The sequence below is a fragment of the Vigna angularis genome, chromosome 1 (assembly GCF_016808095.1).
Source record: "Vigna angularis cultivar LongXiaoDou No.4 chromosome 1, ASM1680809v1, whole genome shotgun sequence".
Classification (NCBI taxonomy): Eukaryota; Viridiplantae; Streptophyta; class Magnoliopsida; order Fabales; family Fabaceae; genus Vigna; species Vigna angularis.
Window position 1 is genome coordinate 16,216,838 of NC_068970.1, and position 72,089 is coordinate 16,288,926.

Consider the following 72,089-nt stretch of genomic DNA (forward strand, 5'->3'; position numbering starts at 1 on the left):
TCTACCGGTCTACAATCAATCATGCCTGTTTCTTGTAATATATCAATAGCATACTTCCTTTGGGAGATTACAACTCCATCTTTTGATTGCGCTACTTCAATGCCTAAGAAGTATTTGAGACTTCCAAGATCCTTGGTTTGAAAATGTCTACACAAGTACTCTTTTAGTTGAGATATTCCAACAACATCATTTCCTGTAATGACAATATCATCAACATATACTATTAAGTAAACACATTTCCTGAGAGAAGAATGACAATAAAAAACTGAATAGTCTGCTTCACTGCGTTTTAGCCCAAATTTTTGAACAATGAAGCTAAACTTTCCAAACCAAGCACGTGGGGATTGCTTGAGGCCATATAGAGATCGATGCAATTTGCATACCATACCAGACTCCCCTTGAGCAACAAACCTAGGAGGTTGCTCCATATAAACTTCTTCCTCAAGATCACCATGTAGGAAGGCATTCTTGATATCCAATTGATGAAGTGGCCAGTGATGAATGACTGCCATGGCAAAGAAGAGACGAATAGTAGTCATCTTGGCTACAGGAGAGAAAGTGTCACAATAATCAAGACCATAAATCTGAGTATAACCTTTTGCAACAAGCCGAGCTTTGAGCTGATCAATTTCACCATCAGGGCCAACTTTAACTGCATACACCCATCGACAACCAACCGTCTTTTTTCCTGGGGGAAGGGGCACCAGCTCCCAAGTATTACTATGGTCAAGAGCCTGCATTTCTGCAATCATAGCTTGTCGCCATCCAGGATGATCAAGTGCTTCTTTCACATTCTTGGGTATAACAACAGAGGACACTGAGGATAAAAGAGAAAAATAGGAGGGTGACAATCGATGATAGCTTAGAAAATTATAAATGGGATGAGGGTTTCGAGTGGAACGAGTACTTTTTCTGAGGGCAATAGGTCATGCTGAATCATTTGCACCAGGAGGCGTGGGAGGAGGTGACGAGGGAGAAGAATCTGAAGTAGGAGATTCACCATTGTCTTGGGGAGGTGGACTATCCATTGGGGCCCTGTGTGGGATTGTGATCAAGACTTGGAATGACAGAGACAGTGGAGCTATTTGACTCAGTCATTGGAATAGGAAGGACCTGCTGGAGGATAGAAACATCCTAAACAGATGGAGAGAAGTAATGAGTCTGTTCAAAGAATGTGACATTGGCAGACATGTAATACTTCTTAGTTTCAGGAGAGTAACACCGATATCCTTTTTGAAGTCGAGAATAGCCTAAGAAGACACATTTGAGAGCGCGAGCGGAGAGTTTGTCTAGACCTGGAGACATGTCATGAACAAAACATACACAGCCAAACACTCGGGGAGATGTATGAAAGAGAGGATCATTAGGAAACAAAATGGAGAAAGGGACTTTATTATTAAGAGAGGAGGAGGGCATCCTATTAATAAGATAACATGTAGTTAAGATGGCATCCCCCAGTGATGGACAGGAATATGGGCACCAAGCAAAAGGGTACGAGTAGTTTCAACCAAGTGTCTATTTTTTCGTTCTGCTATACCATTTTGTTGTGGTGTATGAGGACAAGTAAACTGATGTAAGATACCATGGGAACTCAAGATGGCAGAAAAGGAGGATGAGAAATACTCTTTTGCATTATCACTTCTTAATATTTTGATTACTTGACCAAATTGATTCTTGATTTCATTCAAAAAGATGTAAAGATAGCTAACAATTCAGAATGATTTTTCATAAGATAAACCCAAGTACATCATGAATATTCATCAATAAAGGTAACAAAATATATAAAATCAAAGGAGGAGATATGACTAGGTCCCCATATATCAGAATGGATGATGGAAAAACTAGAATTACATATTGATTGAGACCTTTTAGGAAAGGACGATCTAAAATGTTTTCCTAATTGACATGACTCACATTCTAAGGTTTGGAGACCACTAAGTTCAGGACACATCTTTTTTAATTTGGACAAATGAGGATGACCAAGTCGATCATGTAGCACTTTAGGATTAGGAGCAGCAACACAGGCACCCTTGGACGAGATCCAAAATGGTATAATCCGCCAGCTTCATATCCTTCTCCAATTTGTCTCCCCGAACCATGCTCCTGTATAACAAAAGATTTATGATCAAAGGTTATTGAACAATTTAACATTTTAGTCAACTGGCTTAAGGAAATTAAATTAAAAGGACAATTAGGGACAAAGAGGACTGAGTTGAGATTAAGGGAGGGAGATAAAGAAACATGACCGACTCTTTTGGAAGAAGTTTTAGATCCATTTGTAAGGGTTATGAAATGAGGTTTTTCTCGAAAGGAAATAGATGAGAACAAAGAGGTATTACCAGAAATGTGATCAGAAGCACCTGAGTCAATTACCCATGAATTTTGACCTTCCATAGATTGAGAAACGCTGGCTGTTGATGTATTGGGAGATTGAGATGGTTGTGCCAAGCTGTTAGACTTTAACCTTAAATACTCTTGATATTCATCCTCAGAAAACATAGAAGTGGAAGTTTCAGTCTTCGAAATATTGGCGGTTTTGGAAGGGAAACCATGTAAGGAGTAGCAATTCTCTTGAGTATGACCCATCCTTTTACAGTATGTGCATTGAGGACGTCCCCGACCTCCTCGTCCTCCTCCTCCAGTGCCACGTCCTCCTCTTCCTCGTGTGGCAACCATGACAGATGGTTCCACTACTTCATGCGCTTCTTGAGTTTGAGGTACCAGGACACGCAGAAGGCGAGTGGTCAATGTTTCCGTAGAGGGGACCTCATGACTAGTTAGAAGTTGATCTCTGAGATGATCAAAATCGGGATGTAGGGCACAAAGGATCAACACCATGTAAAATTTGTCTAGTTTCTTTTTGATATCCTCTAATGGATCTACTTCCAAAAACATCCTAAGTTCTTCGACAGCAGATTGGGCTTCAGCCATGAAGGACACATATCATGGTCTGCCATTTTAAGAGATGCAAGCTTGTTCGTAGTGTCATAGAGATGTTGAATATCCTTGGCATAAATGCTTTGGGCTTTCTTCCAAAAGGAGTGACAAGTTTTGAAAGCCCTCAAAGATACAAGAAGTTTGGGTTCCACTGATTGCCATAACAGGGCACACAACTGGAAATCTACTTGTTTCCACTGATCAGCTTTTTCAGTAGGTACATGGCTTCCATCTCGCTCAAGGTGGTCATAATGCCCTTGGCCAAGGAACCACATTTCAACGACAGCAGACCATGATAGATAATTTTTTCCATTTAGCTTCTCAGAGGTAATTGATGGACTTCCAGAGAAGGAAAGAGTAGTGCCAGATGTCATTTCTGAAGAAGACGAATAGTACTAGCGAGGAACAAGAAAACCCTAAGGGTTTAGACGAAGGAAACTGTGACAATGATGGACGACGGTGGCCGGCAACGACGGGCAGTGGCCGGCGACGGACGGTGGTCGGTGACCGGCGGCGGGCAGCGGCGGACGACAAAGAACTGTGGCGCCGGACAAATATATATTACGAGACAGAAACCAGAGCGGGATCGACCCGCTCTGATACCAACTTAAGATTGAAATTGTAAAATAATTCTAGAGGGCTTGATTGATCTCTCTCACAATCTTCTATTTATAAGAATAAATTGATACACAAGTACATGATAAATAGGGTAACCCTAGACACAATATAATCATGATAAATAGGGTAATCCTAGACACAATATAATCATGATAAATAGGGTAACCCTTGACACACTATAATGATGATAAAATAGGATAAATATCCTAATAAAAACGTCTACACGTAATGTAATACTTAGTCCAATATTTGTTAAGTTTGTGAAAAAAAAGTTGAATTTATTATTATAATATAAGGTTTAAATAATAATTCTGGTTATTTATTATTCTAAAGGATAGTACCACACACACACACACACACATATATATATATATATATATATATATAATTTATTAAAGAAATGACAAGTATATAAATCTACATAAATTATAATAATATCTAAATTATAACTAATACAATATTTGATTGTTTAATATCCCTTAATAGAATATTTGACATAGCTTAACACATTCACTTAAGTTGGTGCATGTATATCATACATTCTTAACTTGAATAAAGACTCATTAAACACTCTACTTGACACTTCTTTAGTGAGAACAACAGCCAATTACAATTCTGATCTTACAAAGAGAAATGAAATTATTTCAGCTTCAAGCTTCTCTTTGATTAAATGTCTATCAATATCCATATGTTTTGTTATATCATGTTGCATAGGATTGTGAGCAATTGCTATAGTCGACATATTGTTACAGTACAAACTCATAGTTTCATTTGGTTTAAAGCTCAAATCTGATAACACATTTTTTATCCAATAAAGTTCACATACACCTAGTGTTATACTTTTGAATTCTACTTCAGCACTAGATCTTGCTACTATAGGCTGTTTTTTACTCTTCCAAGTTACAAGATTTCCTCCTACAAAAGTGAAGTATCTAGAGATAGATTTTCTATCATCTTTTGAACCTGCTTAATCTGCATTAGTGTACCATTCTACCTTTAAGTTCCCATGATTTGAGAACAAGATTCCTTTCCCAAGAATGGACTTCAAATATCTCAAAATCCTCTCAATAACATCCATATAAAGCTTTTGTGGGTCATGCATAAATTGAATAACGATATTTACTGCATAAGTGATATCTGGACATGTATGGCATAAATAAATAAATTTTCCTACCAGCCTTTGGTATCTTTCTCTGTCTATGCTTGCTGAATTTGAGCATTGAAAGAGTTTATGTTTTTTCCAATTGGTGTATCAACTGGTTTACTCCCAAGCAGTCCAGTTTTCGATAATAAATCAATAGTATATTTTCTTTGGCATAGGAAAATACCATGTTTTGATCTAACTACTTCAATACCTAAAAAATATTAATGTTTCCAAGTTGTTTCATCTCAAATTCAGATGCAAGATATTGTTGTAAACTAGAAATCTCATCTTGGTCATTTCCTGTAACAATCATGATATCTACATATATAATCAACGCTGTAATTTTTCATTTTTCTCTCTTCAAAAATAAGGTGTGATTAGAGTTACTTGCTCTATAGCCAAAAATCTTCATAAAGGTAAACCTTCCTAACCATGCTCTTGGGGATTGTTTTAATCCATATAGAGCATTCTTTAATTTGGAAACCTTCATTCCAATTGAATTTGTCATGCCTGTTGGAGAATCCATATAAATTTCTTCTAAAATTTCTCCATGTAGGAAAACATTTTTCACATCAAATTGTATAAGAGGCCAATCTTGGTTTGCAGCTAGCGATAGAAGTATTCTCATAATGTTGAGCTTGGCTACCGGTGCAAACATCTCTTGGTAATCTACACCATAAGACCGAGTATAACCTTTAGCCACAAGTCGTGCTTTATACCTCTCAATAGTTCCATCAACTTTATGCTTAATTATAAATATCCATTTGTAGCCACAATTTTCTTCTCTCTTGGTAAGGACACGAGATCTCAAGTGTTGTGTTTTTCTAAAGTTGTCATCTCCTCAGCCATTGCTTTGGTCCATCTAGAATCTGCCAAAGCTTCCTATATATTACTAGGAATAGAAGTTGAAGATAATTGAGATACAAATTATGCATATGACTGTAATAACATGTGAGATTACACATATTTACTAATGAGATATTTAACTTTGGCTTAGAGGTCTAGTTCATATTTAGCTGGAGGTTGACCATGGTTAGAACAGGGTTGAAGATTATATTGAACAATAATAGACTCAGTGTTTGGTGTGCTGGTGGTCTCACGCAGACAAGAATCAATTCCATGATCAATTTCATCTAAATTAGTATTATCAAATATAGGATCAGAAGGTACCTCTAAAGAGTCAAGATGAACTTGTGGAGAAGATTGAGCCACTTGGTTATGATAAGAAGACATTGTATTATCTAGAAAAGAAGGGTCCATATTTAGGATTGGCTCACTTCCTGCAGAATGATCCTCACACAATAATTTATCTTCACAATATAATTTTATATCTGAGATATCAAACATACTAACATCATGATTATGCACATCACTTTCATTGCTTCCCTGAAGTGGAGAATTAACATAAAATAAATTCATACTCATTAAATGTCACATCCATAGAGATATAAAATTTCTTTGATGGTGGATGGTAATAAGCACGATAACCTTTTTGAGTTGATCCATACCCAAAAAAAACACATTTGATAGCTCGTTCTTCAAGCTTTATACGTTGATGTGGGTGTAAGTGAACATATATAACACATCCAAAAATATGAGGTGGTGAATATACTATAAAAGGAAGGATACAATGATCAGACAACACATCAAAAGGCCTTCGAAAGTTCAGCACACTGGAAAGGGGTTTGATTAATTAAATAAACGACAGAGCTCACAGTCTCACCCCATAAATGAGATGGGACATTATCATCTATCAAAAGTGATCTTGTCACCTCTAATATATGTCTATTTTTTCTCTCAGCCATTCCATTTTGTTGTGGTGAATAAGGACATGTATTTTGATGCAATATGTCTTTAGAGTTCATAAACTCTATTAATTCAGTCTTAAAATATTCTCCTCTATTGTCTGATCGGATGACTTTAATATGTGTTAAATTGTGTAACTATCATATGATAGAAGGAACGAAACACATCACTTTTATGTTTAAGAAAATATACTCAGGTTATCCAAGTACAATTATCAACAAAAATGATAAACCATTTTTTTCTATTATGCGTAGATTGTGGGGCAGGATCCCAAACATATGTGTGAATTAATGAAAAAGGAAAATCAGTTTTTTTATTGCTTAAAGGAAATACAACACAATGAATTTTTGTCATTACACAAATTTAACAAAAAAATTAAAAATATTACATTTATGAGATAATAATGGAAATAATTTTTTTAGATAACCAAAAGAGGGATGTCCCAATCGTCTATGCCATAACCAAATTTCCTTTTTTGTTTTAATCGTGTATGTGGTCATTCGCAAGACAAACCAACGCTCATTTATGAGTTTGTTGGGAAACATTTTCAAGATAATACAATCCTTCTCTCTCTCTACCAGTTTCAATCTTTTCATTGGAATGAATGTTCTTAAAAAGACAATGGGTTGGGTAAAATGAGGCAACACAAGAATGTGATTTGGTTAACTTGGTGACAAAGAGAACATTACAATTCAATGTAGGAACAAATAAAACATCAAGAATCGATAAGGAGGGTGAAAGAGATATAATACATACACCTTCAATAGGAGATGAGACCCATTCACATTAATAATAACAGTTTTAGAACAACTAGGAGAAAAATTAGTAAATTTGTGAGGATCACAGGTCATATGATCAGTAACACCTGAATCAATTATCCAATTACTATCTCTAGTAATAACAAAAAAATTAAGATCAGAGTTAGATATACCTGACTTGGTCACAATCCAACAACAGTAGAAATATGACTCTTGGAAGCAGCTTCTACCTTGGTATTGGGAGTAGTTTTGCCTTTTGGATGCCAATTCGGATAGCCATGGAGTTTAAAACATGTCTCCATGACATGATTATCCCTATTGCAGTGGCTACACTTGTGGATTCCTTTCTTAGTAAACTTCTTAACAATAAAGGAAGCCCCCATACTAGACTCACTATCAAGCATAGCCTATTGGCGATTTGCCTCAACACAAATAGTTGCATAAACAAATTGAACATTTGGAAGGGGAGTGGTAGCAAGGATACGACCACAAACGACATCCAAATGTGTATCCAGGCCAGCCAAAAAAACATAAACTCGTTGAGAATTAATCATCTTATTATACTTCTCAACATCTTTAGGACATTCCATGGTACAATTCGTGACAGTATCATACTCTAGCCATAATCTTTGCAATTTACTAAAATATGTAATAATAACTCTTCCATTTTGCTTAATAGAGATTACCTCACGATATAATTGATATGATCGGGACACATCCCGGTTGACAAAGTATGTTTGATGCACAATGTCCTAGATGTCCTTTGTCGTAGCTAAGTGAATAAAGAGGGATCTGATTTCTTTCGTCATGGAGTCCAAAAGCCAAGACTTGACTAGGAAGTTTTCATCTTCCCATGCTTCATATTCATTAGATTTCTTGTTTTCTGGTGTAGCCTTTGTTCCAGAGATGTAACCCCAACGTTTTCTGCCTCTGATCTTGTTTTGTGCGTTCAAAGACCACTCAACATAGTTGGTGTCGTCAAGCCGTTCAAGGGTGAGCGATTCATGCATAAGGGTAGCAGCGAAAGTCCCAAAATCATGTTTTTTCGATTGATTTTTATAAGAAGAAACCATAAAAAAATATTCAATGAAAAAAGAAACATTGATTCCTATATTGTAAAGGATATCAGTGTTTGACTCTTGATACCATATAAAATAAGGTTTAAAGAATAATTCTAATGTGTTATTCAAAAGAGTAGAGTACCATATATATTAAAGGAATAACAAGTATACAAATCTAGAAAAATTATAATAATATTTAAATTATACATAACATAATATTTGATTGTCTAATATCCTTTGACATATCTTAACAATTACTAGTAAAACAATGTTTGTGCGTTTTGTAATAGGTACCAGTAAAAAAAATTTGAATTTATTACTAATATAGAACTTCTTTTTTATATATATTTGAAAAATTATTTTTAAAATAAAAAAATCATTATATATTTTGAGATACAATCCAGAATTCTAGAATTATTAATGAAGGAGCACTAGTAAAAAAACAACATTTAACCTCGCACAATAGGCTTCGGTTTAGACGAAACCGAAGCCTATCAGAACGCGATGACATTTTTGTAGATTAGGTGAACTTATATGCCTCGGTTGAATAGGAATCAAAGCATATAACGCTTATGACCTCGGTTCAAGTACATAACCGGTGCCTAATACTCTTCCAAAATTTCACCCGCCCCTCTGCAAACTTACTTTTGCCTGTCACCTCACCTACGACTTTGGTTCTCTACAAAACCGAGGCGATATGTGTTGCACAGAGCTGACAAGTCTGATCAGAGCAGTTCAGATTCTCTCTGTTCCACCCCTACGACATCGGTTCACTCAGAACTGGTGTGGAAAACTTCAGTTTATGCTTCGGTTGGCGCCAAACTGAAGCGTATAAGTGAGGCATAGGCATCAATTGATGCTTTAACCGAGGCATATATGGGTTTATTGCTTCGGCTAAAGGTAGAACCGAGGTAGTATCGGTCACGATAAGTCAAAAATTTTAACCCTACTGTTCATTTTCTTCTTCGTTGCAAAGGTTGTTCTTCTTCTTGGCGCTGTTCTCGCACACTCCGTTTGCTTCTTTGCTTCATTTTCTTCGTTGCTCCATTTCTTTCTATTGTTGCACCACCCTCCATTGCCTCTGCCTGGATTGCTTTTGTGTTGGTGCTCAGTTTGCTCCATTGTTGTCGCCGCTGTACTGGGCTGCCCGCAGCACCGCCCTTGCTGAAACGCCTGACCTAGACATTTGGTTGGTGATGTATCTAATCCTCCGGTAAACACTCGTACTATGTACTTCTCAATTTTAATATTTACTTCTAATTGACGTTATAACATAACCATTTTTTTCATGTAACAACAGATAGGAGGTCAAGAGGGAAGTCCTACACCGAAGAAGACTCAATTATCTGGGGACGACCCTCTTGGTGCGTTAGACGAGCTTGCTAAAATCATTTCAGATGCACCGATGAATGTACACTGGGATTCTACTACATTTGGAAGAGAAGCTCAAATCCCATTGTACTTGCATTATCAAGATGTTAGGGAGCTTGCGTCGGGGAGAGAAGAAATTAATATTACACTCATTCAGCTGTGGATGATGTAAGTTTATGAGAACTTTTTTATATAATTATTTTTTATCAAGTTACTTATATAAGATTATTTCTTCATTTTAGGTATATGTTTGATGTTAGTAACAAGAAGGGGTTCAACGATGTATATGGGTTCATTAACCCCTCTATGACTCATGAAAGAAATAAATTTGATGATATCCAAACATACATTTATATACATGGGTAAGTAAAGTTTGTTAACTTTAAAGTTTCATTTATTAATTTTGGTATATGACAATGAAGTTATTACCAATTTCAGGTGTCATTGGCAGTTACTTGTGATCTCCATACCGGAGAACATTGCTGTCTGGTTTTGTTCATTACACAAGTCTCCTCCCAGCCGTCTTAGACATGTAGTAGATTGGTAAGAACCTCAATGTTTCAACTTTCTTTGTTATATAAATGTATGCTAAAGCAAGTTTTTTAATAGTTCCCTTGCAACACATATGATGTTATCTGGGAGATCTACTGCTACAGCTAAAAAGCTTGCATGAGTTGCCCTTAAGGTTTGGTATTTTAGTCCATACTTTGTTACATTTGGTTCCATTCAAATGATGTTACTTAACATTTTATAATTATGATGATATATTGTAGTGTAATAGACAAACGGGGTCATATGAATGTGGTTATTACGTCATGTTTTGGATTATGACCATTATTCGTGCACATTTCACCAGTGGATGGGAAACGGTAATATTTAGGTTTGAATTTTATTTTCTCTATAGTTTAGATTTCATATACACTAATTGAAATCATTGTGTTTTATGCAAAGATTCAATAGGACTGCTCCAATTCCAGAGAAGTCACTTCAACTCGTGAGGAAAACACTAGCTAAATATGTAATTCAATTATATAATAGTATGTAGTAGATATTAGGATATAGTAAGTTCTAAGTTTATGTTTCTAAGTTATTTTATGCTTTTCTACATTATTATTAGTTTAACTTTGTACATTGCATTGATTTATGCTTCAAACTTGATTTATGATTACATTGGATTGATTTATACTTCTAAGAAGTTGAGTTATGATTCCATTGAATGTATTTATGTTTTAATATAATTTTCATTCAAAATATACGTTTCTGGATTATTCTGGACTGTTCTGGCTATAAATATATATGCAGGTCTGTTTCTGTAGTTGGGAATGTAGCAGAAACATACCTCATTTAAAAAAAACAGGGAAATATGCCTCGGTTGAGGTCATAACCGAGGTAGAATAACCTCCTATGGCATCGGTTAAGGTCATACCCGATGCAGAAAGGCTGGCGGACTGAAAAAAAAAACAAAAATGGGCTCTACTGCCTCGGTTAGGGTCCCAACCGAGGTAATAGAGGGGGACATACTACCTCGGTTCAGGAGGAATCGAGGCATAAAGTCCTACGAAAAAAAATAAAAAAACCAAAACATGTATTACCTCGATTAGGGCTGAACCTAGGCCAAATCCTCTCCTTTTATGCCTCGATTTCCACCCGAGGCAAAAAGTATGCTTGGATATGCCTCAGGTCGGGAACCGCTACCTATAGCCAAAAGTAACTGCTGTCGTTTCTCCTGACTGCACTAGTGGAGAGACTAGGACCCTCACCATGAAATACTCGCATAGCCAGATTATCTTTTTAAATATATGGGGTGTAGTTAGAATACAATGCAAAAAATAGTCATATTTAATTTTTCATTAAAAAACTGAAGAGGCCCAGTAGGGCATCTTTAAAAATTAAGTTTGCATTAATTTCATAGTTACCGTAGCATGAACTGTCCAATTAATTACAATGCCAAGGACCCAAAAATATCATTTAAATAAACTGGTAACATATATATATATATATATTTAATTTATTGCAATATTATTCATGATTTAGGAGTTCAATTAGTCACTTGAACATTTTCTAAATACCTTAAAAAAAAAGAATAAGAATAGTACATATAAGTATTTAAACAGATGTTTGAGGTGGGTGAATGTAACAATCAAATGAATGTTGTTGAGGGAAAACAAAGCAAAGAACAAGCTGCCCATATAAAATCCCAGGTTTAAGCTGATGTGTTCGCTGCACCATATAACTGGGCCCCATCATAGAAGATCACGATAAATAAATTGATAATCTCCTCAAATGGAATTTCGTTCCACCCAAAGAAACACATATACTTATAAATTCTACATAAACATTGGTATCTATCAGTAACATCTCCTTGTCCTAGGCCTGCATCATGCATATATATATATATATATATATATATATATATGGTTATGTAAATTGTCATAAAGCCTTGGCATCCTCCATTATCGTAAGATGCCAACGAAACAGGTAAATGAGTTGTTGATGTTGTGTGAGTGGCTTTGTGGTGTGTGTGATATATGAGTTTGATATGTGATATGATTTATAGGTAAGTTTCTGCAATGACAAAAAGGTTGTAGTGAGGGTATACGTTGAGAAGCCTAGGAAGAAGAGATCATCTTCAATTCAACATCAGTATCAGATTCATGGCCCTATCAGTATGGGATGTGGAAGAAGAGCAGGGTTGCTTAGCTATTCTCATCTGCTACGTGAATCTGCAAGAGGAGCATTATCAGCACCTTCATTCTCCAAGTGGGTTACAAACACCAATCTTCAACCACCAACCCAGGTACACATTCATTCTGTATTATCATCTTCTTAAATTTATGAAGAGGGTGCATACCATTTTCTTTTAATTATCTTTCGTACCATAGATTATTAGTTAATATCAGAGTTTTTCTATGATCCAACCTTGTCAAATTATTCATGTTTTCAGATTTATGGGACGGAACTAGTAACTTCTTTTTTATATCTGTCATTAAAGATTAGTAGGGATTATGATGGACTCCAAACACTGTATAACTTACTTGATGTTAGAAATTTAGAAAAATGTGTTCTTATATAATTTTCAACGAATTGAATTCCTTCTTTAAACTTTTAATTAGCGTCTTTATGAGAGGTTTTTGAGACGCTTTATTGATTGATTAAAAAAATTGAAAGCTACAAACCAATGAGTTATTAATTAATGAAAAATAATAGAAAGCTACAAAATCAGTTTGAGACACACATTGTATATAAAGGTAAAATACATTTTTGCGATCACGGAAATTTTTTAAAATATTAAGTATATTTCTTATAAACATTTTGTTTTGTTATTTTTATCTAAAATTTAAATATGTTTTTTTTAAGTATTTGTTAGTAATGCCGATAAATGGGAAAAAATATATTGACCAAAGTCTGAATGCAATAAATTACTTTTAATTGTAAAATTTTCTTGTTAAATTTATCATTAGAATAACTTTTTATCTATTATTATTACTAATAACAGAACTTCTAGAAATATTTAAATTTTGGAGAAATAGAAATAGTGCAATTTTTTTTAAAGACTCGTACTTAATATGTCTGAAATTTTAGGGAGAAGTTACACTCAAATAAAAGAACAGAAAAATGTGATTTTGAAAATGTATTGAAAATAAAGTGCCAGTTATGCTTGATTTTTTACCCATTTTTGTAAACGATGTTTCTGAAGTTATCATTACATTACAGGGCCGTTTCCTTGTCTTGCAGATAACCCCTTCCAACATGAAAAAGCCAACATGCTTTGGCAGCTGCACTTGGAAACTACTAATTCCGAGGTTCCTAAGGTCATGTTCAAAAGCCAAGAAAAAGGAGAACAAGAAGAAACATATGGGTGCAGATTTTTCAGGAAATGGAATGAGAATGATCTGCTGTTACAGGTCCTGATACTATGGAATGATGCAGTTTAATTCTCTGGTATGGAAAGGGAGAAGTTTCATTTGGAATGTGTTATCAACTAGATTAGCTTCAGGGTCAATTTTATCCTGGTGGTTCACATCTCTCAAGGTATAATGTCACCAATCTCGATTCAAATAAGAATTGATATCGTTTGATTGGATTAAACTTCTTATCTACCATCACACAATCACTGAAATGGTCCTCAGTTATTGCTGCTAATGCGTATGCGTCTTAAGGTTACTGTACATCACTGGTCTTATTTCATATTTGTTCTCTTATATATTTTTTCCTAGAACATTTTTGTTGTACACATGCAATTTCTTTTCAAGGATTGCAATTACTGATCTTTCGATTATGGTGTACAACGATTTTCAAATATTCAATTTAGATATATTCTCTTTTATCTTCACGTAGGCAGTGCCCCACTCTTTCCAGGCAACGTTCTAATAACATGGCTACTCTCAAATAGAATATCATTAATACTTCATTGAAAGACTTATAAGTTGGAAAAGAAGGTGAAAACGAGTTCAACTCTCTTTTAACATTTGGTTTATAAGGTTAGCTTGATGAATTTAGAATGAAAGATGATTAACATTTGGATTATAAGATGAGTTTAGAATGAAAGATAAAAATGATTTTGAACAAAATATTAACAACTACTATTTATTGATAAAAAAACATTAATACTCCATTGACTAACCTTTTTTATTTTAATGCCTCCGGGGAAATGAATTTAAAAAAAAAATAGCGTAAATGCAAACAGTAACGATGAAATAATGTTATTTCTCAGATTTACTAATACATTCCTCTCTCTTTTTTTAAAAATATATGCTATAATAGAAAACTATCTCTTATGTAAACAATACCAATAACAGAAAATTGTTGACGACTGGCGACGAATGAAAGCAAAATGATATAACTAATCGACTTCTCCACGGATGCCTGTAAAAGTTTTTAAGGTGGAGAATATACATCGGGACATTCAGATCAATAAATAGGAAAAAGGACTTCTGAGACTCATTTAACTTCATTTGTTGTAAAGGAAAGAAATAAGAGAAAAAAAGGTTAAAAATAAGTGAAAAGAAAACTTATTTAGATAAAAGTTATGTTGCAACATAATTGATTAGGAGATAAAACTTATTTAGATAAAACTTATTTAGATAAAAGTTAACAAAAAGCCTCAAAGTTATTGGAAATATAAACCTCGTACTATAACCACTTGCTTTGATAGTCCCCTTTGTGGCGCTTGACCACTCTTCAAGTAAATAATTTAAAGAGCAAAACCCTAACCTCGAAAAACCTCTCTCCTATATATAACTCTTGCACGTTTGTAGAGTAACAAAACCAAAACAAACTAGTTTACAACAAAAGGAAATTCCTATAGTTTAACTTATTTTACAAGTGTAGTACAACGTAATTGGCTTGCAAAATTAGTCTCCCAGTCACGGGCTATTGAGATCTCTGCTGTCGAGTATACTCCCAGAGAGCAATTGCACCACTGACATGAACATTGAGAGATCTAACAACTCCAAATTGCGGAATTTCGATGCAAGCATCCAAAATATGAATTACATCCACAGGTATACCTTCTTTCTCTCGGCCGAGAACCAGGACCTAAGAAAACAAACAAATAATATATTCAAAAGTGCACATGAGAATATTAGAAATGAGGCATAACACGTGTCCTAAATATAGGAAAATGTCAGAGATTGATAGAGAAAAATAGCCAATCAGTTAGCACGGAAATATTTTTTTCCCCTCACCCCGCTAAGTAAAATTTGAGTAAACAGTAACCCATATAGCCGCAATAAGCTTCTCACCCACCAGAAACAAAAATTCCAAAACAACGGTTTATGAAATAAATGCATGTGGTTGAATTGTTTTGTGAAAGTGGTATTTATGAATTTGAAGTGCTTTGGAATGTTGATTCTTGATTGGATGATGTTTGTATGATTTGCTAGTTTAATTTGGAACTGAATCTAGTTTGGAATGTTGTTGTTAGATGTTAAATGTTGTCCAATCTGTTATGGTATTGAGGGAGGGTTTTTTACTTGAGTTTTTATGCCTAAAAAGGAGGTTTTAATAGATGAATTTGAGAAACAGGGGTTAGTGTGAGAGAACAACTATTGTAGGACTGTTGAAGTGCAGAAAGGGGGTAGTCCATTGTTGAAAAAATGATGTTATATGGATAAAAAATGATGTGCAGAAAGGGGGTAGTCCATTGTTGAAGTTTTGAGTTGTTTTTGAGTTAAAAAGGGTGTTTTGAGTAGTGAGAATTTAAGGTAAGAGGTGGGGAATGTTTTGGAAAGTTGGGAATTGATTAGGAGACCTATTATGACTTGTCTAGACTGCCAAAAGAAGAAAATCTGGTGTAGAACTGTTTATGGGCATGTTGGAGAGAGTGATTAGGTGTTTTTGGTCAAAAATGAGGTTTTGTATGGTGAGATTTTGAAACAGCAAGTTTGGGAGTAAACTGGGATGTTGGAGCGAGTTATTTGGTGTATTATGACTTGTACATGATGTTGGTTTGCTGATATGGAAGTTAGAAAAGGTGGAATTGAGTTTCGGTAGCTTAGGTAAGTGAGATTGGGTTTTGAATGGCATTTTGAGTTAGAGATGTGTTTTCTAAAGTTTCATAGTGTTTAGAAGGTCCTAGGAACTTTTCAAAGTTGTGAGACCGGGGGGGGGGGGGGGGGGGGGGGGGGGGGGGGGGGGGGGAGTTACATGGTGGTGCCCTGTGTTGTTGTATGAATATATAGAGCTCTGTACTGGGAGTTTATCCTGACACTCTCAATAACCCCAACTCAAGTAGAGGTGGTTGGTTATGTCGTGGAGAGTAGCAAGAGATCAAGTCTAACGGCTTTATCTTGGTCAAAGACATTTACGGACTAACCTTGTATGGTAGCTTGGGTAGGCCAGCTGTATTACCATTACAAGTGCATAAGCTATGCTAGTTTGACATTTATACTATATCCGGATGAGTCAAGCCTATTGATAGTTAAATGTGTAGTATGTGTGATTCCTTGTATTGAAATTGTACTTCATGTTGATGTATTAATTGTTTTTAGAATGTTTCTGTTTACTCTAGCTTACCCTTTCACTTGTGTCTTTGTTGTTTGTTTCATGTGCTTCTTTCTTTGCTATGATCATCCGGTGGGTGTGAACAGAGGATGATGAGACTTCTCTGCAGCTGGCGTTACATGGAGGAGCTGCTAATGTTTAGTAGCATTAGTTAGTCGTATTGTATATAGTTTTGATTAGTGATGTTGTAAATAAAGTTATAAATTTATAGTTATGAATATGACGATAGATAACTTTATTTTTCAACCTTTGTCTATTGTTCTCGTTTTATTGATTATGTGATGGATCTTATATAGTTTTATATTATATTTTGGGATGTTACAAGAAACATCACATTGGTCATCCAGTGATAATTCCATCAATTTTGTCCTTCAACTACTAATTTGATATCATTAAGAGTCATTTTGAATGCAAAGTGTAGTATGGGAGGACCAATTAAATATATATTGATGGAGTAATTTGATGCCACGGGTACATCTTTGCACAACTAAAAAGGACTACCCTAGTTATTTCACGTTCATTCAATATTAAGACTACTAGAGAAGATAGTTGTTGTGATTCAATACGACAATAACTGATCTTGAACTTTATGCCAATATAAATTCGTTCTAATATTTAGTGCGGCATTTGCCACCACCCAATTTTTTTTCCACAACTAGTTTATCTCAGAAAGTCACAATTTCATTCAACTACCTCTACATTTATGAAATCTTCACACCAAGTATGCCACAACTTCTACAATTTCCACAATTTCTCTTTAAATAGAATAAAAGATCTAAAAGGAAATTCCTAAACTACTGTACATACTTTTAATTTCTAAAGATATGGGTCAGGATTCCAAAAATATTCTATTCAGGCCAATCCTCGAAGATTCTAACTCTCAAATTGATAGGCGGATATGATTCATTCCCAACTTAACAACATCTAAAAGTAGCACCATTCCATCCTTTCAACACTACATCTGCATGCTGATTTCCAAACGGCACAATGAAAGTGTCCCATTATCCAAAGGACAAAGTTCCCTTCACCCAGGATGGTAATGATCCTGTCAACAATTCTCTAAACATCCAAAAACATTCCCCTCCTACAAAGACCCCCCCACTAACAACCCAACTAACAACTAATTTTATAATCTATTTCCACCTATCATACACATTATATCCTATCACCATGCCTATAAACAAAATTTATTACAGTAAGATTTAGAATATTTCAATGGATTATCGACAGATATTATCCCTAAAAAGCTTTTGTCCTGATAACATCATTAGAAGAGCAATTTATCTTTAAAATGTAATACAAAAGATCTAATAAAGTTAATTCATAAAGTTACATGCAGAAAGAGAAATTTGCATGCACCAAAAACCAATTCAGAATGCAATTCAACACAAGCAGAAAATGCAAATGCAGACCGGTTAATTTGTTTAACCATGATCGTGTGCTTCATTGGCTCTCAATTAGAAGGTACAACTCAATAACTACAAATTTGGACATTTTGATGAAAATGCACTATTGTACATGGTAAAAGTAAACAGTATCGCAAGGAAGATAAGTCCAAACAGCAGTGTATATACTCCTACTGATGCGATATCTCCAATCATACAAAAAATAGTTAAAGAACTTGAAGTTCGGAATACTTACCATTTTTTTTGGAAAGATATACTGATCAAGGGGTACACTGTTTGCAGTTTGTTCCAAACCTAAGATGGAAAATCCTTCCCTCTTTTTTTTCTGCAAGTAAACCTTTATGCTGTCTACTGGGACTTCTATTATAGGAACCCACTTTTCAGCTGTCACACTGCAAAGAACAAACAAATTTTGGAAAGATTGAGAAAATGAGAGCAATGAATTAAATTGCTCTATAACATGACACATACACACTCTGAACTTGATTTTTCACTTACACTTACATTTTTATTACTTTCAAATTTAAATTTAAATTTGAGTGTGCATTTGCCCATTTGAATTTGCATTAGTAAGGCCCTCTCTAAGCAATCATTAGGTTGCTTCTGATTTTACGAGGTTAGGTTAAGTGCCAAGCACAAATTCTATGAAATATTACAATATTTTGATACTCTTAAGAAAGTGGAATTGAAGCCTAATACAATCTTACATATACTATAATTTAGTTTTATCTCTAATTGATAAGGTTCTTCAAGAGATAAAAAGATATTATTTATCCAGAGTTGATCTAACATTTTGTAATATGTTATATAGACCTTATCAAATTTGTTCAGTTTCAAGTCGAGAGAACACAATTACAAAATAGTTTAATTAATCCCAATATCATCAATTACTATATCTATAGAATTCTTAGGTATCCATGAGATTTTTTAACATGCCTCTGGAACATATAGATTATATGCACAAAGCTTGTTACATACGTAGTTAATCTGAGATCCCATGGTGACTTGGTGAATACATATGCTAGTTGATCGTGGAAATTGACAACGCTAGCAAATGTTTCTCCAAATATCACTTTCTCTCTTGCAAAGAAACAATCAACCTCAACATGCTTTGCCGTTTCTTGGAATACTGGATTTCATACAATGTGCATGACTACCTAATTATCACATATAAGTGATAACTGTGTAAACTCCCCAAACTCTAGTTCCTCAAGCAACTATTTGAGCCATGTGAGCTCCTAACTAGCTATAGCCATAGCTCGATCACTAGACTTGGCTACAAATTTTTACTTCTTCCCTTTCAAAGAGCAGTTGTTACTCCAAAAAATATATATTAAAAAAACAAACAGAGGTGGAACTACTATCAATGGGGGAATCCACCCATTTGCATCAAAACACCCTACAACTCAAGTGTCCTTTGTCTTAATGCAAAAGACCATTTTTTGGATCTCCTTTGATATATCGAACAATGTTAGTTACTACATTCCAATGTTCCTTGCATGGAGAGTTGAGGAACTAACTTACTACTAGAGCTGTCAAAATGGGTTATCCGGCCCGACCTGGCTCGGCCCACCACGGGTTGGTCACTTAGTGAGCCAACCCAACCCGGCTCATTTATTAGCGAGCCAGAAAAATTCAAACCCGGCCTGACCCACCACGGGTTGGTGGGTAAACGGGTTGGCTCATTGGCTCACTTAATTATAATTTTTTTAAATAAAAAAAAAATTACAAACTTTCTATAATTCAAATCTAAACAAATTTCACTCCTAAATTTCACTCCCAAGATAGGTGTTCAATTAATTTTAAAAATAAGGAACTTAAATAATTTTTTCAAGCAAAAACAAAATAATAAATATTTTCTTATAAAATTAAAATTAAATTTAATAAAATAAAATTAGGTAGGTGGGTTAGTGGGCCAACCCGGCCCACCACGGGTTCAACCCGCATGGCCGGGTTTAAATATGCAGAGTTAAAATCTGACCCGCATAAAAAAAATACAATTTTTTCAAACCCAACCCGGCTCAAACCCATGGTGGGCCGGGTGGGCCTGCGAGTTGTGACCCATTTTGACAGCTCTACTTACTACACTTGTTGTGACTAACTCTTGCAGCCTACACTGATGTAGATTATGCAAGTTATCAACAATTGGATGTGGTGGCAAGATCATCTGCTGGCACATGGGTGTGTAAGTTACTATGGTTAAAAACCATCTTATATAACTAAAGATTAATTTGGAGTGACCCATGAAACTCTACTATGATAATAAGTCAACACATGTCACCTATCATAGCTTGTTTCCATCATAGATAGGCAAAGGTTTCACATGCATTCTTACGAATAGATACAAAGGACAAGGAACTAAGACAAGAACACTAGGAAGGAGAAATATGACTATCAAAGAAATATAATGAAGAGAAGGACAACAAGTAGAACAAATAACTAAACAAAGATCAATGGGAATTTCAATCTTAAGAGGTGAGGCCGAAGGATGAGGTGAAGGAGATAGTGCCAAAGAAGAGTTTTTAGTCTTGTTGGTGTTAGGTGGTGGCAATATAGAACAAGTATAATGATAATAAACCCACAAGGTTGGAGATGGGTTGAGAAGGGATGCAGACTTTGCTTGAGAACAAAAATTAAATGGGACAGGTGCAAGTGCATAAAGATGTTGAAATGTAATGTTATTGAATTATTTTTTCTTGTGTACCCAACTTTAGGGTTAGGGTTTCAGACAAGTGCCTTCCCTCTTTTCCTATCCTACACAGACACACACACATATACACATCAATTAAAAGCACAATAGCGTAGGTTGATTACATTGTGCTTTATCCATCTTATTTGCTAAATTTGGTAAGATACATGTTGTCCTCTTCATTGTCTGCGGCAACATTTGTTCTTATCATTGTTGCTCTCAACCATGGTCCATTGTTGTCACCACTATTCTTTGTCGTCATTTTGTTAAAAAGAAGTTAGAGTTATGTACGCCTCAAGGAGGGTCATCCAACCCAGTGGTCGTGCAACCAATTGATCATCCAAGCATTGATCTACATGCATCCAGTTTGTGGCACATGTCCTTCACGAATTGCCTTCTCGCTATTGGGACCATTAGAGGACTACTACATCTAACTCACTAGCCTCTTCTATCTCTGTTTCTCACCTCATTTCATTGTTCTGTCATACCTTTCTGTTGGGATACATGCTTTCTCTCACAATTTTAGGGTTTCTCTTGTCTTCTAAGGTTTGGTCACTATTCTTCCTCTCGAAGATGGCTTCAGTATGCTTTGGTAATTTCTTTTCAGTTGCTCCGACCATTAAAAGTACAAGATTCAATTGGAAGAATTCCTTGTCTTGGTCTACTTATATAGGATTATGGTTCCTTGGCCAATTATACTGTGACCACTGAGAAATTGAACTCAACTATATTCCTAAGGCAAACAGATCCAAGTGGCAAAAGATTTCCAACTATGTATTGTTTTAGGGCAGTCAATTGAGCCAGATGTTTTACAGATGTGCATATCCTTCAGAAAATGTTTCTCATGTTGGAAGAATGCAAAAGAAAATTTCACTAATGATATCCAACATCCCTTTGATGTAACTCAATAACTTCTCTCAAACGGTGCCTGGTCGACGGCAGAGGCGACCGGCTGCACTGAGAAGAAGAGAAAATGGACTGCCGACTGAGAAGAAGAGAAAATGGACTGCCGACTGAAACTGCAGGGACTACACTAAATTCTCATCAATGATGGATGGGTGACGGGATCAACAGTAGTAGCTGAAATCTACAAAACTGCAGGGACTACACCCATATTTATGTGACTTGCAGTGTCTTGGAAACGTACTCCCCCTTAGTGTGAAGGGCGGAAATGTGAAATATCACAGTTGCTGGACCACTAAAACAAAACCAAATATTAAGCTACAATGCTGAAACAAAGACATCAAAGATCCAAAGATACGTTGGAGGTCCAAAATTCTTTGCTGGACAACTCCCAAGTGGTGATACTTAGCCGTGTATCACAAGAAGATCGGGCTAAACTCTAGCCCAAGAAGAACTGACGCAGTTGCGTCTGTCAGAGGCGGTAGCGACTGTAGCGGCGGTTGACTGCTATAAAACTGTAGGGACTAAATTGCCATCACTGACTGATGGGGCCTGTAGTGGCTGGAAGCGACAAAACTACAGGGACTGCCATCACTAACTGACGAGGTGATGGGGGTCTACAGTGGTTGGAAGCATACGAAGCCTGGACAACGGCAAACGGCGCCTGGACAGCGGCAAACGGCGCGGGACAGCGGCGAGATGAAGATGCTTTGAAGACAGATGAAGATGGCAGCAATGGATGCTCTGGAAGGTCTGAACAGAGAGAGGGAGGTCCGGCGAGACAACCGAAAGCGTCGCGGTTTGATGCCGATGCTGGGAAGGCGGCGTGTGTCAAGCACGCACCCGAGATCTGACGGAGAAGAAGCGGCGCGTGGGAAAGAGTCAGACGCCGGCACCGGTGGGGTTGGTCGTCGTGTGAAGAGGCGAACCAGATCCAATGGTCGTCGGACGGAACTGTGACGGTGGCCGGCGACAAGGCGGCGGACTGGCCGGAAAGAAGCGCTGCGTGGCGACGCGTGACTGAGAGGTGGCTCTCGAAACCGGCGTGGTTGGCCGTCGCTCAAAGAGACGGTCCAGATCCGCAGGTCACCCGTCGAATCTGTGACGGTAGCCGGCGGCGGCAGCGGCGGTGACGGTGGCCGGAGTTAGCAGTGACGACGGCGACAGCAGTGGCACACTGGGTCTGGACTGGTGCTGACTGTGGCAGAGATTTAAGAAGAAAAATGGACTGCCCATTGAGATTTTAGGGGCTGTCGGCGGCCATGGCCGCCGGCAGATAGCAAAGACCACCAGAAGAGGATCAGAGAACTTGCTCTGATACCATGTTGAATATATTGAAAAACTATATTTAGATTAATCTCCCTTGTGTAAAATACACACATAGGGTTCTCTATTTATAATAGAAGAAATATGGGCTAAGTCCCTGCAGTTTTGTAGATTTCAGCTACTACTGTTGATCCCGTCACCCATCCATCATTGATGAGAATTTAGTGTAGTCCCTGCAGTTTTGTAGCTCTTAGCTTTCAGCTACCACTGTTGATCCCGTCACTCATCCATCATTGATTGGGAATCAGTCCTTGCAGATTGTCATTGTCCACCACTACTTTCCTTTATCCACTTTTGAAGTTGAAGTTTCACAAGCTGCTGTTAGTTCATCTATGTTTGCCTCACACTCTTGAAGACAAATCATCTAGTTTAACACTGAGTTCATCTATTCCAAGCTTAGTTCATACAATTTGTATGCTCCAGCTTGAGGGGGAGTGTTAGATATATTATCTTTTATCTTTTAGTTGGTTTGTTATTATTTCTCATTTGTATTTTGGACTTAGCCCATATTTCTTCTATTATAAATAGAGAACCCTATGTGTGTATTTTACACAAGGGAGATTAATCTAAATATAGTTTTTCAATATATTCAACAATATCCAACATCCCTTTGATGTAACTCAATAACTTCTCTCAAACAGACCAACCATGATATGGTCTCACATATGGCAAAGGCAAAGGCAAAGGCTGTAGAAGTTAAAAGATTCCCAGTGGTAGACTCATTAAAAGATTCCTAGTGATAGTAATTATATGGTCTTGATTATGGGAAGCCTACATTCAGATTTTGATCATGTTTGTAACCAAACTCTAGCTGATGATTTGATTACTAGACAACTATGTGTGCTTAACCTTACAAAAGAAGACAATCAAACTAAAGTCATTGAAACTTCCGCAATGGCAATCCCTCATGGAAGAGGAGGAGATCAGAACATATGAGAAGGAAGTAGTGGGGCCAAAGTTGGCCATACCCAAGAAAATTGCTATTTTCCAGACAAAGTTGCTCATGTATCTGAATCTTAAAAATCAGTCATAGTGGGGCCAAAAAGAGATTCTCAATTCTGTTCCTGAACTTGATAGTACTCTACAGGAAAGCCATGCAATGCTAATAGCATGCAAAAGGTCTGAGTACTCTGTTCATTAATCATGATGATCACTTGGATGACCCAAATAAACAGATGATCATTGAAATCATGAATGTGAAAGCAAAGAGGACCAAACAACAATTATAGTGGGGGCAGAAGGAGATACTAAATTTTGTTCCTAAACTTAGAATTCTGCAAGTAAGCCATACAAAGCCAGTAACATGAAAACCGTCTGAGTACTCTACAATTCCTTGGCAGTGGTCATAGCAGAAGGCAGAAGTTTATTAAGATGATGAAGATAACTTAGACAACCCAAATAGGTTGACATGGTTCCATCAAGTGTTTATGCCGCAATCACATCCATGATGAACTAACATAATCTAGAGATTTTGTAAGTCATTAGCATCCATTCAATGTTTGCTACAACTATAAAGCACAAAAAAATCTATGATCATCAAAACCTGATCAGTTGGAATTGTTTGTCATTCATCACTTTGGAATCAGAAATGGCCAGCCCTGATGCTCTAAATACCTGCTTTATACAAAAAAAAGGATTACAGAAAATACAGCATTTTTATCCAAAAATAGAAAATGAAAAAAAAAAGTGTCGATAAGACAGCAGCAGAACAAGTAACTTACTTCACATGTTCGAGCCAAACCAGCAAGATTGGGTATGCGGTCCAGAAAAGATGCAACAAGAATAAAATTCTGTCGACTAGCTTTTTGTTGCTCTAGAGATGATCTTCTTGATTGCAACAATTGGTCGAGAAGGAGATCATCCCTTTCTATCTCTGCCATGGCAATCTTGAAATTAAATGATGGTAAATACAAAACTACAAATCACATAAAAACATGTGGAATTCAGACAACACAATACAAAATCATAATAATCCATCAAAAACAAGGAGTTAGATCATCAGTTCCTCTCCATTCCCTTATAATTTACAGAAAAAATTCAAACATACCAGACATTTTTTTGAAGGTTTCATCATTTCCATAAAGGACCCCATTGTCATGTTTGGCAAAAGTAACCTTTTTCTGGAAATCTGAAGAAATGTCTACAGGAATGGTTCCTTCAATGAAACCAGATAAATTTTCTGTGCTATTCGTATACCCACTGAAATTCAGAGTCTCATTCCTGATCGTAACCACATCCTTTGCCATTGAACATCGTAGGTCTTCTCTAGCATCCTATAACAACAGAGGATACGTATAGGATGAAACAAAAACTATGACCTCTCTTTTAGACAAGTATGGCAAAAAAGCACTTACATTTAAAAATTTGAGCACCTGCTCCATGAGAGATGTTGGAACACATTCAAAATCATCCTCCTTCTCACACCAAGAAAGAGAGAGAGAATAAAAAAATCTATCATAAAATCAGAAACATAAGCTAATTCATATTGACCACACACATTGAAATACATTATTCTTACTAGAAAGAATATTTTATCTAGAGACATTAGTGTCAGTTTTGTTAGTCAAATGAGTAATCGGAAAATGTTCCCAAGTCGATGATGGGCCTCCGGGTAGGCTACATATGAAAGAAGCTTGACACATGATCTAACTTCTCATCTTGAAAATGAGCGTTCGAAACAATGCACATGGGGTAATTATATTTTGGAAGGGTAACTGCAAACTATTTTAGGTATTATTTTCACCATAAATAATATTCACAGCAATGTAATTTATGCAAATGTGATTCACCATATCTCATTTATGAAGTGAAAGTGCATGGGTGTTGGTTGCAGTGCATGGAAATAACAAACTATAGGAACTGTATCCATTTTCTTTTTCAGAAAAGGCGAGAGTGGAATATCCACTTCCACAAACTCCTCGTTCCCCTCCTCAGTCATATCCTAGGGAAATATTGTTAATTATAGTAATTAGAGCAGTATCCTAGGAAAATATTGTTAATTACGGTAATTAGAACAGTATTCCAGAAAATATTGTTAATTATGGTAATTAAAGCAGTATCCTAGGGTATTATTTAGTATAAGTTAATTACAGTAATTAGAAGTATATCCTAGGAAAATAATAATTATAAATAAAGCCTTGATGTTATGATTTAGGGCATGCTTTTGATTTGTGAGTTTTGTAAGAGAGATTATGCTCTCAAATGACTGAAGGAAGTTATGCTCCCAGTTATTGTTTGTTTTCTTTGATTCAGTTATTTCTTTCAATAAAAGGAGACTTATTCAGCCATTATCTATTGTTCATTGTTTGTGAGAGTGTGTCAAGGCTTGTTCAAGGGTACCATTTGTATAAATGTCCAAATACATGTTAATCACCAACAGCAACCCTCACCTCAACTCGGTTAATGAAAATTCCAGCAGGTGTGACAGAGTTATTCGGGTCATAAGCATCAAGATATCCTTCCATTGATGTTCGTAAGCTGAAAAATTATGTAAATTAACGAGTTTAGTCCAACAGAAAGCAGTGCAAAGAAATGATTTTAGTCTGTTAGAAAGTAGCAAAAAACTTTTTACAGTTAGATATTCTCTCAAAGCTGTGAGAAATCCAACGCAAAATATAGAGACTTCCTGGTTTACATCATAAGGAAAAGAAAATATAAACTGCTGGAAATGATACTGACATGATTTTATAATTTAAAATCCAAGATATCAAAAATCAATTTTGTAGTAGTAATTTGATCTCATACTAGCACTGCAAAATTAAGGATAAAACATAATATACTTGAGGAGCACTGTAAAAATAACTTAACACTCTGACAGTTTTACAGATGTTATAATATTTGAAATCTATATACACACCAAAGAAAAATAAACACCTATAACAGGGGAAAAAAGTAAAAATAATACCGTGCACAATCAGAATTTCCTGCAAGGTATCTCTTCAAATCTGCAAAGCACCTCTTCTCTAAAGGTACCATGCCAGAAGGTTCATAATTCAAAAATGGAAACAATTTATGAAGAATTTGATATACGAGTAACTGCAACAACAATCACTGATATTATGACCCATTTATATTAGTCATATGTGTGTGTATAAGAAAGAGATCAACACCATAATATGTAAATAATAACCTGTGCAAAACCACGTAAGCTGTGATGATGTGATGTTAGCAATGGAACAAGAGGTGGAAATAATTCATCCAAATGACTAGATTGAACATCTTTCGATGAATTGAGAATGACATTAGCTGCTATGAATACATATGAAGATAGTGCCTGCATATTTAAGAATAAAATTACAACACTTCAATAAGTATAAAGCAGTGTCAGGTTTCAATAACTATAAGTAGCTAAAGTGTATTTAGCTTTCCGCTATTGTGTAGTTAGTACTGTACAGTTGTCACTATAACATCTACAATTTATTATGCTCTATATAAGAGCATATTGTAGTCCGCAGTAAATAGCTTTTCAGATATAAAAAAATTCAGTTTTCTCTTATCTTTCTCTTGTTCTGATTATTTTTTCTCTCTATCATTTTAACGTGGTATCATGGGATAAATATTATCCTGTGTGCATTAATAAACATGGTTTCAGACCAAGAGAGAATAGGGAAAAGATGTGATAAACTGAAAATAGTTTATGTTGAAAATGAGAAGGGGTTAGCATACAACGATTAATACTGTGCCTTTGGCTAAGGGTAGGTGATTTGCTGAACTATTTTTTTGTCTCTTATCCGTCTAATCCCATATACTTTAAACAATATCATTTTAACATCTAATTTTTTTGAAAATACTTAAAATGATCAGTAATTACATAAGTGCAGTCCAGTGCAAGAGGCCGACAAGTAGTACAGGCCAGGTTAGTGCAGCCTTACCCTGCAAGTGGAAGGACTATTTCTAACATTTGAACTCAGCCACATGAGGTCACAGGACAATGTTACTTTGGCACCAAGTCTCACTAATTGTGATTAAAATTTTACCAGGAAAATTTAACAGGAAACACACAAATGACACTGAAGAGTTAATGCATTGATTGACACATTAATGGAGTCTATCCATCTATTCAGACATTACTGAAGCTTAGGCATCAATTAAGGCATTACTGTTTGTTTGTACAAGAAAAATTTGAACAGTTCAGTAAGTAGAGAGCATTGCCCATAATTGCGTGATTTGTACACATGAATATTCCAGTAAGTAGAAACCTATTCTTACGAGTCAGTTTTTTAAAATTGATTTAGCCTTAAAGTATACTTTCTAGGATGGTATTAAAGTTCAGCCAAACAAGGTTTGTAAGACTAATCATTTCACTCATTATCAATCCACCCACAAACATATAGTCTCACATTCAAGATGTTCTACCTTCCGTGTGAGAGAGGTGCTGCAAATTGTGCATTATCTAGAGATATGACCAAATTGTAGTATATCATCAGTAGGTGAAAACCTCACACAATACATGTCAGTTTTATAAGGTTGAGTTGGATTTAAAATCCAACTTCCAAAAATAATGAAGCGATACAATAATAAGGTACATAATAAGCAATACCTAATAATAGATGATATTTGGTTCAATATTTCTCTACAAAATAATATCTCTAGCAACAACAAATTATAACATAGTAAACGAGATCAAAATAAAATTTACCTGCTGCCTCATGTCATAGTCCCGCAATATGGGGACCAATCGCTTTTTAACCTGGGAAATGGACATCATGAAAATTGGAAGAAAATATAATTTCAACAGATAGGTAACAGATTAAGTTACACACCGTAAGGTTCACTTAACAGATTTACAAAAAAAAAAAACATAGAATGCAGTCAGTTCTGTCCACTTCATGAATTAATCTGAACACAGGGAAACTGAAAGGGTAGCCACTTGTTCTCATCGCCACACAAAATGAACAAAAAATAAATACAAAAACTGATTTCATATATACAACTAAAATTTCATTTCTTTTACACTTTTATGACAATTGACCATAAGTGTAAACTACAAGGTAGGATTAGCCAAAAGAGATTAGTTCATCTTGACATTAACCTGCCTGACCTGGAAGCAAGTCGGTCAATTCCCCCCATCCAATTTTAAGGTGGGTTAGCCAGTTGACCAACCAAACAATTACAAGAAATAATAAACTTGCACTCCTAGACAAACTTAATTGGAAGTAATTAAATCAAAATCATAAAATAGTAAGAAAGTTAACATTTTTCAATTTTAGCTATAAAAAAAATTAAAAAAACACAAACCATGGGTTTCAACATATATTGGAAATGGGTCAGACAGGACAAGTTAAGAAGCTTAATGGATTCTAAAACCCAACCCAAGTCACAAAATATGAGCGCTGGGTAGTTCAACACATAAATTGGACCTGTTTTGCCAATCTTACTACTAAGCGCTTTTGTGACTGAATACAAGCAGAAAATATGTTGTTAAGAAGAAGCAAGAAACTCAGGTCAAGCAAAAGCAGAAATATTTTATATCAATCACAAATTACATTCTCATCATCTTTGTTTGCCATAACCAAAACCTTTAAAAAAGGAAATAAAAATATGCTAAAATAAATAAGATTATGAAGATACATCTTCCTAATTACTATGGATATATTAAGAATATTTTTTAATCCTAATAATCTGCTACTCACAACATATATTCATCTAGAGCTTTAAAGGAAAATTATCTGTCTTAAGACCCTTTATGATGATTAACCCCACTTTTAGAAGGATTTCTCTCCTGGGCATGACTCCTATTTTTATTCCAATAACTAAACTAATTGCAAATGAATACAGACATGATACAAAGAAGAAATGACAAGACAATAGAGCGGAAAATGAAAGTCTTACAAGATATGGAAACTTCAAGTAAATGTTAATTGCAAATGTCTCTAAGTATTGACGAACAGCAGGTAAGTTATTTCTCTGCAAGAGAAAGAATATAGTGTCATGTATAGCATTGCTGAGTGCAACACATATAGATAACTTTAAGAAAAACAGTAGTGCTGTATTAAATTCAAAATTGATAACATACGGTAATTGATATGTCTGTAGCAATTTTCCTTTTATTAGTCAAAAGTGATTTCTACTTAAAAAGAAATACAAAGCAAACACAATTAAGCACACAAATACAGAAGCTAAGTATGCAACACAGAAAAATGAGTCAGAAAAACATGGTAATTGTCTTAAATTTCAATGAAAGAAATGATGCTATAAATAAAAATAAATCTAATAAAACATTTCAATAAATTTAAATAACAAGAATGTAATAACATGGATAGGCATACAGGAGATCACAAAGACAAGTTTCCAATACAATTAAATAATTAATATTTCAAATTCCAATAACAAGTAAATATTAAAGAATGATAACATTCAGTCAACTTACATTCAGAGATGTGTATAAGTATTCTACAACTTTCCCAACTATATCTTCCTCAACAAATGGTGACAATACACATATTATTTGCCAGGCACGTATTTTACGTCTATGAATCTGTAACAAGAATGTAATGAAATGAGCTATCGCGATGGTTGATTGACGATAAGAGCAAATAGTCCAGTACGAATAAAACAAGTTCCCATATCATGGCATATTCAAACCATCGAAAGCAGAAAATCTTTTGACACCTTCTATAGAACATAAGGCTGACCAGTATAAATCTAGTTACACAGAAACAAAAAGGTGACCGTTTCTAGCATCAGCTTGGTAGTAGACACTAAGAGATAGTGCAATGGCAATATGGGTTTGAAGTCAAAGTTAAAAAGTAACATGAAAAGTATTTTGAAAGGAAGTAAATTTCAAGAAAATGTTATAAGTTATGATACTACACTGATGCCAAATAAATGACTCATTGTTGAAAATTTCATTTAGGTAATGAGTCATAATGAATCAAAGTTCTCTTTCAGTTCCATAATCATACCATGTAGTCTATGCAATGCAACATTCTAGATGAGTAGAGGATAGCTTCGGATTTGGTGCACCATAATTAAGAAGCAATTTTGTATTTTTAAGCCAACTATTAGTGTTCCAGGGTGTGATGAAGCTGTAATTTTATTAGTGGATAGACCTCCACAGCTTGATACCAAAAAGAATACAAGGAATGCATAATTGTTTGAACTTGGTTACTTATAAAGATGACAACGATGATCTCTAAAACAAGGAATCTAGTGTAGACACCAAGACATCAATTGTGTACATCTGTGATCAACATGACAAAATCCTAAAATGAGAATTTAAGATTTATATATTAATCTTCTAAAAACATGGTTGAGATTAGAAATGAAAACAAGATCTTGAGTGCAAAGATGTTTGTGTTCAATGGAAGAAAGGGTTCTTGTGCTTCAAACTATCCTACTATCCTAGATAATTTGAATTTTCAAATAATTTTTAATATCTATAAATACACTTTTTTAGCAAAAAACAATGATAAGAGTCTTTGAGAAGTGTCCAGCCAAGAGTAGGTGTCATCATTCATTGGCCTGTGCCCAAGTCAGGTCAAAGCAGGAAAAAAAATTAGTTGAAACATGGTAAGGGCTCTTTGCGTTGGTGACCAAGCAGAGACTAAGACATTGTCAGACCATTCTGGAGGGAAGTCTGAGCATCACAATAAAAGAGTAGGTGTCATCATTCATTTGGCCTGTGCCCAAGTTAGGTCAAAGCAAAAAAAAAGATTGTGAAACGCAGTAAGAGACTGGCACATTGTCACACCATTCTGGAGGGGGAGTCTGAGCATCAGAATAGAAGATGGCCATAATAAGTAGTAGTACAAAACTATTTATTGGCTCTCAACATTAAGGAGATGCAAGATCGCAATTTGTTTTTACATTCCTCATTTCAGTTCATGATGTTTTTAAAGAGTTTTCTTTGTAATAAGTTGCTGTCGTCAAAGTACTCAGGTATGACATGGCAATAATTCTTATAATACGAAAAACTTGACTTTGTATTTTTCATTTTTTCCTCACTTTCATACGAGACATGCCAAATATAACAACTCCCATTCCAAAACAATTTCAAACAGAAATCAAGCAGGCTGCTTTATTTCCAACTCATCAAGCTAAATAATGAATACTTACAGCACTATACTTTTTGTATAACTCCTTTGAAAGATCCTTATCATTCACCTATATCAACAGATGTTATAAATAACATAAACATTGTAAAATAACCTTCTGAAGTCTAATAAATTAAAATGTGCAGTAAAAGGGGCTTGAATAGACTCAGACAGAGCATACAAAGAAAATCATTTGAAAGAAACTACACTCCAAAATTTGCATGATATAGCAGCAGGCATATCAGTTAATTTGCTAACATTATGCTCATATTCCAAATTTGAAACCATATGCTCTCAATTCACATTAGCATCAGTCAATGTTATAATGTCATAATCATTTGTTATAAAAAATGAGCTTACAACATTATAAGTCACCATTATTTGCTCAAAATTGATAAATACCTAGGGAGAAAAAAGGTACAAACATACCACAAAATATAGCACCACAGTCATAATTCTCTAGGCCTAATAATTCCCAACAAAAATCCTGCTCTGTTAATGTGAAACTTTCTTAGACTTTGGGTGCCTAACCAAACCCTGAAAGCTACAACAGGTGAGGGTTTCCTCCATTTACATATTTTACTTTGATACTATCTCTAACTAATGTGGGAATTAATGTTTTCACAATACACTCCCTCATGTTGAACATTATTGCCATAGTTGTCTGGATAAAATGGTTCACCATCATGTCTCTTTGGCTACAAATAAGCATGGGAAACAGCCTTATGGAGTGTGTTGAGTCTATTTGAAATTGTTAAGATTGTGAACTTTAAAAGTCTAACTCAATGTGAGATCTCAAACAGCAATAACCCAAGTCGCAAATTGTTTCGAGATAGTACCAAGATAATCTTCCTTTTACTTTGGCATTCGCTCTTGTTGAATAGAGTGAAAAACTATATATGGAATAATTTTCCTTATGTTGAACATACACATAGGGTCCTCTATTTATAATAGAAGAAATATGGACTAAGCTCAAAATACAAATAAGAAATAATAACAAACTAACTAGAGATAAAAGATAAAGATAACATAAACATAATATATCTAACACTCTTCCTCAAACTTTATGCATACAAATCGTATGTATCAAGCTTGCAACTAATATAATCAATAGACTTAGTGAAAATATCTACTTTTGCACTCGAGTGACACCAAATTGTTAATGATCTGCGATGACGACATAGAAGACGAAATACCAACCCAGAAGATTCTCCTGAACAACAAATCTGGGAGGCTGCTCCATGTAAATCTCTTCTTGCAAATTGTCGTTAAGGAATGCATTGTTAACATCCTGTGAATAAAGAGGTCATTGTTGAAGACTCACCACAACTATAAATAAACTAACAAAAACCATCTTTGTCACAGGAGAAAAAGTATACATGGACATGTCAAATGCAATGGTGACAGAAGGGAAGTCAAAAGAGACAACAGCGGAAGAAGTCATGGATGAACAAGAGTAACCTAGATGATCCAATCAAGGCACCTGAAAAAGGAAAAAGAGTAACCTAGATGCTCTCAATAGCTACTTGAGAGGAGACTGGACATGTGACAATGCACGACAAACCTGAAAGAGGAAAAAGAGCGACCTCGAAATTCTAAATCATTGCCTAAGAGGAGACAAGACATGCCACCATGCACAACGGAAAAAGAGAGCAAATCCACAACTTCAAAAGGCGCTGAGAGCGCGTAGGAGCTCCGACGAAGGCGTCGTTGATGGCACAGTGGTCGTTTGGCCAAGATAATCAAAGTCATGTGATCATCGGTCGAAACTATAACTCTGATAGTGGCAGCGGTAGATGGCGCCGCCACCGGCAGCGGTGGATGTAGTGGCAATGGCAACAAAAAAAATTTCCTTCAACCTACCTTAGACTCTAGAAACCATGTTGAATATAGTGAAAACTATTTATGAGATTAATCTCTCTTATGTTAAATATACACATAGAGTCTTCTATTTATAATAGAAGAAATATGGGCTAAATCCAAAATACAAATAAGAAATAATAACAAACTAAAGATAAAAGATAAAAATAAGATAAACATAACATATTTGACAACTCTAATCAATGTGGGACTTGGGCTTTCTCCACTAGACTCAACACACTCCACAAACCCTTATGCAAGGGGCCTTTAACTGGTTTGTAATGCCAGCATGCATCAACAGTAGTCACTTGTTTGCAGTCAAAGAAAATGATGGTGAAAGGCCAATTGATAAAGCTGTGTGAGAAATATACCACAAGAGTTAGGCACTGTGATTGGAGAGCCAAAACCTTATATGCAACTCACTCCACACCAAAATTCCACACTTCTGATGTGTGACTTGAGTAGTATATGCAAATGTAACCAGATCAAAACAAAAACTTATGTTCTTAATAGTCGGGAGTGTTCCTTTCTCAACTCAGTAAGTTTATCGCATGCAATACTGATGCTAACTTCATATTTCTTTTCACACATCAACGTTATTCAGAACCAGTAGATAGTATGAGAAAGAAATGATCTCAATCAATTTATAAATCATAATAACTCAAAGGATTCTTTCAAAACTCGAGGCAAGATATCAACAGGACTGGCACTGAAAAAATTACTTTTACAGTATCAGCAAGAATAAAACTTCACAGCAGCCGAAACCCAAATATAACATACAAATCATGTCTTTCTTCAAAATAATCTAGTAGTAAAACCTACTTCAAACTTAGCATAGAAATAAATTCTTAGCATTAGTTGATAATAATAGTAATCTACTACCACAGAATCAAGAAGCTCTAACAGAAATGATTTGCCAGATGCTTGTGCTGCAATACAGTCTGCATCTTCATTTCGGGATCCCGCCATCCTGGCCAAGTCTGCCAACTTGTAAAACAGAACAGCGACTGATACACGTGCATACAACTCTGTATTAATAAATGCCTGACAATAGAAGTGCCCAATTATTACAAAGTCATAAGGTTCAACAGTTTTTTCTTAAAATATACAATTGCAATTAATGGTAGTCAGCATATGTTAGTTAAGATAAAATGTATTAAATTCTTTAACAGATTCAGGTAAAGAAACATAAAACCAAATTAGACAAACCTTAAACATATGATGACTACCATTAATTCAGGTAAAAACATATACCTAAAATGTATTAATTCTTTAAGAAATTCAGGTAGAGAAACATATAACTAAATTAGACAAATCTTTTAAATGTTAAGTAGCTCACTTCAGTAAGCTCAGGATCAGGACTACTGGCCAGTATAGAGACTTCCAGTCTAGCATCACTGTTGTCAGAAAGTTCAGCTTCAAAATCCTCATCAAATGCAACTGAAAGAGATAATCTCAAATTCATAAGATAATTTTGAAAATAAAACAATAGATAAGCAACTTAACATATTTATACAGAAAACTAACATATTTTCCGTACCTGATCCATACAGAGATAGCAACTTGAGTTCTTTTAGATAAAACTTTATAATCCTAGGATTTAAGAACCATAATCCTGTCAAGTGCAAAGCTGCAAGACGAATTGTACGAGGACTCTTTGTGCCCTCCTTTAGAAGATTTTCAATAAACTAAATGCATGACAATAATAAATTAGTCAATACTTGCAAGAAATTAGCAGAGATAATACACAGACAGGGAATTATACAAGAGAACACATACCCACTTCAGGGGTCCAGGTGCATTGTCTGTTTCGTGCATGCTCTCATCATTAAATACCAAAGGATGCATAATAGATGACAACAGAGCAGCAATTGATGCTACCCTTCGCTTATTGCAACTTACATGCAATATCCAAGAGGACCGAACCAAATTCCACATCATCTAATCAATGACAGCAATTATTTAAATCAGTAAGCACCACTAGTGGGGTTAGGACAGGACAAGTATTCAACAAAATACAAATATCCATCATCCTAATTATAAAACATTAAACCATTTCAGGTGATGAAAACAAAAGTAAGAACAAATGAGCACCATTAATGGGCATAAGATGCATTGGTATGTAGGATTCTCGTGTTCAGTATGCCAATTGTTAATATGCATTAGTATGCCCAATGTGTGCAATATTATCTTGTTTCACTTGGCAACCGAACATTTTACAAAGCCACATTTAGCAAGTCCACAAACATTGGGCATTCTTCAGAAGTATACTTTAAGCCTAACTTAACCTTACAAAATCAACTTTTAAGATGAAATTTGCACCCACTTATATATTGTGAATTGACTTTATCTCTAATAAATGTAAGAATCCCAACACACTCCCCTCACGTCGAGGTATATACATTTCGTGTGTGGGACTAAGCATTAATAGGTGATCCGATAATGGATGGAACAACAAATCCAACACATAATAAATTTTGTTAGTATAAACTCTAACTCATAGTTCTGATACCATATTAAGAAAAGGACTTTAAGTTTAACTTAAAGTCATAAAACCGGCTTGTAAGGTAAAGTTTGCACTCACTTATATATTGTAAATTGGCTTTATCTCTAGTGATGTAGAACTTCCAACAGGCATCAAATGCCAAGTTTCAGAAAATTAGGAATTATGAGATCCCTAAATCACATATCGAATACAACGGGATGTTCAGGGAATTATTCAAGTGTATGGTTATCTCACCTTAATAGTTAGCTTTTAGGGTGGGCTCCCTAATGGTTATCAATTGGTAGCATATAATTGTTAGCATCTGGTTACCCATTGAGGGTTCAGACCAACGGAACATTCCAGCCAACAAGAATCTCAAGTGATATAATGCTTGAGCTACCAAAATGTAGGTTCTCAAAAGCGGTGCTATGATGAGGGTTGGATATTATGGGTTCCTAAGCCTCACACCAAGCAATGTAGGAATTTTATTGGAGTATTTAAGTACTTTGTTCTCCTCCCCCAACTCCACCTCCAACAACTAGCTTTCGTAGATGGGTTCCCTAAGTGCTTAGACATGTTAGTGGTAGTCTCATTTATATAACCATGAGAATGTTGATCAAGCACGCCTAGGCACCAATTGCCTCTATAAGTTTGGATCCTATCAATGATAACAACAATATGATTACAATATTCCAATAGATAGTAATCGCACATATGCTCCATCAGAAGGCCATATACTATTGTTGTGAAGTCTTACACCAGCTACCTTGATTCTTAGAGTGCAGCTTATATATCCGTTGGACAACTTTGCTTAATGGCAATCAATTTTGAGATGAAATCTAACCTAGTACCAGCGTCTATTGCTCATCTTCATAATCGCCTCATTTGGCCAGTACATATGGAGGGGCAGTGTTGGGGAATCCCGCATAACATGCCTCAATTATTGGAGTATGGCTAATTCCACCAATATCAATTGGTTTTAAGATGAAATCTGACACTTTTCGCACTGTTAAATTAACAGAACCAGTAATCAAGGCTAGCTTATCAAGATCTTCAAAATTATCACAACAGCTACAAATGCTTTATACCAGGGCATGATGCTGACTGCCCATTTTAAAACCAGAGCTAGTTTGCCACAGGGCAACAAGATAACCACTAATTCATTCATTCAATTAAGGCAAAAGTTAATTGCATGGAAACTAAACAACAAGCTACAATGTAAACCTGGGTGTCGATTAAGTGACAACGGGAAACAACTGTTTTTGACGTCACTTTAGCAACCAGCTCAAATAACATTCTGACTGATCTCAGCATGGGTAGCACACAACTTTCTCCAGCATTTTCAAGACTGCAAAATGACTTTGAGTAAGATAAGTTCCATAAGTAAGACCAGGTAAACAGAAAAAAAAATATATAGTCAACACATCCAAAACTCCCAAGGTATTATTGACACAAAAATTAATGATATTCACCATGTCTGGGATCTAATTCATAAATAAGCATATCTGCGACAACACAAATCACATAAAAATTACAACACACTTCCACTCCACACATGCACAATCGCATATAGACCTTACTGTTACTTACCTCTCGACAAGATCACCAAAAATGCATTTTAGAGTGTCATCTGAGAACAATGCGTGGTTTTCCTCCAAATTAAACCCATTCTCTAGAGCATACGAAGGAATTGACAACAAGGATTCCAGGCAGGCCCACTGAATCATTAATAAATCAGTTAAAATCTTCTAATTTATTGTTTACCATCTTATAACTAGTGAAATAAACAGGTGCATTAACTGCTAAGGCTTTAATCATTAAATGGAACAGGTTAGTTAATATGCCAGGACACAGATAATGAATTCAGAAAATTTAAATTAGAATAACAAAAGAGAAATGAATATAAAATTTTGGACTCCAATTTTAATTTCCAAAAATCAGATAATATGGAAACAAAAATATGTGCCATACGGCAAAGGAGAAAGAATGGAACCTTAATATCCAACAAAACAGCTCTTCGAGTTCTAGCCAAAACTCCTGACCCTAGGAGATTATTAATATTTTGAATGAAAGACAGACACATAAAATCCAACCGAGGCCTTCCTTCTGCCTCTGAAAACATTTCCTCACTTTCCTCAACCACATAAAGATAACGAGGAAAGAATGTTGAAGCAAAAACCCTGAGAATAGAAACCAATGCTTCATATGCTGCAAGAGAAATTTCTGCTCCCATCTGCAAAAGACATACATAGCAACAAGTATATCATCACACTTTAAAAGTGACAGAATCAGAAAATTAGACATTTTATAACAGATAACTCATTTAATAAGAGCAAGCTACCTCTGAGCAAGAAGGTGAACACCTAGTAGTCCTCCAGAAGAATTGCCACATAAATGCAAAAGCAGAACTATGTGAAGCATGTCTTTTGATTTGGTTACACCACAAGAAGATTAATGATATAGCCTTTACTGACATGATCTGTTCGGTTAAACACGGAAAAATCAGACACGATTCAAAGAAAAAGGTGTTGCAGATTGTAAAAAAGAGAAATGATTACTGATTAGTAGAAAAGTTAATGAATTGGTAATGATAGAGCTCATGGTTTCCACACTACTGTAATGCATACATGTCAGCATCAATGACAGTATTCATATTCTATAATAAAAAGAACAAAATTACAGCAACAGATCATACAAATTCTAAAGAAAATCCTAATACGGAAGTTAGTGCAAAGTTAACCTTTGAAGTTAAAACACTCGGTTCATTAAAGAATTTTCTTGGAATTGAACTTGTTCAGTCAAAGGAACCAATCTTTATCAACCAAAGGGTTAAGAAATTGCTAGCTAGTTTCTAAATGTTATCTTTATTATTCTTTTCTCTTTTCTCTCATTCATTGTGTCTAAACTTTCAATGTTATTTCAAATATGACTATGAGAGGAGAACTAAGCTCTCATATTCATTCTCTATTCTCTAGTATTTTTCTCAAGTTGGTATTGTTTGATCATGCTATGCTTGTCACCATATGTCAAACAAAAAAAAATATTCGACCATCGTTTGTCGCGGTAGTTTTGACCACCATTTCAAGGTTCAGTGCACCTCAAGAAGCACAATCCAATCCTTGTGGTCGCATTTTAAAACTGTCAGACGAGCATCAATTTGTAGTCTTCTTGTCCCGTCCCGTGAACATTAGATTATGTTCAACCAAGACTGATAGGGATATCAGTAGGGAAGTTGGGATTATGTTCAACCAGGATCGATATGGATATCAGCAGGTAACATTAGATTATGTTCAACCAGAACTGATAAGTATATTGGCAAGGAACTTTATATTATGCTCAAACAAGACCAATAGGGATATCGGCAAGGAACTTCAAACTTTGAAACCTACACTTTTAGGAGAAAACACAATATAAGTAGAATGTCCTTAGGGTAAAATGTAATTAATTTATCCAGTGAACAATGCTAGTTTTACTATATTTATGGGCTTTTACATGATTGGGCCTAACCCACGTGGACAATCAATCACCTTGATTAATTTGCTTAATGTTTTGCTAACATGCTTTAGTTGTTAACCTTAGTTTACCTCCAATTTCGCAAAGTCTTGGCTATTATAGTGCACTATTGGTGCTAATATCGAGGATATAGGCCAAGATAATTTTAGGTCGGGTACCCGAGTGATCTCAGGCATGTTGAGTACACACCCAATTTTTTGCCCCCTTTTTCCTCTACAAGTTGAGCTGTTTTGTATCTTTTATTCAATTAAGTGAAAAACATTACCTTCCTAGTATATGTATAAATCATTTTAGCTTTTACAACGTTGGTTCCTCACAATTGCAGGCTCTACCAGTGAAAATTACTTCGTAAACGAGTACCCAAATTATTCAAGGAATTCCATTAAAGTTAAATGTCAAAGCTAGCTAGAAGGAAAGAAATATCAAAGTCCTTATGATACCTACAGCTTGGTTTAGATTTAAAATTTAATTTACAAGGATACACCTTCAAGGAATAATTTTCTAGTATCCAATTCATGATGAAATAAACAGTCAACCATATAAAAGGGATAGAATGTACTTACTGCCTGCAACACAACAGTGGTAGCAGAAATTGACAACCTTCGTTGACTAGGGCCTCCAAGTTTTCCTCTCACAGCACCAGGCAGGGTGGTGTCCTCGGTAAAAACATCAGACCAGAAAACAGAACAAGATTGCTTGGCAAACTGAACCAGATCATCCTGCATTGCAAAAAACATTTAAGAATATAGAAAGTAGATGGATAAACATATCACAATACTAAAAGATGTAAAATATGGTACCAATAAATATATAAATTCATCAGAAAGCTTCTCAGAGATTTCATCAATGAAACCCAGATGATCAACTACACCAGGCAAGGGCTTCTCTACATTTGCTCCGGCTTTAGCAATATATTCAACTGCTCTTTCCTTTGCTCTGCGAAGCTCCATAACTAAGCTCAAGACAAGAATCATGAATTTGACTACTATGTATCTCGTATCATGGTTTTGTTTCAAGATATTTGTACCGTTATTTCGAATAAACTGCAATAACAGTTGTCATTTCCCTGTTAGATTTTACAGCATAAAACTTGTACAGGGATACCCCTGCCATGAGCAGTATCAATTGCAGGTCATAAAACGATCCTATTGCTCTCTTGTAACAAAACAAATGTAAAACCCAAGACACTGCTGATGATTTTTCTTTTTCCTATAAATAATTAATTTCCACTAAGATTTAATAAACATTGCAGAAACTAAAAAGACAAAGGCAAAAGCAAACCACTAAAATAGGTTCCAGGAGATGGCCATGCTCAGTAGAAAGGAAAAGCATTTTTGCCCATCTATTCGCTTCAGACTCCCATGCACTCAAGTCTTCATCGTCATAAGTAAAAGAAACATCAAATGGAAGATCATTGCTGACAAACCTCTGTGGGAAGTCATAAAGACTATTCCACAGCTTTATCTCATTATTACAGCAATTGGCACACCTATCCTTGTAACCACAACCTGAAAGCCATCTTTGCGAAGGCACCCTTAACTGGCCTGGGGAGGATCAGGAAGAGTAGTCAAAATTTAACGAACTAAAAATCATAGTTTTTTTTTTCAAATTCATTGACAAAAAAAATATGGTTTCGAAAGACAAGGAGATTTTTTATTAGAGAACATTCAAATGTGATGAAAACTTAATCTTAAATCATATTTTTAATTCATATACTCAGATCCCAATCCCAACAAATACTGTAACAAGTAATGCTCTTAAGTCCAAACCAACAAATTGTGATTTGTATATCAGAAAGTAAGAACAACATCAAAAAGTATTTTATTTAGTTCATATCCAATCCTGAAGAAAATGAATTATAGAAACTTTGTTAACAAATTGAACTGTTTATTATTTCCACTCTTACCAAAAAAATCCTTACAAGATTACTTATAGGCAACCGCTTACAACAAAAGCTATTGTTAGTATCAGCATACATAGAAAAGATAACAGCTGTAACAGACTACATAATACAACTAATTATTCACTCTAACACCCCTCCCAAAACTCAAGTAGAAACGGAGGACTAAAATGAAACCTAAAACTCAGTGAGAAAAATAGAAAGCCATATTAGTTCAGTAGATGTTTTAGCCAAACTTCTGTACTTTTGTGCTAGAACAGAGATTAACTTGCTGCTTGTGGGGACACCAAGATATTAAATTGGAACCCATAACGATGGCTACTCCTGAAGTAGAATGCTTACAATCAATATTAGATGACCAATCAGCATCACAAAAGGCTTTCAGTAACAAAGGAAGGGCAAGAGTTGCCTCATAATGTCATCAATCACATTTTATCCTTCCATATTTAGGAGATTATATTAAAGTGTATAACAGAAACATCCCTGAATCGTACGGATCCAATTATATCCCTAAATCATAGGGATCTGATTACATATTTATTGTTATTGTATATCTATATTAGTCCTCCAATCTTGTATATATGTCTGATGTATTTTTAGTAATAAAAACATTCTATTTTACCCGAATATTTGAGATGGTATCAGAAAGTCTGATGTAAAGCTTCATGGTATTAACATTCCATACATATTGAATGGAAAAAATTATTTGGCTTGGTCTCAACTTGTTCATACTACTTTAAAAGGTAAAGGAAATCTTAATAAGTGAGTTTATGTCTAACTCAACCTCACAAAACCAAGTTCTAAGATGGAAATTGCACACCACCTATATATTATAATCATGTATTAATCTTAATCAATGTTAGATCTCCAACACACTCTCTCGCCTAGGAAAAAACAATTCAAGTGTGAAATTAGATAATTATGCACGATCTAACACGAGTCTGAAAACAGTGGCCTAATAGCCCCAACAAAAATGACTAGGAACAGTGGCCTGATAGCCCCAACGAAATTGACTAGGATAGACCCTGAATAGATATGATACGATCTTGAACCATATAAGAAAATAATGAATTATTTTATTGATATTTGTTAGACATGGAAGTAATGAGAGGGTTTGGAAGATATTTAAAGATAAAAGTGGTATAATGGTTAATTGTTGTTACAAGGGGAGACTCTCTAGGAAAGTCTATATATTCTTGTCTTGTGGGATGTTGGGGGACAGATTTTGAGAGTTGATGTTTGTGACAAGGAGAGCTAAGCATAAATATTCCAAAGCTAAAGATGTTGCCCAAATATATGAGGTGAAGGTGAAAATTGTGGCCACACAACAAGGAAACAAGATATGTGGTTAACCAGAAAAAGGGGCGAATAACTAATATGGAGAACAAAGATGAAGGTGTGTGGTGTACCTATTGCAACAAACCTCGTCAAAGGTCTGAAAAATGTTGGAAGTTGCATGGAAAGCCACTTAGCAAAGATTGATCTCCACATAACCGTGACAAGGAGTGGAAAAAAAGGATACAACATAAGATAGGGAGGATGGGCACACCATAGATGTTGAAACTATAGAAGAAAGCAAAGGAAAATTGATTCAACTCAATCAAGATGAAATAGAGAAAACGATATTCCTCAACAAATTGGATAAACCAACATGTACTTGTTCACTAGCATATTCAAGGACGTTCGGAAAGATTCCTTTTGTCAATGGACTGAATGTCTCATATAGATTATATAATGAATATTGGATACTAGATTCAAGTGTCATTGATCACATGACACCCCAACCAATATCAGATATGAAGACCTAAAATCCTCTATGAAATTATAACAAAATCCATAATGGGTTAGGTGAAAGAATTACATTCAAAAGAAATTCAATATATGCAAGAAAAGAGAAAACAAAGAAAAAATAGGTTTCTCTCATGGGCTGTTGCACATTAGGGTTTCTTTTGTGTAGCTGCACATCTACCTTATCCTTTGCTTTCAAATCGGAACCACTTCTCTCCACCTTTTTCGCCATCTCCATTCCACCTTCACATTCCGTGATGCAAAAAGTGGTCGCCATGTGAAACCCACGTTGCCACCACCCTACTCTGGCGGCAAGCTGTAAATCTGCCACCGATTTCAGCCATGGCACCATCATAACAGATTTTCAACAACACCAACCCTAACCTAAAAATTTCTCCTACTACAACTCTTGCCCGGGTAATAGAAAATATTCACAACAGATTCCACTTCCAGTTGCTGCAAAGCAATGAGAAGTTAAAATGAACTCATCCATAACCCTGAAAATGTTCTTTATTTTCCCATATTATTCTTCAGTTTGATTTACATTAAGAAACTCATGGAAGACCAATCATGTAATGTCTTTTAAGATAGCATTTGTATGCTACAGGATAAGCACAAGCATGATTGGATATGCTAGAGAATAGAGTGGCTCCATTATTTGGACAACTTAAATCATACCCCAAAACTACACAACAATAGCAATAATTTTTCATCTTCTGATTTGATAAAGACCAAAAGGGAGAAGGTCCTTCTACACCATTGTTAACTCGGACATCCTTCATTTAAAGTCATAAAATTGATATTTCCTTCCCTATTGAATAATACGTTTTAAAAAACTATCGCTAAATATTTCTTTGCATAAATAAATTTTATGTGATTTAAGTATTTCATTTAGCTTACAGTTTGTGATAAGATTCAATTCACTCACTTCAGAAAATAGATCTTGTTATTCACAATTCAAATTTTGATTTGAAAACAATGATGATTAGTTTGATTTCTCATTATGTAAACAACAGAAGGGAAAATGGAGCGTTTGATATTTTCTTTCCTCGCCTTTCAAATATTTTCATGACTACAGAATGTAGAAAGCCATTGACATAATATATTTCTCTTACCACCATAATCCGTAAACTCCTTTGGCAATGCTGAAATGAAAAGCAAAAGAATTTCAAGTGGAATATCAAATGCGCACACCACACAAACAGCAGCCTCCAGAATTTTGCCACAAACTGTAAACATCATCAAGGCATAAGTTGACCTACATTGTGCACCCTAAAATTTATGGTTAGCAAATGAATAATTCAAGCAGAGTAAATAAAAAACCTTGAAGACGGTAACTGGGATTAAAATGTTGCTTGCTGCTCTCGACAACATATCTAAAGATATCAAGTAATTCTATTTTTTCACTGTATTGATTTTCCATTTCGGAAACAAACTCCACAGAAAATGTTCCTTTAAATGATTCTGTGCTGACATGATTAACTGTTCCAATGGCAGAAGCAACTGAAGCAATGCAGTCAGCAAGGCCCATAAGTCCAGCTCGTCCAAAAGATTGATGTTTAGCAGTAGATGCCAAATTGTACAAAAATGCAACGCGTTTCCTGCAATAAACTTTAAGATAATAAGAAAAGTAAAGCCAAAGCTTTGCATCACATAGTTTACATTAACAAAGAGGTAAGTAATAGCAGTATGGATAAAAGTACCACTAAACTATAGACAGACAAGCAATCGTGCATGCATGTCATCATCATCTATACAAGAAGAATTTGTGAAGGTATGGAGAAAAGAAAGAAAAAGAGAATCAAAATACTCTTGTCAAACTCGAGAGATTACGTAAACTCATAGAAACTTTGAAGTAAGAGTTACTTCTTATAAAAATATTTATAAATAACATAACTTAATATTTATAATGTTATAAATATTATTTTATGTTTTACATTTTTATAATTATTAGTATATCATATTATATAATTTCAAATATTTTTCTCTAATATTAGTATTCTTTTATAATAATTTTAATTGATTATATTTTATACTTCACATAAAAAATTTGTTGAACTTAAATGTTAGCCCAAAAGTTCAGCATAGTAAAAAGGGAGGCCCAATGGTCCAGAATAATAAGAGGTGATTAAAACTGAAAAAGTTAAAATGTGCCATCGGCCCTAAAACTCAGGCAGAGAGAAAAAATGATAGTGAGATATGGCAAAGCGTGGAGGAGATTCAGAAACAAAAACACAAAGATGGAGTCCAGCAGAGAAGATATCAAGAGAAATTTGTTGGTACAGTAGGCGAATCAAGAGAAGATATCACCTCTAAACTGGCAATTTCACATGATTTTAACCAAGTTTGCTCGAGTTTACACGTGCCTCCCAAAATACGATTCTACTTGCGAGTTAAATTGGTTTAGGGGTGTGAGAACGTAAACTCGTGACTTTACTAGTTAACTCAAGATTTTGATAACCATCATGCTCCTAAAGCATATCATAAGTAAAAACTAGCAAAAAACAAGGACAATGCAGAGTTTTAATTCAAAATCATCAACTGCTAGATTATATGACTGAATGAGATTAATGCTCCAAAGAAAAGCCTAATATCAAATCCATACCCCAAAAAATCTCCTAATGTCAGTAAAAATCTATGATTGTTATTGTATTGTACAGCTTTTATAAAACTGCTTTTCGGGTGTATGTACCTAACCAATGGGTTGAGTGCGATAACTTTTCGTGTATGTATGTGTGTGTGCATATAGATCAGTTGGGCATGTAACTCACTAATTTTTCATCACATCCAAAATCAAGTTGGTATAAAGACCCCTTGTTACCAATCAGCCATTGTATGCTGTTGTGGGTCGTCAAATTCTTAACCTTATGTATTGACCATTCAAAAAACACAGAAGGAATTAGGGTTTAGTGTGTGCGTTGCTGCCTATCTCTCTCTTCTCCCACACGGTTATTGCATTATCTCTTCCACTTTGCTGCTGCTTATCTATTTCTGCACGCCCCCCTAGCCGCCATGCAAAAAGCGGCTGTCATGGGCCGCCATGGAAAAACCTGCTTCGCCACTGCCTTGTTGTGGTGGCAGGTTGCCGGTTTATGCCGTGGTGCTGCCATGGCCGAAATTTGATAGCTATATTCAAGTGGAGCATAACTTGAGAAACTTTTGCATAAATTGCTTCATCTTCTCCAATTATGGAACAGGTTTCTTTTATTAGATTTCTTGCAAATTTCTACTCAAGAAATTTACAGGATTTTCTAGTTTGGACCAAACAATTACATTGTTTTATCACCTTTTTTTCTGTAACCTGCGTCAGGCCAGCTCTAAGCAACCTTTTTTCAGTGCTAAAGTTTTGTAGTAAAAACAAAAGGATTCCAAATTCTCCAAATTTTTAACACATTTCTATCCTGAGTCCTTTCACACCCAAACACACAATTTCTAAGCATACCTTGGAGCTAGAAAACTAACATAATGGCAGAGAAATTTGGCTGCACCTTCAATCACCGTGGACATATAAACTCCTTTTACACCTGAAAAATCCAAAGCCAATCAAGTAGAATATAATATTTGGGTAAAGATTATGGGGATTCACTTTATTTTGCAACAAATGGAACACATATTTGGATAAAGTAATTACTTTAAGTGAAATTAAATAGTTGGCTAAGTAGTTCAAAAAGAAAAGGCTTTACATAGATTCAAATTAGAATAAAAAGGAACCATTTAAAAGGTCCCAAGGATTAAAGAACTAACCAAACTCTTTATGGTGTATTGGGTCATTTAGCCCTTGAATAAATGGACCAAGAATAAAATTTTCAGGCACTGATTTTATGTATTTCCCATAATTCTCCCAATCGATGTCAAGAAAAGACTGCATGATCAGGCACCTCACTGCATTTATTAGAAAACAACATAAAATAAAAAATGGTAAGCAAGAAGGACTAATTTAATACAAAAAACAGAATAGAATTAGCTAATGAGAGTTGTATTTGTTACAATAATTACTAATTACTGTTACATATCATCATTAAGGCTAGTTTGCTAGACCAGTAATGAGTAGTATCTAGTTTTGTACCTAAAAGTCTAGTGCAGACTCTTGGTGTTCCATGTATTCTTGCTTTTTCAATATATATATAGAAGATAATGAGAGGGATCTATTAAGCCCTCAAGAATATATTTTTATCAGTTTTTAATCTCAAGTTTCATGTCCTGGGTTGTCTACCAGCATTGTCATTGTCGTTCGCATCTGTCCGGTGCCCTTTGCTATTGTCTGCGGTTGTCCTGTCACTACCTGCAGCTGTCAACTGCAGTTTAAAGCTCTTCAACTTGGTTCTCTGCCATCTCACATTTGTTTGCCGCTATCCGCCGTCGTCCGCCGTCACTATTCCGTCTAGCGACCACCGGATCTGGTTCGTCTCTTCACGCGACGACCAACCCCACCGAAGCCGGAGTCCGATTCTCCTCCACGCTCCGCCACGCGCCGCTTCTTTGTGCGCTACGAACAGGCGCGTACTGTTCACGCGCCGCCCTCTACCTGTTGGAAGGTCACTGCGACACCTCCATAGTTGTCGCTTGAGCCTCCTCTCTCTGTTCTGACCCTCAAAACCATACTTCAGTGATGTCCAGAAGCTTCCCTTGAAGAAAACCATAAGAAACCCTCTCAGTTTTTTGGTTCTTCACTGCCGCATTTTTTCTTTCTCCTATTTTTATCAAGAATGGCGTCTGGAAGTGTTCTTTCTTTCTCTGGAAGTCCCTCCATTACTTCCGAAAAGCTAAACGGAAAAAATTATCTGTCTTGGTCTGCTGCCGTGGAAATGTGGTTCCTCGGTCAAGGACATTATGACCACCTTGAGCAGGATGGAAGCCAAGTACCTTCTGAAAAGGCTTAACAATGGAAACAAGCAGATTTCCAATTGTGTGCCCTATTATGGCAATCTGTGGAACCCCGACTTTTGATATCTCTTAGAGCCTTCAAAACATGTCACTCTTTTTGGAAGAAAGCTCAAAGCATTTATGCTAATGATATTCAACGTCTTTATGATACAGCAAACAAACTTGCATGTCTCAAAATGACAGACCATGATATGGTCTCAAGCCCAAGCAGTTGTGGAAGAGTTGAGAATGTTCTTGGAAGTGGAATCTTCGGAAGACATCAAGAAGAAGCTTGACAAGTATTATATGGTGATGATCCTCCGTGCTTTACATCCAGATTTGAATCATATCAGAGATCAACTTCTGAGAAGTCATGAGGTTCCTTTCTTGGAAGCCTTGACCACACGTCTTCTTCGTGTTCCAGTGCCTCAATCTCAAGAAGCTCATGAAACAATCGAACCATCTATCATGGTTGTCATGCGAGGAAGAGGAGCATGTGGCACTAGAGGAGGAGGACGTGGAGGTCGGGGACGTCCACAGTGCACTTAGTGTAAGAGGGTGGGTCACACTCAAGAAAATTGTTACTTCTTGCATGGTTTTCCTTCAAAAGCCGCCAATATCTCTAAGGCTGAAACTCCCACTTCCGACTCCAAGTTCACTGAGGAAGAGTATCAAGAGTATCTGCGATTAAAGTCTAACAGCTTGGCCCAATCATCTTAGTCCCCAAGTACATCCACAGCTTGCATTTCTCAATTCATGGAAGGTCAAAATTCATGGGTAATTGACTCGGGTGCTTCTAATCACATCTCTGGTAATACCTCATTGTTCTCAACCCTTTCCCTCCAAGAAAAACCATATTTCATTATCCTTGCAAATGGCTCTAAAACTTGTTCAAAGGGAGTCGGTCAAGTCTCTCTCTCTCACTCTGAAATCTATTCTTTTTGTCCCTAACTGTCTATTCAATTTACTTTCCTTAAGTCAGTTAACCAAAATGTTACATTTTTCAATAACTTTTGATTCAAAATCTTTTATTATACAGGAGTGTGACTCGGGGAGACAGATTGGAGAAGGATATGAAGCTAAAGGTTTATACCATTTTGGATCTCGTCCACATGTATCCTGTGTTGTAGCTCTTCCCCCTGATGTGGCACTAGAGGAGGAGGACGTGGAGGTCGGGGACGTCCACAGTGCACTTAGTGTAAGAGGGTGGGTCACACTCAAGAAAATTGTTACTTCTTGCATGGTTTTCCTTCAAAAGTCGCCAATATGTCTAAGGCTGAAACTCCCACTTCCGACTCCAAGTTCACTGAGGAAGAGTATCAAGAGTATCTGCGATTAAAGTCTAACAGCTTGGCCCAATCATCTTAGTCCCCAAGTACATCCACAGCTTGCATTTCTCAATTCATGGAAGGTCAAAATTCATGCGTAATTGACTCGGGTGCTTCTAATCACATCTCTGGTAATACCTCATTGTTCTCAACCCTTTCCCTCCAAGAAAAACCATATTTCATTATCCTTGCAAATGGCTCTAAAACTTGTTCAAAGGGAGTCGGTCAAGTCTCCCTCTCTCACTCTGAAATCTATTCTTTTTGTCCCTAACTGTCTATTCAATTTACTTTCCTTAAGTCAGTTAACCAAAATGTTACATTTTTCAATAACTTTTGATTCAAAATCTTTTATTATACAGGAGTGTGACTCGGGGAGACAGATTGGAGAAGGATATGAAGCTAAAGGTTTATACCATTTTGGATCTCGTCCACATGTATCCTGTGTTGCAGCTCTTCCCCCTGAAGTGTTATATGACCGATTTGGCCATCCTCACTTGTCAAAGTTAAAAAAGATGTGTCTTGAACTTAGTGGTCTTCAGACTTTAGAATGTGAGTCTTGTCAACTAGGAAAACATGTTAGATCTATCTTTCCTAAAAGGTCTCAATCAATGTGTAATTCTAGTTTTTCTATTATTCATTTTGATGTCTGGGGACCTAAGTCGCATCTCTTCTTTTGGTTTTAGGTATTTTGTTACATTTATTGATGAGTATTCTAGATGTACTTGGGTTTATCTAATGAAAGATCACTCTGAATTGTTACCCATCTTCACATCCTTTTTTAATGAAATCAAGAACCAATTTGGTCAAGTAATTAAAATCTTAAGAAGTGATAATGCTAAAGAGTATTTCTCCTGCACTTTTTCTACAATCCTTAGCTCCCATGGTATTTTGCATCAGTCCACTTGTCCTCATACACCCCAGCAAAATAGTATAGCCGAAAGAAAAAATAGACACTTGATTGAAACTGCTTGTACCCTTTTGCTTGGTGCCCATATTCTTGTTCATCACTGGGGGATGCCATCTTAACTGCATGTTTTCTTATTAATAGGATGTCCTCCTCCTCTCTCAATAATAAAGTCCCTTTCTCCATTCTCTTTCCCAATGATCCTCTCTTTCACACCCCTCCTCGAGTTTTTGGTTGTGTATGTTTTGTTCACAACATGTCTCCGGGGCTAGACAAGCTCTCCGCTCGTGTGATCAAATGTGTCTTTTTAGGCTATTCTCGGCTTCAAAAAGGGTACCGGTGTTACTCCCCTGAAACCAAGAAGTACTACATGTCTGCCAATGTTACATTCTTTGAACAAACACCTTTCTTCTCTCCATCTGTTCAAGATGTTCATATCCTCCAACAGGTCCTTCCTCTTCCAGTGGTTGAGTCCAATATCTCCAATGTCTCAGTCAATCCAAGTCATGCTCAAGGTCCTCCCAAACCTTCCTCTCCACATATTGATATCTTCTGCCACAATACCCCGATGGGTAGTCCTCTTCCAGAAAATGGTAAATCTCCTCCTTCAGATTCTTCTCCCTCACCACCTCCTGCCACACCTCCTGGTGAAAATGATTTTGGTTGGCCCATTGCTCTCAAAAAAGGTACTTGTTCCACTCGAAACCCTCATCCCATTTATAATTTTCTTAGCTATCACAGACTGTCGCCCTCCTTTTATTCCCTTTTATCCTCAGTGTCTTGTGTGGTTATACCCAAAAATGTGAAAGAAGCACTTGATCATCCAGGATGGCGACAAGCCATGATTGCAGAAATGCAGACTCTTGACCACAGTAATACTTGGGATCTTGTGTCACTTCCCCCGGGCAAAAAGGTTGTTGGTTGTCGATGGGTATATGCAATAAAAGTCGGTCGTAATGGTGACATTGATAGGCTAAAAGCCCGGCTAGTTGCAAAAGGGTACACTCAGGTTTATGGCCTTGATTATTGTGACACCTTTTCTCCCATGGCCAAGATGACTACCATTCGTCTTTTCTTCGCAATGGTAGCCATTCGTCATTGACCACTTCATCAATTGGATATCAAAAATGTCTTTCTCCATGGTGATCTTGAGGAAGAAGTTTATATGGAGCAACCTCCTGGGTTTGTTGCTCAAGGGGAGTCTGGTATGGTTTGCAAATTGCACCGATCTCTATATGGGCTCAAGCAATCACCACGTGCTTAGTTTGGAAAATTCAGCTCCATTGTTCAAAAATTTGGGCTAAAACGCAGTGAAGCAAATCACTCAATCTTTTATTATCATTCGTCTCTCAAGAAATGTGTTTACTTAATAGTATATGTTGATGATATAGTCATTACAGGATATGATACTGCTAAAATATCTCAATTGAAGGAGTACTTGTGTAGACATTTCCAAACCAAGGATCTTAATACTTCTTAGGCATTGGAGTGACTCAGTCAAAAGATGGAGTTGTAATCTCCCAAAGGAAGTATGCTCTGGATATTTTGCAAGAAACAGGCATGATTGATTGTAGACAGTCCTATGGACCCAAATCAAAAATTAACAGCAGAAGAAGGTGAGTTATTCTCTGACCCGGAGAGATATAGGAGGCTAGTTGAAAAACTAATCTATCTCACTATTACAAGGTCGGATCTATCTTTTGCAGTTGGAGTGGTTAGTCAGAGCATGCAAGCTCCATGTGTTGGCCATTGAAATGCTATCATTCGCATTCTAAGGTATGTGAAAAAGGCTCCCGAGGAAGGGCTGTTATATGAAGAAAAAGGAAGCCTTCAGGTATCAGGATATTGTGATGCTGATTTGGCAGGTTCTCCTATTGATAGACGATCTACTGCTAAATATTGTGTTTTCCTTGGAAGAAACATTATCTCATGGAAAAGTAAGAAACAGAATGTAGTGGCTCGATCAACCATTGAAGCTGAATACAGGGCAATGGCGTCACTAACATGTGAACTTATATGAGTGAAGCAGTTCCTTCAAGAGCTTAGCTTTTGTGACATCCAGAGTTGAAGATGTATTGTGATAACCAAGCTGCTCTTCACATTGCATCAAATCTAGTGTTTCACGAGAGAACTAAACATATAGAAATTGATTGTCATTTTGTTCGGGAAAAGTTATTGTCAAAAGAAATATGTACCGAGTTTGTTGGATCAAATGACCAACTTGCAAATGTGTTGACCAAGTCATTAAGGGAACCTCGGATTGAGTTTATTTGTTCTAAGCTTGGTAAATACAATCTATATACTCCAGCTTGAGGAGGAGTGTAAGAATAATTACTGTTACATATCATTAAGGCTAGTCTGCTAGACCAGTAATGAGTAGTACCTAGTTTTGTACCTAGAGGTCTAGTGCAGTCTCTTGGTATTCCATGTACTCTTGCTTTTTCAATATATATAGAAGATAATGAGAGGGATCTGTTAAGCCCTCAAGAATATATTTTTATCAGTTTTTAATCTCAAGAGTATCCTAACTTTAATGTGTATTCGAATCCCTTAATTTATGTTGCAATTACTATTTCCTTGTACAGTTATAATTACAAAATTAGGAGATGTAGTTACATTTATAATTAGGAGGATAACTAGAAGGAGTAATGGGCTGACAGTACAATTTATACTTATTGCACGGGATCATTGATCCTGAATTGTAGGGATTGATTATATCCATCATAAATGAAGATTTTCAATTATTAAGTCCCTGTGTTCAATTTACGAGCAAATGACGTCTGCAATTAATAATATCATCAACAGTTTTCCTGACATGGTATTAGCACTCTAAAATCCTTGAGAGCCAGCATAATCTCATGTACAACCTGCATTGCAGCAAAACCACACCCCTCTCTTTCTTTTGCTGTATTTATTTGTGCATCCTGCATTGCTGCAACACCACAACCCATCATTTCTTCCACTGTATTCCTTCCAGGCCTTCATTGTCATACTTAAAACGAAATCATGTATTGGGTTTATATCTTATAGACCCTGTCCAAGCAACAAAAGAATTTCACTTGCAGATGGAATTTTCATTACAGTTGCTGGAAAAGGAGATATTATGATAAACCAAAACTTATTTCTGAAGGATGTTTTGCATGTGACCAAATTATCTGCCAATTTGATTTCTGGTCACAAGCTTAAAACAGATAAACTATTTGGTGCTTGTTAATCCTACAACCTACCAATTCTAGGATCAGGGAATGAAGAAGGCGATTGGAATTCCTAAGGAAGACAATGGACTCTACCTTCTACTGGACGCAAACAGGATGCACAGTACTAAGTCAAATTCCTTTGTCTTTGATATAAGATACAACTCTCTCCAATATACAAAAAAAAAAAATTGGTTATACCACCTTTGTTTAGGTCATCCATCATTCAGTACCCTAGAAATTATGTTTCCTAATTTATTCCAAAAAGTTTATAAACAAATGTTTCATTGTGATACTTATGAATTTGCAAAGCACAGGCTTGTTGACTCTCCCTCTAGAAATTAAAAAATGATTGTTCTCTTTGCATTAATACAGAGTGACTCATGGGGACCCTCTAGAATTCCTAACTTATATGGGGCTCATTGGTTTGTCATATTCATTGATGACTGCACTTGAGTGTCATGGGTATTTCTCTTCAAACAAAAAAGTGAAGTGAGCCAAGTTTCCAAAAACTTCATCCAAATGATTAAAAACCAATTTGAGACAATCATTAAAAGAATTTGTTCAAATAATGTCAAAGACTTTTTCAACAAAACATTGTCCTCCATCTTCAATTAACAAGGGATAATTCATTAATCTTGTTGTGTGAACACCCACAACAAAAATGAGGTTGGCAGAACAAAAATCAGAAATCTTATAGACATAACGCGAGCCTCTCTTCTCAATAAAAATGTACCAAAACAGTATTGGAAAGAAGTTGTCATTACAGTACATATTTGGTCAATTGTCATCCTCGAAAACACTAAATAATAATAGTCTCATTCAACTACCCTCAAAATTTTCCTCGGACTGTAGGACATCAGATCATCTTGTACCTTAAGTTTATGGTTGCATATCATTTTTTTATGTTCATCTGATCATAGAGGTAAAATAGATCCTCAGACTATTAAATGCATATTTGTCAGTTACTCACCTACCCAAAAGGGATACAAATGTTAACAACCTCCAACAAAACAATTCCTTGTATCTCATGATGTCACCATTGATGAAAATATACAATATTTTCAACCTAAATTCGAAGGTAAAGCTCATTATAATTCATTCTTAACAGAAAACCTCATTCTCCGAAAATTAAGTCCCACTAACACTCCACCATCTATTGAGTCTAATGCTTCACCATCTACTAAGTCCTGTCTTGTTCCTTCTCCTATTCGTTTTCCCCGTGTCAAGCCCAAACATAAATGGAGAACAAACTCAAAGCGTTATCAATCCAATAAAAGCACACAGTTTTTCTAACAGTAATAAAATTAAAAAAACAAGTTTATTCAAACTAGAACATAATCATGAACACTCTAACCTTGAGGATTGTCATGATGAAGGCCTCGATCCCACAAAATAGATAGCCAATCAAAAGGCTCGCCAGACATTTCAAATTGAAATTGAATTTTACTGAAATTGCTTCCAACATTGAGGTATGATCCCGAGAATTGAAGCAACAAAGACACCTATATGAAACAATTAATTTAGCATATCATCCATTGATTCTGCAAGCACTAAAATCCGAAACCAAAATATCAGTGATATGCACTGAGGGCGCCATGTGGTCAAAAAGGCGTGCCACAGAGCATACATTTGGAAACAGACCAAATAAAAATGTGTGCTAAGATTATTTGATCCTGAAAATTTTAAACATAATGCCTTGCAAACAACAATATCTTCACAGATTTATACTCCAGAATACACTAAATTCACTTCAACTACTAAGGGTCTCTGGACCTCCAAAGCCATATAAAAAGGAATTGTTAATAAATTAATGTACAACACATGACTCTGAGGAACAAAGGCATAACATGTATATTGTATGGAAAGGATCATCCTCCTTTGATTAGAGGAGATAGCTCAGCCACTCCTATAGAAGAAGTTGCTTGGATGAACAGAGATAGGAATGAAATGTTAAGCATATTGAAGGACCAGTTGGCTCAAGCCCAAAACTGCATGAAACAACCATCGACAAGCATAGAAGGAAAGTAAGTTATGAAGTGGGAGATGTGGTGTACTTGAAGATTCAACCATACAAGTTGAAGAAGTTGGCAAAAAGGGTTAATCAGAAACTGAGCCCTAGATTTTATGGACCTTAAAAATTTACAGAAAAAATAGGGAGGTGGCATATAGATTGAAACTTCCAAAAGGTAGCAAAGAACATTCAGTTTTTCATGTATCTTTGCTGAAACCTACTATTTCGACTGCAACAGAAGTCCAACCATTACCTGCTTATGTGAATGAAGAATTCGAGTTACAGGTGGAACTAGAGGAAGTGTTAGCAATTAGGGGAGATGAAGAGAGATCACTGGAAGTTTTAGTGAAGTGGAAAAATCAGCCAGAATGTGAAATTCATGGGAATCCCTATGCAAAATGAAGGAATCCTTTCTTGACGTCCACCTTGAGGACAAGATGATTTTTAAAGGGGAAGGTGTTGATAAAGATGAAAGAGGAGAAGGGCATGATAGGCACGTGCATAATGTTTATGAAAGAAGTGGAAACCCATAACATGGGGACCACAAGATCTTTCCCAATGATTGGATGCAACGGTTTTTGCCTTGGTGGCAGAGAGAGTGGGAAGGTGAGTCTGAAAGTGTCAGACCATTTTGCTCTGTGTATTCGTTCACTCGTCTTTTCTTTTTCACAGCACGTAATAACATTCTTCATACTCTTTCTTTCCCTTTGGGTGTTCTTGTTGTCTCTGTCGGAGTTGTTACCTATCAATATCTTTCATATTTTACCATACATTATGATTCATTTCAATATTCAATTAAGATTAGAAGTTGTGTATTAGTATAAATAGAAGTAAGTGAATTGTGATTCATAGGCAGTAAGAAATTGCTTCACACCTGATGATTCCAGGCTGCTTCAACTAAATGAGTACCATATTCTTCGAGCATTTCATACAAAAGCACAAATGCGTCCCAATACTGCTTGTTGTTAATAATCAGGTCGTGTATCATCAAAAGGTTACCAACGCCAAGTGACTTGGCTTCCTTGTAAGCCCATTTTTCCCTCTTTGTCACACCATGATGTTTTTCATTTGTATTCTTTTTTGAAATGCTAGGCACAGAATTTGTTCCTCCTTGTATATTGAGAGCCATCTTCAATACATGTAAACTCTGTTTCCTCACTATACTCTCCTTGTCAACCTGATCAGATTTAGTTTGATTCCTAAGTAAGCAAACAATGACAAGTTAAATAAACCCACAGAAAATCATGAAACAGTGCTTGAGTACCAGCCCTATTTTTATTTCATTCCAGAATTCTTTTTCTGCTCTTATGTCAAATTCTTCAGTTATAACGACTGTATCACGATCATCACGTTCACATTCTTCTATGGACCAGGAAAAAGAGAAATACAATGATAGAATATTATATGCCTCTCTTCTCTCTAAAGGTCCAATTGAAAACAGTGTTCTGCAGCAGCTCCATATTTTGATGAAGAAATAGTCCCTGAAAACCATTAATATTAATATACAAGATACATATATAAACAGATGAAAAATGCATACAAATCAGATGAACATTACCGAGAAAACTCATGTCTCTGCCCATGAATTGAGATTTCAAATGAGTAAATGGCAGGTAATGCTTTAACAATGATAGGAAGCAGCAGGCCCACTGCACAAGACCTGTGCTCGGGACTATGTAAAAGCATCCGTTCAATCAAATTGCATAGTTCCCAAATCAAAACTTGAAAAAAATTATCCTCAATGCACCCTTTTCTTTCCACTGATTTAGAGATTGTATCTGTTAGCATATACTGAAGGGCAGCTTCCAGAATTACAGACAGAACATTGCATGATGTTGACAATTCGAAACTATTTGACCGACACAGAAACACCTCCTTATCCATCAGTGGATCAATCATGACATCATTCAAGTCTTGATGAGATGAATCGGTACTCCATTCATAAAAGTCCAAATCATCATTATGAAGCATACCCATGGAAAGACCAACTGATTTTAAGAAAATTGGCACCAAATTTTCTTCAAGAATTTCCCACGTGCAAGTTTCAATCACTACGCCGATTAACGATTCTGTGATCTGTCATCAAAATGATGCACACATCCAAGAACGATAAATGCAAACCACAAAAAACAAAATTAGTTAAAAGTTCTCCAATAATTACCAATAAAACAAAATTGTTTGCCTACTTCTCTGATAATACCTGATTAAGTAAGTCATGCTGCAAGGGTCGTAGCACCTTAGCTAAAGGAAGAAAACATCTCCGCACAAACAATCCTACAGCATCACAACCAGTCCCTGTAAAGAAATATATTAGATAGAAGAATATGAAGGGTAATGTGACAGCCACAAATGCTCCATTCAGCATAGCCTCCTACTTTCGACTTCCAGACCAAAAACAGAGCAAAACACATACAAAATTTGAAAACATAATCTAAACGTTCAAGATAAAAAGAATAAACAAAAAAAAAAAGGCATTAGACAAAATGGTTAATTGGTAACTCACCCGTTTTCTTCAAAAGATGGCAAAACGCGCCCACCAGCGACACAAGGTAGGAGCGTTTATCAGCATCAAGATCATCACCTTCGTTGATAAGATCCTGTTAAAATTCATCAAATAAAACAGAAATGTGAACAACAAAATAAGTGAGAGAAATAGAGGTTAAATGCATGAGAATAATTAGGGGTACCTTGAGAGTTCGAGGGAAATCATTGAGAAGGGAAGCGAAGAGTGACAAGGGAGACAAACCAGTAGACACCATAATGCAATCCAGCATTGGAGGAACCGCAGGCAGAGGCACCTGATAGAAGCTTTTGGATAGGGAAGCAACCACAAAAGCCATGGAACCTGCCTCTGCTTCTGCTTCAGACATTGTAACACTCTTCTTGAATTGGATGGGCGGTAAAACCCTAATTATCAGCTGCTAAACCCTAAAAACGTCATGGTTTGCCAACGTGATCCGCCAATTTTTGGCGCCCTGTCTACTGTCATTAAATTAAATTAAAAGGATTGAAGCAGTAAACATTTAGTAAAATTTTAAATATGAGTAATAAGCATCTTAGCAAGAAATAACTCCTGGATATTTATTTCATTGGTAAGTGAGTCTTTATCTCTTTACATTAAATAGTTAGTTGGATATCTTGTCTTTAAATTAAAATGTCCATAAATAAATATGAACTAGTAAATTAGGATGTGTGAGAAGTGAACATGCACATTATTAGTGATGTTAATATATATAAAATGTGTTCGATAAAATTCGTACACTTATAAATTAGTTTGACTAATATACAAATATTTCATAAATACTTTAAAGTCGTTTATTTTAGAAATTTCCAGTTTATAAACTATAAATTACTTCATTGAGTATTTTGTAATTTATTTATTTTGTACTGTATATTAATATTTTTATCAAATCTGGTTTATTTTTACTATTATTATTTATTTCAATCTTACAAAAATAATTAATTATTATATTATTTTATTATTTATTAACTTGTTTTTTTAATTGTTTATTACAGAATCCTGCAAAATAAAGTATTAAAACAGATAGATATTTAAAAATGATGAAATTAAGTATTTTAACGTTAAAATAATCAAATAAGATAATTCATTATCTAAAATTCATTTTCTGATTTTTTTTTCTTTTTTTCTAAACTTTTTAACTCTTAGACATATTTTTTACGATCAGAAAGTATCTAGTAAATCACGACATTAAGATCTTCATTTTTCTAATTATTAGTTTTCTATATAGAGTAAGTTATTTTCTATTTCTTTTATTTAGTTTTCAGTTTAAGACACATGCAAAAAGTATTTCTCGTATGTGTCGTTCATACTCTCTTATTAATTCATTATCAATCAGTGATCTTAACGGTATATCCTAATTATGATTTTGTTGTTCTTATGCACAGTTAGTGTTCGTCTATATGTGGAACTTGTCTAAGGGTTTTATAGAGTCGTTGGTCTTCAAACAAGTAAGGAAACCTAGTGTTTTTATTTAATAATTAAATTAAGTAGATAATAATAATAATTGTTAAGAAAATAAAATGAATTAGTCTGGTGTGGTTTTGTATTACAATTGTTGGTGGACAAATAAACGAAGTATCGCTATTCATTTGTTTTAATAATAGAAGATATCATTGGTATGATATATATATATATATATATATATATATATATTCAGATAAATAAAATAAATTAGTATGGTAGTTAACTTGTGTGATAAAAGTGTTAAAGGAGTAGATTAAAATTAATTATAATTGTATTATTTTATTTTTGTGTGATGCATGAGATATATATGAAATATTAGTATTTGCGGTTATATATAAGCAGAAAGGAAATTGGTCTAGTCTTAAGTTCAAACCTATGGGAGAACAACACACATCTACCATTAGGTTAGTTTCCTTTTGTTGAGTTTGAAAGACTTTTATTTGACTCTACGTTATATATAAAATTGAACTAAGAATAAAAGGAAAAGAGAGAAAAGATGAAACTAAGAAGAAAAAAAAGAATGAGAGAAATTTGTTTTTTATGTTATTTTTCATAATGGAGAAAATAAAATTAGAAGAAAAAATATAATTAATAAAAGAAAATAAACATTACACATTACAATAAGACGAAGAAGATTAAACATTATATACAAATTATATAGTGACAAACTAATATAAAATCATTTTTAAATAACTTTTTATACCGATTTATAATTTATTATACTTTTAGCATTATTGCGTTACTTTTTATATCAATTTTGGATTTAATCGATATAAAAGAAATTTATAATTTATTACAGTTTTATCTCCGCATAATTTTCTATATCAATTAAAGTCCACCGATATAATTTTTTTTATATTTAAAATATCGTGTTGTTTATATCTAGTAAATTATAATGGATATAAAAATATGGTTTTTTTTTTGCATGACACGTGTAATTACTTTTACATAATTTTATATTAGAAGAACACTATTTCTCAAATTATTAATAACTTAAATCCTTAAATAAATATAGATTAGTCAATTATAATTTTGCAACAATCTTCCACAAATACAAGTATTAGCTCTTTTTTATTTTATTTCAGTTCTCTGTATTTTAAAAGAAATTAAAAAAATCTTACTTCGTTTTCCGAAAACCGAATTTCGTTATATTATGATGAGAAAATAGCATACTCGCGAACCGAGTTCCAAAAAAGTATATGTAAATATTATAAACAGTATCCCGTCTCTGTAAATTAAAGGTGAATCTATGCCATTTGGAAAAAAAATCTACAAAATACGTGAAGACCAGTGACAAGGATACTTTTGACTGTGTTTCAACTTGGATATCTTTCCGTACATGCCATTCAAACAAAATATATAAAATGTGTGTTTCACGTGACATTTGATGCGACGGCAGCACAAAATGCTCCACAGAACCACAGGTACGAAGAGGCTACGAAATTTTTCACAGAAGATATTTAATTTTTTAAAAATTATAAAGATTAAACTTAATTATTAATAAATAAGTTAAAATAATTCTTACGATAAAAGATCGAATAATGACAATTAGTATTTAAATTTAATAAATGAGAAATAGTGTAAGAGATAGAGCTAGATTATTCAATAATAAATTAATTCGATTTAAAAATTATGTTGACAAATAACACGAGAAATCAAATTTTGTCAAATTATATTTGATTTATATTTTTCTAAAATGTATGGTTTGGGGGTTGAAAACCTACACGAACCATAATGCATTGTATTTATTTTTTATTCTGCCATCTAATGTTTGTTCATCTGTTGAAATGCATAGACCAAACAAAACTTGTCATTTTCCTTTTGTTAGCTTGTATTGGTGGATATACCTCTGCCAACCGTTCTTGTTTATTCTTTCAGCTGTAGAAAATGTAGTAAAACTTATCATATTAATTAATGGTTCAATAATTTCTATGACTTCAACTGGCATAACATGTGAGATTTTAGTGCATAGCAAATCATTGTCTTTATTGAAAAATATTACTTTAATTTCAAACCGATCTTTCTAGTGCTTAATATTTGAAAAAAAAAACTGAAAAACTGAACAATATTATATCTAATAAATGGGGATATTAATTTTGATAACGGTAGAATATTAAGAAATACTATATTTGTATATATACCAAATTATCGTCTTTATTGAAAAGTATAACTTTAATTTCAAACCGATCTTTCTAATGCTTAATATTTGAAAAAAAAATGAACAGTATTAAATATAATCAAATGGGATGTTAAAAAAGTAACGGTAGAATATTTAATAAATACTCTACTAATTATATTTATATTGTATTTAAAAATGATTTTTAAATAATTTTTTCAGAGTCCTTAGTATATGAATATGATAAACACTCGTAATAAAAACAGTATCTGATGTTCGGATATAAGAAAGCTTATATACAATAACATTATATTTTTAATATAATAACATTCATATATTATGAGATGTAGTTCTTAATATTTAATATAGTCTTTCTTTGATAACAAAAGCTTAAACATTTTAAAAAGATATATTAGAAGTGACACATATGCATAATGCCATAAAACTATAAATATGAAATTATAAGCTTGTTCGCAATATTCACACCCGTGAATGACTGAATGCTTTTTCTCCTCGTATATTATGTTATCTTCATATTGTGAAATTCACAGTCATATATATATCACCTATACATAAAAATAATTTAAAACTTGTAAGTTTTAAATAAAAATATAATATACTAGCAAATTAAAAGTAATTACATCCCTTATAGTCATACAATCAACATAAAATATCAAGAATTACCTAATACAAAACACAAAACGTGTAATGATAATCATGAATACGACATTCACATCTTAAAAATCTTGGACATGTCAATTGCTCAATTATTGTTTCTCAAAAACCTTAACTATAACATGTTTGAGCATTTTCCAAATTCATAGAATATGATTAGATAAATTTTATGTTTAATAAATTTGACCACTAATACTCTATATAATAACCTCTCTTAATTTTTTTTCATTAACTTAAATCAAAATATCAATGAAGTCGAAATGATCACAATTGAATTCATCTCACATTGTAACATTACGATCAATGAATAACTACCTCATCATTTAATTCGAATACATTTTAATTCATAATAAACATTGTCAAGAACCATCACAAAAAAAAAAAACTAACAAACATAATATATCACATATTCATTCGTCACATTCTCATAAAATATTAAATTATCATACAATGTTATTCATAAAATATTAAATTATTACACAATTTTATACTTGTACACTTTAACTCAATAAAACTCGTTTAATAACATTCACCTTTGTTTTTTTTTCATATGGTTATTTATAACAAATAATCTTACTTTATACAGATAATCAATATATATATTTGGATCAAGTCTATTTAATGTAAGAAATCTTAATTTAATTTAATTTAACAAGACTATTTTTTTAAAATAAAAGAATAATTTTGAACTATTTTTAGATATATAAATATAGTTATATCATCACTCTAAATAATAACACACATGCAATATTTTTAGCTTAAGCAATATAAATATATATATATATATATATATATATATATATATATATATATATATATATATATATATATATATATATATATATATATATATATATATATATATCATGGATTCTAAGTTTTAAAGTTAAGGGTATTTTAATAATTTTCATTCTCAAAACTTAAAAAAAAAAAAAAACCCAGACCCTTACTCACCTCTCTCATTCCTCTCAATCCTTTCTCTTTCGTCTCTTTCACTCTAACCTTTTCTCTGTCATCCCTACTGTAGTTCTAATTGAAAAAATCAGAAACATTTGCCTTTAAACAATTTGCCTTTGTAAAGAGTTGAGTCATTGACATATTCACCTTCAGGCAAAGGTTCATTCAAGATCTCTTCAATTTCACCATCTTCACTAACCCTCATCATCTGCATATGTTGAATCATCATCTCTAAAAAAACCCTTCAGGCCAATTACCAATTCTTTTGGATGTCATTATGCTTGTGAAAATTAGATAAAATTATATACGACAAAAATTATAAAATGAAAACTCATTATAAAGTCATTTTTTGTAAGAAATTGTTTAACAATGAGTGTTTCTGATTTTTTTTTCCAAGCCAATTACCAATTCTTTTGATGTCATTATGCTTGTGAAAATTAGATAAGACAAAAATTATAAAATAAAAACTCATTATAAAATCATTTTTTGTAAGAAATTGTTTAACAACAAGTATTTCTGATTTTTTCCAAGTCAATTACCAATTCCTTTATGCTTGTAAATATTGGATAAAATTAGATAAGACAAAAATTATAAGATGAAAACTCATTATAAAATCATTTTTTTTGTAAGATTGTTTAAAAGCAAGTATTTTTGATTTTTTCAATTGGGGCTACAGTAGAGATGACAGAGAAAAGATTGGAGTGAGAAAGATGAAAGAGAAAAGGTTGAGAGGAATAAGAGAGACAGAGAAAAGATTGGAGTTAGAAAGATGAAAGAGAAAGGGTTGAGAGGAATGAGAGATGTGAGTAAGGGTTCGGGGGTTTCTTTTTTTTTTAGTTTTGAGAATGAAAACATAGAATCCATGATATATAAGGATATTTTTGTCTACTAAAACCCGGTACACATTGTTAAAACGTATCAACTGAAAAATAGGCATACGCGCGTTAGGAAACCCACATTGATTTTTCATGGCTTTATTCTCATGGATGAGGACAGTAAAAATCATACAGGTGTATTTATTTTTTCGGATTAGCAAATACAAACACCAGTGGATCATCGTCTTTGATTTCACGTATAAATTACATCCGTGGATCAGAGAAAGTTTCATAACCTAAATAAAATTAAAAGGGTAAAGAAAGGGGGCATAAAAAAAGTAAATATAAAAGATTTGAATAGGGTATTTTCATGGCCCAGGGCAGATTCCATGTTGCAATTATTGTAGTGCATCATGGTATCAGCGTCCATTGTATTTGTAGGTCTTAAGGAATCTTTGTTAAGTGCTCCTTTAAGTCCGTGACACACTCATCCACACCCACACTCTCATCTGAGCCACTGTTCTCAGTCCAAACACTTCTCCATTTCTCATCTGAAAATGAGGAGCATCTTTGCAATTCTCTTTATTCTGGGTACTCTCTTCTCTCCAATTTTGTTCTGTACTCTGTTTGGCCGCTGAACGAAAAAAAACGCAGCAACAATTTTTAACTTGTGTTGGTTTTCTCAGTTGTTCGAAGGAGGAGTTTTGGTGGTTGAAGAGAGTAGGAAATGACTTATTTGTGTTTTGTTGATTCTTCAGGCTTGTTTAAGCATGCTTTTTCTGAAGAAGGGTATTGCTCTGCTCCTTCTGGACTTAGTACGGACGCGAAAGCAAAGCCTCTTTATTGGAAAGTCAACAGTCCCACTCTCTCTCCTGTTCACCTTAAAGGTTAGTCAAATGTTTTTGTTATGCTATTTTTCTTTCCCTGTCTTAAAAAAAAGATATTATTATGTTGATGTAAATTGTTTAACGGAGCAGGAAACAAACAGACTACTGGTGGTTGCTGATTAGATTTCCCTTGATTTTTTTAATAGACGGGAGATTTGTGTCTATGTCAATAGAGGGTCTTTCTTGTAAAGACAAGATGCATTTTATTTCCAAAGAAATGATGTAAAGGCCCTATAAAAGGTTTATGATGCATAATAAAATAAAACACATGAGACCGTACAGTTTGTAGCAGCAGGCTTGTATGCATTGTTAACCCAAGAATTTCACAAAGTTTTGGACTCATGGCTTTTTCCCAAGATGTGGATTTCTAATTATAATGATATTTTTTATTTTGGTTGCTGAAAGAACTGGCTTAAGAGGTGAAGTTGGACACTTGACTACCAGGCTCGACTATTAGAATTCTTTCTTGAGTTGTGATATATATGTTAATTATAACGGACTATATGTAAAGGGTATTTAGATATTAAAGTTTCTTTTTCTGTTTAAGTCTTGGACTATTTTCATGAAAAGAACTTTGCAGTGAATTTGCATTGGACTGAGTTTACTTGCTTTTGTTTGCAGATTTACCTGGATTCACACGCAGTGTTTACAAGAATTCCCATGCTTTGATATCACCAGAAAGTCATGTTTATGGCCCATTGCCTGATTGGTACTCTCGACTTTCTTCATTTGTTTTAGTTAAGATTTTAAGCCTCTTCATTGTCCTCTTGTTGTGTAGTAACTTTAATTTTCTTCGACAGGAGCGATACAACTGGGGCATATTTAATTTCACCAGAAATGGGTTCACACTTTTTAATGTACCTAGCTAAGTTGAAAGGTTTGATTATGACTTATTCAACTGAATTCATTATATTTACCAAGTTGCCTGGGTATATTGTCATTAGATGATATTGTTACTTCAGCATATGTGAATCAATTATTTTAGTCATCCACACTACATATCTTTGCCGACATACTAATTTTTTGATGCCATTTATCTTCTCATATGCAATTATGCATCATTTGGGTGCAACTTTATTACAAGCCTCCTAACATTAGATCATCCTTACTGGAAAAAGAAGTGTGGCATGGAAAATATTGGACCCCAAGAAAGATAATGGAAGAAAAATTACCCTGTACAGTTAATTGCACCTCAGAAAATCTGGGTTCATCCCTCTCAGAGGATTCTCTCTGTATAATCCAAAGTAAAATTGCTCCGGTCCAATGCTGGTCCAATGCTGCACGTCAACTGCTTTAACATACTTGAACTCTAAAAAGCCTGGGAATGGCTAGTAAGTTGTTACTGTACCTTAACAAAATATCTTCCGTCCTGGAACCAACCTTCATAATAAATATACGACTGGTCTTTTGGTTCAGCCTAACTTTTAGTGCTTGGCAATATCTTATTTGCTTTTCTTTTTAGGGATCAAAATGATATTGGGTTACAATTTCAATCATATCCTCCAAGTCTACCTTTACACTTTCCCTTAACTCCAATGGGTATTTCATTTGTGACATTTGATATTTTATGTATGTTACCATTCTCAGTTTTCCCTGAAACTAAATTTTCTGGTATGCATTTGATATGTGCTTTGTCCCCTTTATAGATAATTCAAGATCCGGACTACCCCTGCCTGGTGTGGAGAGGTTGTAAACATGTTATTTAGCTTTTTCAGTTTTTGCATTCTACCCCTCAATTTCTTGTCCATGACACTTCAACTATTTAATATTGTTATGTGTAGGTTTATCTTTGTGCTCCAAGGAACCGTCACCGTCACTAATGCCACTGGAGTTAGCCAACTACTTAAGGTAATAAGTCTACAATTAGTATTGTAAATGTTTCTGTCAGTATGATAACCAATTTTTAAGTACTGTTAAAAATTGATATTTCATACAAATTTAAGGTTTGGTCAATATTTTTTTAAATCACTATCATCTCTTTTCTTAAAGTAATAAAAGAAGAAAACATTATTAGAAAGGAAAAAGAATCTGGAGGAGAATGAAATATCTTCCTTAAAAGAAACAGTTGACGATAACAGTGGGCCAAGTTAGCCAAAAAAATTAAACGGAAGTTTCAATCTCTCTTCGTATCACTAGTTACTGTTCTCTTGAAAAAATCTCAAGTAAAGTACACCAAAGGAAATATGTAGACACTATCTCATCCTACAAACATATCAAGGGAAGAGAGAAAACCCTTGAAGATTTGGACATTCCTCTGCTGTCAAATGCACCAGAGAGCTGCACATGCCACTCAATACTATAAACTTGTACCCTCCTCATTCCACTTGTAACCCTTGAAAAATATCATGAGAAATTTCTTCCCAAGGTGTAATGATACACGTGTAGTCACTCAATGCAAACACAAGCATAAGGCTGTTTTTGAACTTACTCATAAACCATATACAAGAACGAAAGGTTTTCACATACCGTTTCCCTCTACCAGTATTTATGCACTTGTGGGAGTTCCATGATAACTATGTTAGCTTCAGGAAATATGTTATGCATGATTTATTCTTATTACTGTTCTTCTTCTAATTTTGGTTACATTTTTCTTAGATCCAGCTCATTTATTTAACGCTGGTGGTAGGTTAGCTTTGACCCATAAGTGTTCTATTTATACAACAGAAGATTCAGGGGCATTGAAATTGGACTTAAATTCAAGATTCAATCCTTGAAATGTTTTTATATAAAAATAAAAGCTGATTGCCGTTGCTTCAAAATTTTATTTTCTTATAATGTGCCATTACTATTTTTCATTGCTAGAGAGCTTTATGCTTTAATAATCATGATAGGAAGATTATACGACAGAAGGGAAAAGAGAAGGAATGCATGCTTAAGTTGATTGCAGTTTATGATATTATTTCTTATTTGTCACTCTATCACAAGTTTCACTCCTTTGGTGAATCCTCTTATTTTCCGGTTTTCTGGTTGTAGGAAGTAATCATAGAAATTCATATTTCCCTCACTTGTGATACTTATCATGATGACCTTAGTTTTATGTGCACACTGCTTAGCTATGTAATCAAGAATGGTGAAAGTAAACCCATTACAATTGCAGTGTCTTTCTTTCAGTCATATTTTTGTCTGGCTATTAGCTTTATACCATTTTTATGAAAGTTTAGATGATCACTATATTTCCTATGATGGCTATAAAAAATTTCATGTCATGGCTTTAATTCCAGGTGGATTCATATGCTTATTTTCCTCCAAATTTTGAACATTCAATTGAATCTGATGCACTTGGTACTATTGTGGTATTTGAACGAAGGTTTGTGCTTTTTACTTGCCCACTTGCAATTTATATGTTTCATCTCCATCACCTTGCCATTATGAGAATTCTTGCATTTAATTATGATTATCATACTGAAAATAGATGGATCCATTTTATATTTCAAGGTTCTTTATAAGCAGTCGCAATATAAATTGGTATAGAATGCATATTATATATATTTTTGTGTACATTCAAATAGTGAGCTGTCACAAGTACTCTAATGACTTGAGTATGAAAAATGTCTATAATCTTTCAGATATTCTCCACTGGCAAATCATATCCCAGAGCCATTGGTTGGTTCAACTGATAAACACCCACTCCTTGAAACTCCTGGCGAGGTAAGTTGACTCTACTGTGCTGAAAAGCAGTTTGCTTTATTTCATCTTCTTTTTCTTGGCTTGAAATTCAGGGATTAAATTTTCCAATTTAGGATGATAGTTCATAAAAGAACACTGTTATGTCTATTAAAGTCAATGCATGGAGCAATACTTACATGTTTTGGGTTCATTCACTTGTCATGAATCTAGTTGTGTTTATTACTCTGAAACATGCAATCATCTTTTTCTGGCTGTATTACACCTGTCAATTCAGAACTTTCTGACAGTCCATGTTTAGCAACTTGTACAAGTTACAATATGATTTTAAACTATTGTGATTTATCAGAAATTCCTCGTGTGTTGAGGGTTATCCTCAATAATCAGGTCTCTGTGCTCTCTCTTTATCTATCTTAGGTTTTTTGAACTTTGCTCACTGTATCTTAAGTTTTTTATTCTCTCTGTATGCTTTGTCAGATTTTTGAGCTACGGAAGCTTATTCCAACAACTTTGGCATACGACTTCAATATCCATGTAAGTTCAAATCTCTTATGTACTTATTCTTTTGGCTCGGTCTGTTATTCATTGCATTATACTGTTTTCATATGATCATGGTTTCCGGTAAATTTCTGTAAATGTTACTGATGAACTGATGACTGCAGATAATGGATTTTCAACCCGGAGAATTTCTCAATGTGAAGGTAATTTGTCTCTCTGCCAGTACCATACTGATGTGGATGTGTTGTGTATGTATGCGGTAGAGATGCATTAAGAATTGGGTCTCTACAATGGGGATATGGGGATATGGTAGTAAGTTGCCTCTCTTTTGTTGGACAAAAGTATGGTTCGTACCTATATAAATGTTCAAGAAGCAACCAAATGACTATCCTTGGGCAGATTCTAGCCACCTTTAATTTGTGATAAATGCTCATTCTCGAAGCCTATTTAAGGGAGACTTGAGTGATGTTTTATATCATCCTCATTTCATCCAATCTCTTCTCTGGTGTAATTTTTGTTTATAGGTTCTATTTAATGAGTGATACGTGGAGATGTTTTACTTCTATTTTTGTGAGTGATAATTGTTTTTTCCTCACAAGTTGAGAGTGATTGAAACAACTATATTATTTCTAGTGTGATCCCTTTCACTTGTGTACTGATGTAGCCTATAGCGAGAGAATCACAAAACCCTTGGTCTTCATTTTATCTTTATCCTTTCTCTTGCATACTTTTGTCGCAAGCCAACTTGTGGTTTAAATTTCCCAATGGGGATATCTCTTAGATTTTGAGCTAGCTAAACTCATCCTTAAAAAAGCGACTTGCAAGATAATTAGTGTAAATCTTACAAGGATTGCATTATCTATATTACATTCCAAAACAACTTCTCAAAGTGTGTTTCTAGTGCCTTTGGTCATGGAGAATTCTTGTATATTATTAATCAGTTCTAAAGGGAGATAGCAACTATTTGATGTTTAGATAATGAATTCAATAGCAATGTGACGCATGACACAATGTCAAGAATAGTTTTGCACTTATGAGCCTATCTCAATATATGTTCATGGTTACTCTTGCCATATAAATTGTTGGTATTGGTATCTTGAAGTTGAAAATGCATAAGGACACTCTACAAAATGAGGGGGACATCATGTAAATGACTTGGAGAACCTTTTGTTTATTGGATAGACCAAAGGTGCTAGACCCATATCGAAGGTTGTTAGAGGTACCAAATTATATTGGAAGCACAAAGTATTGCAACAAAATTGTTCATGCTTCTGGGAGACCAAAGGCAAGAGGTGGATTGTGTTGTAAAATATGAAGAGAATACGAACAAGTAATTTCCTGTGTATATTTACTATCCTTAAGGATTTATTCATAGTGTATGCGCAAATCCCTTAGGATATAACAATAACTTCTCAGATTTTCTGAGAAACTTAGAACTATAGAGAGGAATTCTGTTGAGAGAGTAAAAAAATAACCAAGGATTATAGAAGAATAAGAAAAAGAGAAGAAATCGGGAGGAGTGAACTAATCTCTGTGTTATTGAAAGAAGAAATGTAAGTCCATGTGTTCGTCTTGGAAGAAATGAAATTATTGTATTTTATAGAAGAGGTGAAAGTTTGTTCTGCATGATCTCAAGCTTGAGCAACCAATAACCCACTTCATTCATGGATAAATATCCATTGTGGGGCAAATAAGTCAAGGGGTGCAAGACCACTACGACCCACATTAATAGACTTGTGCAACTTCTTTCACTTGTCGTTTCCTTAATTCTAGGTAACTCCCAAGGACACGTAAACCATTTTCCTTCCTTTTGCAATACCACTTCTCGAATTCACAACAGATTGTGGATGCATTTTTTTTGCAATATCCAACCAAGAACTTCAAGTATATCATCACAAAATGGATGATATATCAAAATGAGGTTTGAAGATTGTAGTATAATTTTATCTCCTTTATGGGCTTAAGTGGGTAAATATCTTTTGTCTTAATTGTTTTGTAAGTAGAGTAGATTGAAGTTTGGAAGATCAATTACCAAAAGTAAGCACATATTCACTTTGACGTATGAGAATAACTGAACATGACCATCGGAGGGGCCAAATATTTTGCATTAGTATGTGCTTGAAGAAACCCAATTACTGTATGGTCCAAAATAGGTGTGAGATGTAAGTGAAAGGGATTTGATTCCTTCATCATAAGTCTAGGATCCATAATACTCACTTCAGGCCATTATGCAAATTAGAATAGTTTTGACAATGATAATTTAATTCTTTAGTTGTATGTGGATGACATGATAGGTCCTAATAAAAGTTAAGTCCGACAATTTAAGGGAAAGTTCGCTAAGCAGTTTACTGTGAAAGAACTTGGAACCTACAAACAACTTTAGGGATGCAGATTTCATTGAGATGGAAAAGTCAGAAAAGTTGATTTCTTAGAAGAAAATATTGAGGTGATTCTAGTTGCAAGATAGCAAATCAATCTCTAGCCCACTTATTAATAACAAATTATTCTCAAGTATATGTCCCAACATTGAAGCAAAATGATGGAAATGTCTCAAGTATCATAAGAATTCACAGTGGGAAGCCTAAAATTTGCCATGATGTATAAAGGCAAGACATTGATCAAAA

General features: G+C 34.8%; 3 protein-coding genes across 10 annotated transcripts in view; 2 read left to right on the forward strand and 1 right to left on the reverse strand.

Moving 5' to 3' along the window:
• The first annotated feature begins 11,982 nt into the window (after positions 1-11,982).
• LOC108340705 (uncharacterized) lies at positions 11,983-17,872 on the forward strand. Of its 3 annotated transcripts, XR_008248826.1 has the most exons (4): positions 11,983-12,173; positions 12,253-12,492; positions 13,410-13,727; positions 16,787-17,872. XR_008248826.1 is itself a non-coding variant. In XM_017578237.2 (3 exons), exons 1-3 carry the CDS (start codon positions 12,159-12,161, stop codon positions 13,605-13,607), a joined length of 453 nt encoding a protein of 150 aa, XP_017433726.1. In that variant the 5' UTR covers positions 11,983-12,158; the 3' UTR covers positions 13,608-13,971. The 3 variants fall into 3 exon arrangements, 2 of the variants coding, with proteins under 2 accessions (XP_017433726.1, XP_017433735.1); XM_017578237.2 differs by lacking the exon at positions 16,787-17,872 and having other exon boundaries at positions 13,410-13,971; XM_017578246.2 differs by lacking the exon at positions 16,787-17,872 and having other exon boundaries at positions 11,984-12,173; positions 13,431-13,971.
• On the reverse strand, positions 14,781-58,907 carry LOC108344549 (uncharacterized). Of its 6 annotated transcripts, none has more exons than XM_017582992.2 (35): positions 58,596-58,907; positions 58,412-58,505; positions 58,109-58,203; positions 57,467-57,984; positions 57,173-57,389; positions 56,783-57,085; positions 55,252-55,399; positions 47,350-47,487; positions 47,048-47,129; positions 44,929-45,206; positions 44,721-44,834; positions 41,199-41,461; positions 40,718-40,960; positions 40,481-40,636; positions 38,746-38,883; positions 38,398-38,637; positions 37,995-38,122; positions 37,629-37,752; positions 35,699-35,860; positions 35,460-35,607; positions 35,259-35,359; positions 34,805-34,963; positions 32,082-32,129; positions 30,394-30,501; positions 29,856-29,930; positions 28,663-28,713; positions 27,154-27,297; positions 26,929-27,059; positions 26,414-26,501; positions 25,379-25,438; positions 25,072-25,297; positions 24,746-24,939; positions 24,568-24,638; positions 18,342-18,498; positions 14,781-15,233 (listed from the first exon to the last, which is right to left on the reverse strand). In XM_017582992.2, exons 1-35 carry the CDS (start codon positions 58,776-58,778, stop codon positions 15,069-15,071), a joined length of 5,550 nt encoding a protein of 1,849 aa, XP_017438481.1. In that variant the 5' UTR covers positions 58,779-58,907; the 3' UTR covers positions 14,781-15,068. The 6 variants fall into 6 exon arrangements, with proteins under 6 accessions (XP_017438481.1, XP_017438474.1, XP_017438485.1 ...); XM_017582985.2 differs by having other exon boundaries at positions 34,802-34,963; positions 58,596-58,906; XM_017582996.2 differs by having other exon boundaries at positions 24,746-24,897; positions 34,802-34,963; positions 58,596-58,904.
• Positions 58,908-64,821: 5,914 nt separating this feature from the next.
• LOC108319681 ((S)-ureidoglycine aminohydrolase) overlaps positions 64,822-72,089 on the forward strand; it is a 10,258-nt gene continuing 2,990 nt past the window's right edge. Inside the window, exons 1-10 of the mRNA XM_017550903.2 lie at positions 64,822-65,047; positions 65,215-65,343; positions 65,965-66,052; positions 66,144-66,220; positions 66,990-67,029; positions 67,125-67,191; positions 68,565-68,650; positions 68,910-68,991; positions 69,445-69,501; positions 69,630-69,668. Coding sequence (XP_017406392.1) covers positions 65,014-65,047; positions 65,215-65,343; positions 65,965-66,052; positions 66,144-66,220; positions 66,990-67,029; positions 67,125-67,191; positions 68,565-68,650; positions 68,910-68,991; positions 69,445-69,501; positions 69,630-69,668 — 699 coding nt within the window. The 5' untranslated portion in view covers positions 64,822-65,013. The remainder of the gene's footprint in view (positions 65,048-65,214; positions 65,344-65,964; positions 66,053-66,143; positions 66,221-66,989; positions 67,030-67,124; positions 67,192-68,564; positions 68,651-68,909; positions 68,992-69,444; positions 69,502-69,629; positions 69,669-72,089) is intronic.

Coding starts and splice junctions, on each gene's coding strand:
- LOC108340705 (XM_017578237.2), top strand. Junction 12,493..13,409: donor ATCTTCAACCACCAACCCAG/GTACACATTCAT, acceptor ATTACATTACAG/GGCCGTTTCCTTGTCTTGCA.
- LOC108344549 (XM_017582985.2), bottom strand. CDS start 58,778: ATGTCTGAAGCAGAAGCAGAGGCAGGTTCCATGGCTTTTGTGGTTGCT. Junction 35,861..37,628: donor GTCACTTAATCGACACCCAG/GTTTACATTGTA, acceptor GTCATTGATTAG/ATGATGTGGAATTTGGTTCG. Junction 34,964..35,258: donor CTGATCCTGAGCTTACTGAA/GTGAGCTACTTA, acceptor TTCTATTGTCAG/GCATTTATTAATACAGAGTT.